The 69,756-nt window shown below is 41.7% G+C and overlaps 4 protein-coding genes across 4 annotated transcripts; 2 read left to right on the top strand and 2 right to left on the bottom strand.

Moving 5' to 3' along the window:
• Positions 1-5,229: 5,229 nt before the first annotated feature.
• Positions 5,230-8,142, bottom strand: LOC306701154 (odorant receptor 131-2-like; the record flags this gene model as incomplete). The annotated part of the gene is made up of 2 exons (XM_079166407.1): positions 5,230-6,105; positions 7,483-8,142. 2 exons carry the CDS (start codon positions 8,140-8,142, stop codon positions 5,230-5,232), a joined length of 1,536 nt encoding a protein of 511 aa, XP_079022533.1.
• Positions 8,143-9,080: 938 nt separating this feature from the next.
• LOC306701570 (odorant receptor 131-2-like) lies at positions 9,081-10,013 on the bottom strand (the record flags this gene model as incomplete). The annotated part of the gene is made up of 1 exon (XM_079166923.1): positions 9,081-10,013. The coding sequence occupies one exon, from the start codon at positions 10,011-10,013 to the stop codon at positions 9,081-9,083; it is 933 nt and encodes a 310-aa protein (XP_079023049.1).
• A 9,554-nt stretch (positions 10,014-19,567) lies between these two features.
• Positions 19,568-22,263, top strand: LOC306701299 (diablo IAP-binding mitochondrial protein-like). Its single transcript, XM_079166572.1, has 6 exons — positions 19,568-19,613; positions 20,040-20,148; positions 20,271-20,393; positions 20,903-21,013; positions 21,195-21,291; positions 21,700-22,263. The coding sequence occupies exons 1-6, from the start codon at positions 19,570-19,572 to the stop codon at positions 21,906-21,908; spliced, it is 693 nt and encodes a 230-aa protein (XP_079022698.1). The 5' UTR covers positions 19,568-19,569; the 3' UTR covers positions 21,909-22,263.
• Positions 22,264-26,982: 4,719 nt separating this feature from the next.
• Positions 26,983-54,189, top strand: nectin3a (nectin cell adhesion molecule 3a). Its single transcript, XM_079165653.1, has 6 exons — positions 26,983-27,100; positions 41,572-41,916; positions 46,829-47,128; positions 48,795-48,912; positions 49,979-50,130; positions 52,282-54,189. The coding sequence occupies exons 1-6, from the start codon at positions 27,013-27,015 to the stop codon at positions 52,941-52,943; spliced, it is 1,665 nt and encodes a 554-aa protein (XP_079021779.1). The 5' UTR covers positions 26,983-27,012; the 3' UTR covers positions 52,944-54,189.
• The last annotated feature ends 15,567 nt before the right edge of the window (positions 54,190-69,756 follow it).

Genomic DNA, 69,756 nt, shown 5'->3' with positions numbered 1-69,756 from the left:
TTGGGAGCACAGCTCTCCATGGCGCAGGGGCATGCAAATGGCCACGTAGCGCTCCAGGGTCATTGCTGTCAGAGTAACTGGTGTGACTGTAAAATACAGAATTACTACAGCAGATATAATCATGCATAACCAAACTGGCATGGTCACTTTGAAATGGTTAAAGATGAGCATTATATTAGACATGACCAATAAGAAGCTATCAGACAGTAGAGTAACAGCAAATAAGATGTAGCGTGTAGTTTTGTAGAAGCATTCCTTTTTAAAAAACGTCATGATGAGCAACAAATTGATGCAAAGAAAAATCATCACCAGGATCTGCACAATAATGACCTGGTCGTTGATCCGCCTTAAAGACTGACCACCAACCAGCGAGCTGTTATCTGCCATATACATACGTTTTTGAGGTACTGCCAAAAGTCAAATCAAGTGGATTTTTGCAAAGCATCTGACAACAGAAAATGTTATTCTGAACTGATAAAAAATTAATTTCAAGTGTCAAGCTTCTCTGAAGTGCAAAGATGCTGGTTTAAATACAGCATTTTACCAAATCCAACACCGTCCAAAAGACAAATGTCTTCTGCTGAGCTCACTGCAGTCTTCTGAGAGGGCCGTGCTTGATGACTTTAAAGACTAAAACATCCAAGAATAACACCAAATGAAACTTTGTTATCACAAGGTCATCATCGTCACTCGCTGCTTGTTCCTCTCATTGGCTTACTGTTAGTACCACAGAGACTGTGAAGATACCTCAGCCACTGGGCTTCTCTTAATGAGTTTTGAATATAGTTGTATTACTCAATCGCTACTTTTTATCTATAATGGTTTGGTTATGGTTTCAAATCAATATTGTACGTTGTGCTGTGTTAATGTAAAAAAGTGTAAAAAATAGAGCCTGAAACATGCAAATATTCAAAAAAATGAAATAATTTGATCAAAATGTTGATGACCATTTTGCCATTTTAATGACATTATTCAGAAATAATCCATACAATTGCTGTTTGCAGCATCACACTTGCTTATCCCATTGAATATGTTTCACTTAAATTTAAAAACAACAGCTATATGCAATAATATTGGAATTGTTAATTCAGAAGGAACTAAAATCAAAGAAGATATTGTGAGGTTATTTTACAATGTCTCTGATGAGTGGTCAACTTCAGTAAAAATGTGCATACAAGCATGTGCTGAGCAGCCGGCACCGGTGTTCACAGAGATCTTCTACTTCTCTCTCGGCCAGTCCGTCACTCCTTCATGCTTCACACTGTCGACAGTGGTCCCCGTCCTGAAGAAACCTCATCCCAGCTGTCTAAATTACTACCAGCCAGTAGCTCTGACCTCTGTGGTGATGAAGCGCTTTGAGAGGCTCTTCATTACCTCCAGATTATATTTTCTCATTGTTTCACTATTCATTTAGATTTGATCTATTCTTTTATTTTATCTATTTGTTAGATTCCTTTTTATTTGTATTCATCTACTTGTTAGACTCGTTCTGGAGCACGGCAACTAAGACTTCCACTGCACGTTTTATTGTGTATGATTCTATATGTGAAAATAAACCTGATTTGATTTGGTTTTAAAAATGAGTGTAATTCAGCATTCTACAAGTGGTTATGTCCTGGACCAGGGGTCTTCAACGTTTTTCAGGCCAAGGTCCCACAAACTGACAGAGAGATGGAGCAGAGACTATATATATTGTATAAAATTGTGTTTTATATGAAACTGGGCATAGTGCCATGTATAAACATACCTTTTTATTGTGCATTCAATACTAAGCTATTCAAATAATACACAGGTTCATATATTCATGTTTTTATTTTAAACATATGCAAGGTACAGTGAGTAAGGTGGCCGTGTCACTGCTATTCATAAACATACCTTGTCAAGTGATACTAATGTCAATATCAACATTGTCTGTCAATTGCATGATAATCATGCATACAAGCTATTCAAATTTACATTTTTATTTTAAACATAAATGTGGAAACTGTGGAGAATTTAAGTATTAAAAGCATTATTTAGTAGAATTTATAGCACCCCTAGTGGTGAATAAAATTGTCACAATGATGAGAATGTAAATTATGTTAAGAGTCACAATATATTTACTTATGGAATGTAATATAGGTTTACAGGATGTTTACTTATAGAAGATATTATATGTTTGCAATAAGTTTACTTGTAGGAGTCTTTAACATAATCATTGGAAGTATTGAACCAAAGTACAGTCACATAGGTTAGGGGGTTCTGAGCCATGAGGCAGAGAGATCAGGGGAGACAGGGTCAGTGTGGAATGCCAGAGGACAGGCTCTTCACGACCATATAAGGGAATAGGTCGAGGACCAGAGACATCAAAGGGGACACAGAGGAGCTGGACAGATGACCAACAGAGCAGGAGGAGTCCGGACGACTTCAACCAAACACTGAGCTGATAACTGGCCAAAGCCATTAGGGGTTTATTGTATTTCGGCCAATCACAGAGGCTGATACTGGACATTTAAACATTCGGACAGAGACTTTTAAATATAGGATAGTTGCAGAGAGTTTTGGGTTCTGTTCGCGCCGTTACCACTCGGGAGTTGACCAGCTGGGCTGGCCGATTAGGTGGGGCAAGTGAGGACTCAGCCCCAAGGGACATATTGATATCGATAGAGTAATTCTGTCTGCAACTGTTCCGGATCCAGTTCATTTTTGGTGGGACTTTGCTGCAGAAAGTTAGCAGCAGCAGAAGTCCAGCGGCCTGGCTCTCCCCTGAAAAGGTCTCCCCTCGACAAAACGAAAATGAGTGATGGCCTATTAGTGCCACTGCCATGCATAAACATACCTGTTATCTTGCATACAATACTGAACTATTAAAATAATGGACAGATTCATGTTTGGGAAAAAAAATGAAAAAATGAAAAAGAGAAATTAAAAATTGTCTAATCAACCCAAAATGTCACGACCCCCCTGCAGTACCACCGCAGACATCCTGTTGAAGAACTCTGTCCTGGACTATTTTTTGGCCAGACACAGTGACATCCTGGAGTCTCCACTGCGTGCTTGTCCATGGGATCAAGTGTGTTATGGTCAGTGGTGTATAAAGTACCCAAAAGCCATACTTGAGTAAAAGTAAAGATACCTTACTGGAAAACGACTCCAGTAAAAGTGAAAGTCGCCTATTAAAATACTACTTGAGTAAAAGTCTTAAAGTATCTGATATTTATTGTACTTAAGTATCAAAAGTAATTTTCTGATATTAAATGTACTTAAGTATTGAAAGTAAAAGTACAAGTAAATGCTGTTAATAAAAAAGCAAAGGGTCAGAATTTTGAGAATTATGAAGTTTATTCTTTTAAGTGCTGTGGCCACCATGACCAAGGACAAGGAGTTGTGTTGAAAATAATTGGGTTGGCTGTGATCCATCCAGGAGCAACAATGTTCAACATCATATATTGTACATAAGTATACTTTTGCATCTACTATGAACTATGGGCCTGATTTGAACACAACAGGCAAAGGTTTTGCTCAAGCTGAATCTGCAATTGGTCGACTGCTACCATCATAACTCGATCTGATCATCCACAAAATGACAAATATCAAAACATGATCAATACTAAAGTATTACAAATCGTAATGCGGCGCTCTCGCGGCTCCTGTCAATCATATGGTGTGGTGGCTAGCTAACGTTAAGTTAGCTAACGTTAGCCAACTAGTGCTGCAATGATTATAGCTAAGATGACTCAAATCAACAACATCTCACAACTGTCAACACTTCCTCAGCTCACTAACTCGCTAGCGATCTGTCTACTACACTAATTGTCTCATTTGATTTACGATAGCTAGCGAACGTTAGCCTAACATACACCATGTATAGCTACATTAGAAGATCAGACACCTGTCTCCCCTCCTCCCCCGACAAAGATATACTCCAATCCTGTGGGAAACACTGCTAGATATCTTAACAGGTTTATGATAATTATGATAACTAAACATTAATGTTGCGGCTCATGGGATTCATCTTAATGCACCTCAATGTGTTTCCTGTGGTTGGATGGGGAGTTTTTGAATGCCAATATTTCAGTAGCTTCGGGTAAGAGGCACTTCATCTGGTACGAAGAATCTTTCACTCCAACATAAGAAAACATTTCTCGCAAATATGGCCACGGTGTTGGTCTTCGTCACCACCGTCGTTTGTTGCGGGAGCAGCAGGTGCTTCCATTTCTGCTTCCATCATGAAATCAGTCATCGTAGAGTGGAATTCTACTCATGTAGTCGCTCGCTAGCTAGCATCCTGGGCATCACTGGGAATCAAAAAACCGCGGCTTTGAGAGCAGTTGTTTGCAATTGCGTAATAACGTGATTAACCAATGATTTAACTTGCAAGCTAGGTCCACTGATTCACCAAACCTGCTTGCTTGCAGTCTGTGTTCCACCACAGTCCCCGACGTTGGTCTCATGATTCATTTTTTTTCTAAAGATAGATTTTATTTTGTAGCGAGTAACGAAGGTTTCAGGGGAAATGTATCGGAGTCAAAGTATCAGTTTTCTTTGCAAAATGTAGTGAAGTAAAAGTAAAAGTCAACAGAAATATAAATAGTAAAGTGAAGTACAGATATCCAAAAAAAACAATTAAGTACAGTAATGAAGTATTTCTACTTCGTTACTATACACCACTGGTTATGGTCACATTTCAGACTGCATGTGAAAAGAGGAACCATTACTTTTTCAGAATGTCAAGTTTGAACAAATACTTAACTTGTTGCACGTCATTTAAAATGGGACAGCAGGTGTCATTCACTGTTGTCCATGTGTGCATTTTTCTGCATGATTTGCAAATTGGTAAGAGGGGTGTGAGTGGATGAATGTTGGGAAGGGCTTTTCTATAAACATGCATTTCAGTCATTGTTTGTGAGGGAACGAAAAATCTCATAAATATTCACAACTTTAATATTAACATTATGAATAACAAATGTGCAGCAAAGCAGTTATTTGTTGTTAATACAGTCCCCTTTTTAACAGGGATGTACTACTTGTTGCTATAGGTTTGAATGCTACAAGGGTCTAAATCAATATCACATTTAACTTAACATTGATGTAGTCACCTCAAATGATGCAAGAATACAAAAACAACAATCACAGTTAAGCTTATAACAAGAAACTAAAAATAAAACACGTAAAAGTGGATTCCGAATGTGCTCAATACAATATATTTTCTGTTTTTACTTGATGCATTTTTTTCTGAATCTACATTTGTCAAATATTTCTTTTACACAAGCCAAAGGAGGCATAGCTTTTCAGTGCATGAACAAATGTTTCATCCCGAAGGCCATAAATGAGGGGACTCAGGCATCGTGGAGCGAGAATAAAAAGGATGTAGTTAATGTACTTCACAAAAATAAATAATTTGAAACTAATCTGAAGTACAGCAGTTTCTATGAATGGACACCACAGCTGGATGAGACAGAGCAGCAGCTGGAAAGCATGAAGAATTACCGTTCTGAGCCCTTTCCATGTTGACTTTCTTTTCTCTCCTGATGCAGCTTTGGCCACTTTCATTATTTTAACATAGCAGAATACAATAGTAATACACATGAGCACAAAGTAAAACTGATACACACCTGCCCTAATATCATCCTGCCATCTGTACAAAATGAACATCTCTATAGAGCACACTCTGTATTGTGTGTAAAAGCTAAGTGAGGCTGATGCAAAGAAGATGGAGAGAACAACAAAAAAAGGTACGGAGCTGAGGCCGTGAATGATGAGGATACAGTACACAGTGCTGCTTTGGGAGCACAGCTCTCCATGGCGCAGGGGCATGCAAATGGCCACGTAGCGCTCCAGGGTCATTGCTGTCAGAGTAACTGGTGTGACTACAAAATACAGAATTACTACAACAAAGACAATGATACATAACCAAACTGGCATGGTCACTTGAAAATAGGTAAAGATGAGCATTATATTAGACATGACCAATAAGAAGCTATCAGACAGTAGTGTAACAGCAAATAAGATGTAGCGTGTAGTTTTGTAGAAGCATTCCTTTTTAAAAAACGTCATGATGAGCAACAAATTGATGCAAAGAAAAATCGTCACCAGGATCTGCACAATAATGACCTGCTCATTCATCTGCAGTAGTGAGACATCACCAAAAACTAATGAGTTGTTATCAGCCATCGCTTTTCCAAGAAAATAAAGTTGTTTAGGTCGTTCCAAATTGTAACTTAATTATTACATATGTTTGTCAAAAAGAAATCAAGTTGTTATCACAAAAAGTAGTTCTAGTTATCTGTGGTGCCAAGATGATGATTTATGTGGTGCAATTTACCAAATCCTCCATTCAGTGGCAGAGCATTGTGGCACAGATTTCAATTCCATTTCAATCAATGGTCAGGCCAATGGTCCAATTTAATTTCCAAAAATCAAATGTTGTCTGTCGGGGTATTTGCAGTGTTCTGAGAAAGGGCTGTGCATGAAGACTTTATAGGAGTGAGTAGAAACCACAAATGAAACATTGCTCATCACAGTGTCGTCATTTCCACCTTCTGCTGATGTCCCTCAGTGACCCTCTGTAGACAAATCCATCTTGTAGCCGAATATACAAACCACCATTACTGCAGTGGCACCTCACTTGTAAACTTTTATGTAAAACTACAATGTATGTAATGGATTTCACTTTTTAAGCGCTTTTGCCCATACATTTGTTCTGTTATTTGATGAAAGTAGAATCATCGGACAACGTTTTAAAAAAAGGTCACAATCTAAAATACTCAACTAAATGTATTACATTTTTTAACAAAGGTGTTGTAAATTTGTTTCATAAATACAGGTTTTTATGTTGGTATTTTAGTCAGGCACCCTCTTTGGCCGGCGCAAGGTCCTAGTGTTATTCAGGTTAGAACAGGGGTTATATCCGTAACCATCAGTGCATTACAGAACCCTCCTCACTATACAGAGAATGCGTGCCTGAAGAACGTAAGTTATCAATAGCCTGCAGGACTCATTCACTAACTGTCAATGTAGAGATGTTGCATAAAGTGCACATATATTCTGTTAAGTGGCAATAACTTATGTCTATGTTTTTAATCACTAAATGAGCAAATGCTAGGCAGCTGGCTTTGTTTTATCACCCATGGTGACATGTGTGTATGTAAATAAAACTAGCTAAGCTAATTTATTTGCTATTTCTGTCCACATGACATTTATGTTATACTGCAAGAGTACTAAGCCAAGATAAGAGATGTCGTGTCTGTGGCATTGTGTAGGTGTTTAGTATTTATGTAACGGGTATGGTCAGGACCCAGAAGCAGTACGATGGACACACGGAATAGTTGAAACAAAACTTTATTCCAGGCAGAAGACACAACAGGCAAACAGTCTTAGATCTGCACACGTGGAGAAATCCACTCAGTGGAACGCCAAACCGTCAGAGGAGAAGGCAGACAGAAACCAGAGTAAGCAGAGGCTAGAATCTCGTGGACGGGGACAGAAGGCTGAGTCGTTTACCGGGGTAGAGGCAAGGCGGAGAAGTCCAGACAGGCAGGGTCGGCAACGGGAAAACAGTCCGAGGGTAAACTTGGACCGGGAGTAAAGACCCTCATTGTCTGAACAGGGTGGGTGTTCCCGGCAGGCGTCTAGGTCCTGGAAAGGTTGGTCCAGATGCTGTCGATGAAAATTGGCAATGAGTCGGGGGTTGCAGATGTTATGAGCCGGAACCCATTGCCTCTCCTCCGGACCGTATCCTTCCCCGTCGACCAGGTACTGAAGACCTCGCCCCCAGCGGCGGGAGCGAAGCAGGCGATGAATCATGTTGAAAGTACCTCCTTTGATGAGGCGAGGGGGCTGAGGAGCAGGAGAAGCCGGCACCAAGGGACTCTGGTGGATGCGCATGGATCTGGGGAGCTTGAGCCTCACTGCCGCCGGGTTGATGATCCTCTCGATCTCGAAAGGCCCGATGAATCTTGGGCCCAGTTTCTTGGACTCAACCCGCATGGGTAGGTACCGGGTCGACAACCACACCCTCTGACCCACCTGGTAGATGGGGGCTGGAATGCGGTGTCGGTTAGCCGCTGTTGCGTAGCGGTCGGCAGACCGGAGCAGGGTTGCCCTGAAGCCACGATGGGAGAGCTGGCGACAAGACTTTGCCAACTTAGAAATGATAGACATAGTTTGATGTTACATACCTGCCGATTTTGGAAAAGCTGTGAAAACAGAGCTACATCACTTTTCAGATGCGAGCACCAGCGGATACGGTCAATTCTCTTATCTTTGAGTCAAGAACAAAAGAGAAGAGAATTACTGTTGTCTAATGGTATAAGGCGTGTTTCTCCCACACATTTAACTACAATACCAAGGCTTGAGTTAACTGCAGCAGTGGTTTTAGTCACCATCAGTAATGTGCTCAGAGAGGAGCATGGTTATGCAGATGTTAAAGAGTACTTCTGGCTTTACGTCCCCACGGATGAGAATCCAGCAGACGGCGCATCAAGGGAAAAGCTGTAAACGAGCTGCTAACATCCAACTGGTTCACTCGCCCCACAATCCTCTGGGAAAATGAAATGATACTAAAAATGTAGTACTGGATTTACCCATAGGAGATCCAGAACTTAAAAAGACACAGATACTGCAAACAAAGACCACAGATTCAATGAGTCCTGCCGACCCTTTCTTCAAGTTCTCGTCATGGTCGCAAGCCACCAAGCCTGCGGCCCGCTTTCTCCGACGAACTAAGGAAATCAAGTCACGTGCGCCCTCTACAGTGAGTGAACCGGAAAGTGCAGAACATGTCATAATCCGAGATCTGCAAAGTCAAACATATGATAAAGAAAACAAGCTGTTAAACAAAGGAAGTCAACTACAGCGTTGCAACAAACTGCACCACCTTGATGTGTTTCTGGACACTAACAATGAATTCAAGGCTGCTCTACAAAAGCTTAAGACACAGACTCAATACATTTCTGTCTCAGAAGCAGTGCGACTTCGTCATGAATGCGCCCCACTCCAGTCATGCAGGCGGCGTGTGGGAGCACCAGATAAAGATTGTTAGGAGTGTTCTGAATTCCACTCTAACACTTCCCCATGGCCACATGAATTTAATTTATCAATCAAGATACATTTGATGACTGTTGCTTATACAAGCCACAGAGAGCATAGTATTTCAGTGCATGAAAAAATATTTCATCCCTGAGGCCATAAACAAGAGGACTCAGACACCTTGGAGCAAGAATAAAAGTAATGTAATTAATATACCTGACATTAATGTATAACAGTAAATTCATCTGAAGTACAGCAGCCTCTACTAATGGACACCACAGCTGGATGAGACAGAGCAGCAGCTGGAAAGTATGAAGAATTACCGTTCGGAGCCCTTTCCATGTTGACTTTCTTTTCTCTCCTGATGCAGCTTTGGCCACTTTCATTATTTTAACATAGCAGAATACAATAGTAATGCACATTATGAAGAAGTAAAACTGTTGTATAGCTGACCGAAGATGACCCTGCCATTTGTAAAAGATGAACATTTCCACAGAACATATTCTGTATTGGGCATAGAAGCTGAAGGGCGCAGATGCAAAGGAGATGGATAGAATAACAACACAGGGTATAGAGCTGAGGCTGTGAATGATGAGGATGCAGTTCAGAGCTCTGCGTGTGGAACACAGCTCTCCATGGCGCAGGGGCATGCAAATGGCCACAAAGCGCTCCAGGGTCATTGCTGTCAGAGTAACTGGTGTGACAAAAGCGTACATAGACAAAACAATATACATAATAACACACAACCACATTTGCATGGTAAACTTAATATAATGAAAAATTAGCAGGATGTCAGTCATAATTAAAAATAGAGAGTCAGACAGTAGTGTTATAGCAAATAAGATGTACCGCATGGCTGTGTAGAAGTCTTTCATAAAAAAAGTTGTGATCAGCAAAAAGTTGATGCAAAGGAAAACTGACACCAAAACCTGAACGACAATAACCCGATCACTGATCTTGTACGTTGACGATTCACCACCAACCACCGAGTTATTGGCCGCCATATATTTCTCAGTTATAGTCAGCCGTACAAGGGTTTTAAACACGGTCTCAATCAACTTACTGTAGCGCTAAAGACAGATAAATTCTGTCATTGTAATCTAAATTACAATCTATATTTGTATAAGCTAGATGCACAGGTTACCTCTAACACAAAGCCCAAATAACAACCTCACAACTGCAAATTTTAGTTGATTACAGACACCAGTATAATATCACATGAAGCAACAATACATATGACATTTATAACAGCCTCAGATTACCAAACCATCTCTGCAGAAATGGGGCATGGTGGTGCACAGCTCTTTTGCTGGGCTCGGTCCTGCTGTCTGGACTATAATTACTTACCTTGTGTGTTGGATACACCAACTTTGCAGGTGTAAGTATGAGCGCATATTTTAGACCTAGATCATGCTAGATGTGCTCTCAACAAAAATGTAAATAGATGTTCCAAACTTCGACACACAAAAGCGGGGTGAAAATATGGCCATAGAGAGGTATTATGGGGATAGCCCTATCCCTATTACAATTTATTCTCTCATGATCATTCTTTTTTTTAAATCATCCTTAGCTCAGTATTGTTCTGACTGCACACTGATCAAATAACTTAGTTAAATTGTTTTAATAGTTGTAAACTTGCCAGCAATCCAAAAGCTTTGTCCTGTATAACTGATTGCCATAGTGTCTTTTTTTTATTCTACCACAGGGAATCACCACAGTCATTCACATGACAACTTTAAGTGTTATTGTATTGTTGTTTTTCAGTGTCAGAAAAAGGATACATAGATTCAAGGCCCAGCAATATATTTCCTGTGTCCAACAGGAAAGCACTGAAGCCAGATAATTGTTGTTTGTCATTCCCTTTATTTGGTAATGCAAAGCAGTCACAAATAGGGTATCTGCTGTCCGGTGCAGCAGAATCTGATAGGGTCAGCTATGAGAAAGGGATTTTTCATCCAGTGCTGTAAGCTTTTGGCCAGACACAGCTAGGTCTTGATGGTACCTCGCAGAGATGGACTTGGGGTACATGACCATATTAGAACATGATAACCACTTGGTCTTTACGGGGGCTTGTGTCGAGTATTAGTAACCCATGCTGTGATAGTAGAGAATGCTATTGTATGATTAACCACCTGCATGGGTAATACCTAGAGGGAGCATCTCATTGATATTCCAGCCCACCCGCCCTCTCAGGTCACATGATTGGATGTAAGCTACATCCTCATGCATCTAGTGTCCCAGACAAATGGTCAAAGCCTATACTGCATGGTTCTGGGACCAGTCTTCATAATCTTGTGCATGGAAACAGGGTGTGCCACTCAAAATTCTAAGTTGATGATTGGCCCACAGACCCACAGGCAAATCATCGACAAGAAGCCTTGTCCTGGCATAGACAATCACTTCCAGAGTGTGCGACACACTTCAGTCCGTACACATTGATTGTTGCGGACGGTGTGCAGGGAAGATGCTGACCCCTGAAGATCCCTCCTCAGTAGTATTTATCAGCTTTAGCAATTTCGCTCACTAGAATAGTGTACAAGGACTGAGCCATTATTATGACAAAGTGCACCATGATAGCAGGTAACACTTAGTGGTCATGCATACATAGAAATAAACTAATTTACAAGTTAGACTACATGTCCTTCATACATGAAACTGATTGTTTACATATGTTTCACAATATGTAGGCCGCTTGTCTTAATCTGGCAGATGTCCATCCGTCTATTTATCCATCCACCCTTTTCCACCAGTTCTTCAGGTGCAGGTTGCAGTAGCAGCCCTAATATCTTAATACTTTACCATATATGTCTATCAGCTCCTCGTGGAGGATTCCAAGGTATTCTAAGGCCAGATGGGATATGAAAGCATGAGTCTGCCCCAAGGTTTTCCTCTCAGTTGGTCTTACCCAGAAAACCTGAGACATTCAGGAGGCATCCCAATTAGATGCCTGGACCATCTCAAGTGGCTCCTTACAATGCCTATCGGAAGTACTCAGCCTGTCCTCGAGGGTGAGCCTAGACATCCTGTGAGGGAATTTATTTGTTATGCTTGTGTAGGAGTATGGATAGTTCAGGTAAAGGTGAGTCCTGGCTTCCTTGTCTCATTTGTGACAGGTGTTGCACCCTATCAGATTTTAAGATTTAAGATCTGCGTAACTAATCTGAAGCAAGGGAAGACGAACAAGGGAAAGGAGATGGCTAGTAAGCGGATAGCGAGGAACTCTGCCCTCGCTTGTGAGAAAAGATAAAAAAGAAACCGAACTGCTGTGTGTGCGACGGGCAACAAGTCAGTGCTTTGAGTTTAAGTGAGGGCCGAATCTGACCGTGTGGGCTGGGGGACAGTGAAGTGAAGTCCTTAGCTACACAAAAGTATGTGTAACAATAATCTTCAGCTTGGTAGTCACTATGTGCAGAGAGTGTACCTTAGAGGCCAACTGCACGGTTGTGTTGTAGATCAAAAGTCGGGAAGTTAAGAGTGTTGTGAGCGTCGCCCTAACTCTACAGGTATGTCAAAATGTCTACCTTTGCTTGTAAATATTACCTGAGTGCCAGCCCAAGTTCTTTTCTAGCATTACCTGACCCTTACGCAAATAACTTAATTTGGCTATGTATTGTATGTTTTACTAAGGAGGTGCTGTGCATACTCTTTCGCATATAGTTTTGATGATGCATTGGATGCTTTCATTATACGTGGCTAATGCAGTGCAATGCAAATAGAAGGTGCGCAATGTAAATGAGCCACTTGGAAATGATACTGATTTGGATCTGGGGAGAGACCTGTATATTCTTTGGGTTTTGGCTGTTAAACTCAATAATCAAATTGAGTTCAAACTGTGTTTAACAGGACATTAAAGTCAAGCAGTTGTATAAACCTCCCACTTTGGCCATATTATCTAAAACATCCATCTAGACATGAAAGTAAAAGTCAGTGCACCTGAAGTGCTGGTTTGATGAAACTTGATGCAACAAAAGTTTGTTTTGCAATCATCATTTTGGATTGTTATCATGTCTGTGCACTGACTAACAGTAGCTAACACAGAGATATCCCTGCAGACATGGTTTGTTTTTCTCCGAGGGGATTTCGATTCCAAAGCAGTGATGCTAATGAGCCCATCATCACTATTCTCTTATGGCAAATATAGTCCTGTGAAACTCATTAAAGGTAATGTTTAATTAGGTCATCAATTATTCAAACTATTCTCTGTTGGCTCTCAGTGAAGATGGATGAAACAACAAAAAGTTTTGAAATGGTTGGAAAACTATTGATTTGTAAATAAATAATAAATTCACAAGACCAAAACACCCTTTACATCTTGCACTAAAATATGTCTTGTATCCATATTTTATCTAGATATTATTTGACCTGATTACATTTACACCTGGTAGTCTCCGGTGTGCACAGTGAGATCTGTTTGAGAATCCGATCGCTCTGTCCAGCTCAAACAACAGAACGGGTAGAGTGAGTGATTATGAAGCCTATTTCCACCCACAAGTGATGCGCAGGTCAGGGGGAAGCTAGACAATTGCACACAATGTTTCTGTAAGTTATAAATAACTTACTCAGAAAATTGCTTTGTCACTTTTTTAACTGCCCACCCAAACTGGGGATATTTTTTACTAACCTTACCCGGATGTTGTGGGTCTACCCCCCCCTCCATCACTATCGCCCATGTGTTTGCTGTATGTGGATTGAAAACGCTCTTGCATTCACACTTGTGTTCAATGTGGTCACAATGCGTCCCTGACCACTTCTGGAGGCGGTTTGGCTGAGCGGATCACCATCCATCCTAACGTTGTGGGTGCATTTACACCTGTGCTTTCATGTGGTCCAGCACTATCCAGTTGCAATCAGATCAGTTAATCTGTTAATGCATGTTAGAGTATGTGAACATGCTCCACTGGCTAGCTCATGGCTGCTGCTCTGCACTGCGCTCATACAGTGCCTACAGCTGATAACGCCGTCTGACTGCGTTGTTGTGGAAGCCTAGCACCTACCCTCCAGTCCCCCCTCAGGTACACACTGTTAGCTGAGAGCCGCATACTCAGACGTCACCATATTAAGAGGCAATAAGAATGCTCCCAATCCTATATTTAGCACCTTTATTAATGTTTTTAATTGTATTTCTGGTGTGATCTTTTGCACTTTGTCTTGGTGCTTTTGATACTAGGCACTTTGAATAGCCTTTTTTGGGGGGGCTTTTTTAACAAGTGCATGCACTCCGCATGCATGCATTCACACAAAACCTGACAAACACTTGACCTCCATGACCTGCCTGTGTATAGGAGACATGCTTCATGGGTCATGAAAAGGACATTGCTTAAGTTTAGGGGGCAGGGCTAAATCACACAAACAAAAATGGATCAAAGCTTGCATTACTTTTTTAATATATATATATATATCATGTATTACAGCAAAAATCCCCAAAAAGACTATGAAATAAAGAATAATAATCACACATTATTCATTAGGCATCAACATCAATTGGATGGATAGCTTTGTTTGTTGTGTGTTGAGGTTTTCTGTCTTTTCCTCTGTTTGTGTGTGTGTAGGCGTGCATATGTATGCATTTTGCGTGAGAGAGATTGATACAGTTGACCCAGTAAGCTGGCCTGCACCTTTCAGTGAAACAATTTATGTTATGTACAGCCTATAGTGCCCCCCCCCTATGTCGAGGCTTAGAATACAATTTAATATTTCTCACAAAGCCCAAAATATGGTATTCGGGACAGCCCTACTCTGTCTGTGAGAAATGGTTCATGAGTTTGTCAATGGTAGCTGAATCTGTTTAGAAGTCATGCATCTTTTTGTTTTATGACACTCTCACTGCCACACACCCTTTTTGCTAATTGGCATGGACACCGAACTTTTGACCTCATGACGGTGCTACATCAAAGGTCAGAGGCTAAAATGAATGACTGTACCAAATGCCAAGGCAATCTAGCCAGTAGTTATACATCTATATAATAGCTATTTTAATAAAAAACTAAAATGTCAACGTCCTGATACCGCTAGACAAAATATCAGACCATTTGACCAAAGGATTTATCCTGAAGAGGACATGTAGTCCAGACATTTAACCACAAATGTCAACTTGATGACCTGGAGGAAAAGGTCAGGAGGGCACCAAACTCTTTAGAATACATTGTCTGGGGGCCATGTATCTCTGAACCAAATTTAATGACAATCCATCAAATAGTCTTTGGGGTAAATCTGGACCAAAGTGGTGGACCAACAGTCAGACCCACTGACAAACCAACATTGACATTCCTAGAGCCATGTCACCAGTATAGATAAACATCATGTAAAATAGTCACCTTAAAAATAGACTTCAGTTTTGCAAGGTGCTTCATTTAAGGAGCAACACTTAACTGCAGGGTATGACGTGTTAAAGCACCCAAACAGAGTATCCTGATGGCCTACTAGTTAAAACATGGAGCATGAAAACCGTCATTCTCCCCATCTCCCCCCATGTTTCCTGCCTGTATCTCTCTGAAAGCTATCTACTCAAGGCAAAATGGTTTTTGTGTGTGTGTTTATGTGTGTGTTTGTGTGTTTGTGTTTTTTTTACATAATCATCTGGTCAAACGGTCCAGAGCAGGGAGTCACTAATATAAATATGCCATGGTGTTGTAGTTCACACCTCAACACTTGTAGATCTAATTTGTTTCTATTAACCTTAATGTCTATTTTCCCCCAATATTTTATACCGAAAACTATTTCCTTCTTATGTTGAGCGTGGCCACAGTGTGTCATAGCACTCCAAGAGAGTCATTAACTGAGAAACAATAAGATGGATTCAACAAGCAAGAAGACTATAATTTTATTTTACTGTGTATAAGATAACCGACAGTATGGGACACAGTAAAGGCTGCTCAAAGAACCAGTTCAGAGAAAATGTTTAACTTAAATTGTCGCAGGAATTGATTACTATAATGAGACTGTGTTTGAAATGTACTTTTTTGTTCATGAATTTTCAGAAGTCAGGAGTTGACAACAATGAGAGAGTAAAGTAGAGTTATCACTGCCTCAGCTGCTGTTAATCCAACTAGCAAAGTGCACTTCTGGTGTATTTAGAGATGCACGGGACACAAACTGCCTGATGGATTAATCAGCTTGTTCATCAGATATGGTTTGTTTTCATCGTCCGGAAAAAGTTTTTTCAACATAATAATGATGATGATGATTAGCCAGTTATCTGTATTCCCGTGTGTCACAATAAACTCTAGTGCAACTCCCGTGAAGCATATTAAAAGTGATGATTAATGGCATCATTAATTATTCAAAGGCTGCTCTGTTGACTTGGCTAATTAACACACCTGTAATCGCTTGTTTGTTAACAGTTTGTGAACAAAACTTTAAACTAAATGTTTGAATTGAATGTTGTCGGAACAATAAAACATGCTGCTTTATCTTTATTTTCTTTTTATATGGTAACCGCAGGTATTGGAAAACATTTAGGGATGTAAAGTCAGTTTACACACACATTAACAACTGCACTGTGAGCAAGTATAACCCCATTTCTAATAATCTTTAATACATCACCCATATCTTTATTTGACACTTCACTGCTTTACTGAAATACTGTAAATGGATGACACATTGACTCTTTAAAAACTTGACCAAACATATAGTTAAACCCTACATACTGCGCAAACTTAACATGACAATGAATATTTTCTAGAGTAAAATCATTAAGCTGTTGATGCTGTAGAGAAGTAGTAATAATTAAAGGCCAGATTACGATCTTAGCTGTTTCTCACACAGTGCAACCAGAGATTTTGAATGCAGTGTTGTTGTATGGTAATGCATATCTGCATGAGAGACCACACTGAATAATATTAAGTATCACAAATAATTCATGATTTTGTCGCATCTCACCACTTGAAACTAGAATTCCACATGTGATGTAACTCTGTGATGTAAAATATCAGGTTGGACAGAATATTCCTTCATCAGCACTCACTGTAAATCCTCCATCATTATTTTAGTGACTTTTTTCAATCAGATTTGTTTTCTTCAATTTGCTCTTCTGTTTTAATTATTTTGCTCATTTTCCACACATATTCCTGTCTCTCCACTCTGCGGTCACAGGGAGACTGTAAAGGTCATCTATTTGCAGAGTGCTGTTTCATCATTACAAGCCTGGAATGTAAAATGCTTGTGAGGAATTTCAGCTGACTACATACACCAAACATCCAAACCTTTCCCCTCATATTATTCTTTGAATCTAGCCTCATTTGTTTTTGGTTTAGTTTCATTTAATTTGGTTTTATTTGTCTTGTATAGGTTTGATCAACACAACTACCAGTAGTGGAAAGTAATTAAGTAAATTAACTTAATTACTGTACTTAGTACAATTTTGAGGTACTTGTACTTTACTTGAATATTTCCATTTTCTTCTACTTTATACTTCTCCTCCACTGCAATTCAGAGGTAAATATTGTGGGACTAGTAACTTCTCTACATTTATTCGATAGCTAAGTTTTTATAAGTTTAGTTACTTCACAGGTTCTGATTAATATATAGAATATCACCACAAATACCTTATAATGTATTATTATTGGTTAAGATAATATTGAATTATTGCATCAATGCAAATATTTTGTACTTTTACCTCTGGTACTTTAATTCTATTTTGATGCAAATACTTTTGTACTTTTACATAAGTACGATTTTGAATGCAGGATGTTAACTTGTGCATTTCTACACTGTGTTATTGCTTCTTTCACCGCTGTGTAGCACAGTAAAGTTTAAATCCTGCATTGAAAATAAGAATAGTCTGTATTATATAAAGGGACCTAATCAAAATGCAATGGGATTTCACATTATAGCAGGCCAAGAAGAATATTAATGATAGTGCATTCATGTGGTTGGTCAGTAACATTTTACTCTGGAGCTGCTCCCGGTGAGGCTTATGCTTTAACCCCCCTGTTATGTTCGTTTCTTAGGTACAGCCATGATGTTCGCGGGTCAATATGACCTGGTGCATGTTTAATCATCCAAAAGTTGTCAGAAACCAAAAAATCCTAATAAATATAGTTTGTACCTCATCACCAACACCCTTACTAACAATTCAATCAGTATTTAGTGGAATGGAGTAATTCCCCCCTCCATAGATCATAGTTCAATTAGGATAACTCACTCGTTTTAATGAAAAATACATGTTAAAACAATTTTTTAGGTACATTGGAAAAACCTAGATGTAAATTGCATTAGTCTACCATAACATGTATTTTCCTCTAAATTATTTTTACATTTTGAAACTTTATTTTTTTCATGGGGTGATGTAGATAAATGGAGATGAGACACCTCTGCTGTTCAGGGTCATATTGACCCGCTCACTCAAAATCAAGCTAAATGAGTCATAAGGATTTGTATTGAAAGTAAACTTTACTCATGTTTACTTATAGTGTTAAGAAACAGACATTTACAAAATTTAACAAGATATGAACACAATGAACGAGGTGTGTGTGTGTGTGTGTGTGTGTCTACACAGCACACGAGTGACATGTCGTCACGGTGTGCTTTGTGCTAATACATGTTGCCACTGTCTTTATAATATTTTCGGTATACGTGTGTTGGGTGAGGATGAACACTGTATTTCACAATTTTTTGACACGAATGTCTCGCTTGGAGGAACAGGTATATCAGTTTCCTCATCTGATGGTTCATAATCAGCACCATTATAATCTGAATTGACCTCAAGATGGTCTTCATCTTCAGACACATCCTCCTCTATTTCACTGTCGTGATCAAGGATGTGCTCCAGAGCCTCCAGGGCTGTCATCCTTTTGTTTCTGTTGCTCATGCTGTCCTCCAGTAAGCTGCTGTGTTGTATGTATCTGCAGAGTGTAATGTTGGTAGGACTCCCAAGCAACCCTTTCGTATGTTTCTCCCCTCTCCTGCTAAGTGTGGCCGGAGTTTTCCCGCGAGAAAAAAAAAGGTTCCCGCCAAAATAGTATCTTTCTCGCACAAGTGCGGTAGTGAGACCGCACCTGTGTGTGTGTGTGTGTGTGTGTGTGTGTGTGAAATGGGGTGAAACATGTTGGGAGGAGTAAGAGATACTTTGTCTCACATTTTCAAAGAAAGAAATGGTCTAAACTTGACCCTTCTGACCCCTTATAGCCTCCACTTTCACTGCCGGGTCAAATTGACCCGAACATCATCTCTGTTATATAAACCTGCAGGGGGGGGTTGCAAGTACATGATATTTTTTATTTAATTTTTTTCACATTGATTACCCTAATTAAGGCAAGCAGAAGAAGTTTCATACAGAAAAAGTACTTTAAAATATTTTTTCTAGATTTTCAAACTTTGAAACGGGTCAATTTGACCCGCAACATAACAGGAGGGTTAACTGCACCATGTAATGATTACCAGGACTTAACAAACTCCTCATTTCATGGCAGGATGTTAATGAGCAGTCAAACCTGTCTGAGCACAAGATAACGTTGCTTTTCTTTCACCACGGGAGGGCGCCAGTGTTCCGTATGTGACCGCTTCACCGAGGGGGGAACCTTTGCTCGGTGACGACGAACAGTTTCATTGTTGCGGACCAACATGGCCGCGCTGAGGAGGATAACGACCTGCTTCCGTCTCCTCAGGTAGGCTGTGGTGAGATAACGCTTTACAGGCAACGTTTGTCATTTATACACGCTATACGGAATTAACCAGACCTCAAAATGGAATGTTGTTTCCGGTTCTGAAGTGAGGAAATTAGAATGTTTTGCTTCAGAACGGTGCTAGCAACAACAACAACAACAGCCGGAAGTTGCCACAAACACGTTAAACTCGTTTTTCATTGCTAACAATTAGCATTCGTGTGTCTTCTCGTACATGTGTGAGTCAATATAAAAGGTTAAATGTTGGACTAGCTTCAGTTGATCCCTCAATCCTAACGCGTTGGTAGCGAGCCGTTGTGTACACGGACCAGTAAATACGTGACAGCGCGTCATAACTTGGACGTAAACTCGTGTATTCGTGTAACGGCACGTCGCTGTTTTTAAACGAAAACTGTTTATTTTCTTCAGGAGATCAGCTCCTGCAGTCCATAAAGCGGCAAAATGGACAAATGTTGTGTACACAGGTATAGCGTCTCTAACTGTGGGCGGAGGGCTGTGCGCTATACCTTTCAAACAGGTGAGTGCGTCACCTCACCAGAGATACAAAAAATACAGATACCATTACAAAGTACATAACGTTAACTAACAGCATACACGTGTCCGGTGTTTTCTCTCTCTCTCTCTGTGTCTTTATTGCAGGTTGATAACCTCTCTTGTGACTCTCTGATCAGACGAGCCGCCTCTCTTGTTACAGACAGTTCAAGCACTTTTCTTTCGCAGACCACTTTGGCTCTCATAGATGCCATTACAGACTACTCAAAAGTAAGTTTTGATCACGTGGTAAATGTATTTCCGATATCCTAAATCGCAGAAGGATTATTTGCAAGTATAGTATGTATACAAGGCATGAAAATCGTATTCATATACCCGTATACTTGCATAGATGCAAGAAATCAAGAAAAATACCTAATTTCTTTATTTGCAGTCAATGATTCTGTCAGTAACATTACTCCACACAATTTGCTGAAGCTTGCAGAGTGTGATGCAATGTGGTGACACTGAGCTGAACCAGGAAAACATTTTTAAAAAATTATGTTTTGTTATATTTATACATTATGTTTCGAAGTACGTAGTCTATCTTTTAAATAGACCAGGGATAAAAGCAGCGCATAAAGCATGTAAAGTTGTCCATGTCCAGATTCAGCATGATGTGAAGAGACTATAATAGTTTGAACAGTGTCCATATCACACACAATCCTCCTCTGTGCTACTCTACCTCCGTGGTTTAATTTTAAATATAAAATGTCTGTGTCCTCGCTCTTTGCCCACAGGCCGTGCACACACTCATTGCCCTTCAAAGGCGATATTTGCAATCATTGGGAAAACTGACTCCTGCAGAAGAGGATACAATCTGGCAGGTGATCATTGGCCAGCGTTCAGAGGTTAGTTTGTGTTGTCCTCTTCGGTGAAAAGTACTTCAAAATAAACCCCAGCATAGCGTGACGTTTCTTTTCATTTATTGATTGCTGCGGCACGAGTATGACAGCAGACTCTCAATCCCTGATAAACAAACGGTTGTGGATCTGTTTGAGTCTGACTTAATAATTCTTCTTGTCCCGACAGGTTGGTAACCGACAAGATGAATGCAAGCGTTTTGAGTCAACCTGGATCACTGCCGTCAAGCTGTGTGAAACAGCAGCTGAGGCAGCATACACCTCAGGTGTGTAGAAGACAAATGTCTTGAGTGTGGTTCTCTGGCCGTGTGAGCGAACGGTTGGGATGTCGTGGTTGGAAGTGTTCAGGCAGGTTCTCTCAGGGTTCTTGTAATGATGAGTAGAAGTGTACGGCTGTGAATCATCTTCTCAAGTGTTTGCACGTCGCCGTCTGTGCCCATTCCCATTCAGCTGCTGTCAGTGTTACACTTTGGACTGTGCACGGACCATTTGCTGTCACTCAGTGGGGCTTTGTGTTTCACAAAATAGAGATGATGGACAGGAGTGCCTTGTTGATGACCACACCGAATGTCTGAATTTAAGCTGGTGTTATGTCAACCTTTTGAACTTTTTTTTTTTTTTTTTTTTTTTACAACAATTTAACAGAGTGCGTGTCTGCATCTGTGTGTTTCCAGGAGCTGAACATGCGTCGATCACCGTGAGGACAAACCTTCAGGTGGCCCAGACGCAGGTGGAGAAAGCACTGAAACTGTCGGTGGACACGGATAAGAAGTTGGCCGAGACTAAAGTAATGGAGGTTGAACGGGTGATGCAACATGTTGCCTCCTTGCATAATAGTGGTGATGAGGAAGAGGTGCCTGAGGCTTATCTAAGAGAAGACTGAAACAAATGCACAGTTATCAGGAAAACCTCTTCATAATTAACAATGTCATCTCACTTTTTGGGTCTTCAGCGTGTGTGGCTGTGACTTGTCGTGTAGATTGGGCTCAAACGAATGTGCTTACATCGGCACAAAAGCTGTAATGCGGAACAAGTGAATCACACAGAACGAGGACGTGTCCACAGTTCAGCACATTCTGTTGTGTGTTTGGTAATTTAAGACTTTGAATAATGATTATCGACGGCTTCTGAAGCATAGAGGATTATGTTTTTGACCCATTGTATTGTGACTTGACCAGCTGATTTTTGTGTTGTTCCAAAATTCATTGTAATAAAGAAAAGACGCAGTTTAACAACTATGTATTTTTGGTGTTTACTTGTCGCAACAGCATCAGAAAATGAAACTTTTAAATTTATGTTTACTCGATAGATATTGTGTTTACTGAAGTGATTTGTGGCCAACATTTCGTATTGTGTTGAAAGGGCTTTTTTTTTTTTTTAAACCAGTGCTGAAAATTGTAGAGAAAACAATGTGTCACTGTCGAAAAATTTGTTGTCTGAAAGCAGCATTTGCCAGATTTGTTCCGATAACTGTTGGTGTGATAAGGATGCTAGACGAGAGGCGTCTGTGCCAACTATGTGAACAGAGTGTCCTCTGTGTTCATCTTTGGAAACATTTCTTATGTGCTGGAGTGACTAAGAGCCACTTCGTAAACACCGTAACACCCAGAGATGCTTTGTGGAATCCAACCAGCTGCTGGTGCCACTTTCTTATTTTCCATTACATGTTACTCTGGAGTCATTTATGACCATTCCATCCACACAACTTTGAATTAGTAAATGTCCCACAGATTCCCACCCATTTACCTCTGAGAACATCTTTAAGGTGTAGTGTTGCTTGTTAATTGTATCTCTCTCTTTCACTCAACATCTCTTCAGTCTTTGCAAATTACCCATGTCCTGACACCCCTGCAGAGCTTTTAGGATGTTTCTCAACTGCCTCCCCTGTCATCACTTCATCTCCAGCATCACCTCTTTCCACACTGCCGCAGAGCACAAAACAAACCACTCTAGCTCCGGTCAAAAAATGTAGACGTTCTTTTTTTCAAATGATACAGATTTGTGGGCAGGTGATCAAACTTGTGAAGGAGATGAGTGCAGACTCATTTACATGATATATAGGACTTTACAGTCTTCAAACAGATCAGGTGCCTTTATGTACACTAAAACAAGATGGACTTGAAACGTGTTTAAATTCCAGCAGATGGCGTTCTAAATCCATTGCAACACTTTTTTTTCATTTCTACAGTTGGATGCACTACATCAGCATTTTCATCCCCAGTCAGCTCAAATGTATTTATTGGAGTCACTATTTCACATTGTATTTACTTTTTTTCACAATATATATGACCTATTTTATTTGTTTTTTATGAATGTGATTAAAATCCAGATTGTTAGAGAACCCTTCATGTGAATCTACTGCGTTCCCTGGTGCAGGTACCTACATTTAGTCTTAACAGTACAGAATAATAATAATGTGCATGAATTTGAACCAGTTATAACCTTAAACACTAATTTGTCGCCTCTTACTGTTCCCACTTATGTGCATGCCTTCACAGTACACTAAATAGTAGGAGAGTTAAACTGCTCTTTAAGAATATACACCTAACCTGCAAGTTTATTACCAAATCTACTCATTAGTAGAAGCCGTATCCTTCAGTAGTGTGAATATGCTCTGTAACAGGTACGCTGTCTTCATGTTTGCCTCCCAAAAGGTCAGTGTCTACTGCAGAGGGAGCTCATTATGGGGGAGACCTACGTGGAGCTGCAAACACAAGTGTGACCTCTCCCTGCTCCACATGGTCAAGCCTTGGCAGGGGATGGGACCATGAGAGTGGCTACAGAAAAGGGAGGGGTGGGGAGGGGGGGGTGGGGTGGTCGGGAGGTTTTTGAGGTGTGCAAGGACTGGCTCACCAATGTGACTAGTGAGGAATGTTGTGTTTAACAAAGGCTGTTTTCACAGACTGTAAAACCAAATGTCCCAGACAGTCTGTGTGGATGTGCACCCACTGGTCACAGGGGAGGTGGTGCCAATGCAGCCTTGCTGGCCTGGAAGAAAATGTAGTAGCGCTTACTGAGATGTATTTTCATTTTTTTTTTTGCAGCATGAAACCTCAATGAGGTAACTACAATTACGAAGGTCGTGGGCCATAAATGCTCATAAACTATTTAGTGCTACTGAGGGGGGTTTGAGCATTTCTTGCAGCACAACTTCTGCTAGTGGTGTGAAATAACCCTGACTGAAACTATTTCACCGGAATTGGGGAAATCATTAACACATTCAATGTTTTGTGGAAGAAAATAAGCTGCGATTTATCAACGCATGAATACACGAGCCTCCTCACTGCACTGACTTTACCGTTCCAATGCAAAGTGGCCCAGGAGGGGAGATTGATTGGTGAAAAGGGCAGCGCTTTCACCTGGGGGATTTATAGCTCTTTGAGGATATAAATAAACCGCCGCAGGGTATAAAGGCAGGGGGTATGGTGTGGTGACATATCATGGGTCATGCTTTAATCACAGTGATGCTGAGTTGTAGCGCTGGGAGAGGCAGCGGGTTAAATTTTGCAGGCGATTGGAGGCTCCCCGGAGAGTTCACGTCCCCTGATGAGGTAATACAGGCTATGAAGACGTCACAGCAGAGTGAAGTCGGGAAGCTCAACATGAGGGAATCACATTGAGACGAGCATTTTTTGCTTATCTTCAGGGAATAAATATGATGTCCGCCTGAAACTGCTGAGGAAGCGTGTTTATCAGTTTAAGCTGCAGTGCATGATAATAACACAGTGCGGCACACAACGCCAGATTCCTGAATGTGTAAAAGCTGTAATTATCTCAAAGAAAAGAACAATGCAAGAGAGTGCTTCATTACCACTCTGTTTTAGGACAGAGTATATTGCAATGTGCACACCCAGAAACAGGAAGCAGTGAAGCGCTCTTGTTGCATGTGACTGATTTGTCCTTCAATAGCAGATCTCCTGGGGTTTATATTAACTTTCACATTCACTTCCTGGTTTTTCCTGCAGTGTTTGAATACTTTCACAACATTGGTTACACATTATCTACCTCAACAATCACTGATTGTCATCCTCGTGTCGTTTATTCATTTTAACATCGCTGAACTATTTCTGTAGAATTAGGGTTGATTAGTGGTACATACATTTTAGTATTTCTCCTTTGTGGCTGCTTATTTTCTTTGACCCTCAATTTCTTCAAACAATAAAAAAATGTGTCTGTTTCTACAGAATGAGCATGTCCTGTGTTGTTGGTACTTTGACTGACTGATTGAATCTGCTGAGTCTTAGAAATCAACATTTATATCAACTCTAATTTGAAACCTGCATTTGAAAACGTGATCCATAAATAGGCTGGGCCTGGTGGTTGGAAAGACTAATGTGTCACCAGTCGCACGTCTGATCTCCACGACATCTGTGCCAAAAACAGATAAAGGTTCAGAGTCTCCCTGATAGACAATTTAAACCGTTACCTGTTTGGAGTGCACGCTTTCACAAGTATGTTCTCGTAACAAGGGGATTCCCCACTGATCCAAACTATATTACACTTTTATTTAATTATTTTTAAGAGAGCGAATACACATAAAGATCACTATTTCATAATGCCCTTGTAAATATTAAGCAATTATCCACTTATGTTCTATTAAGGGTCATATAAACCCTCTAGGGGCTGCCTCTATACTAACCCTGTTTCTATAATTTCCTATAAACTTTCAGCCCTTATCGTGGCAGTTTATGTTGTGCTTTTGTGTTGCAAACCATATTACTAAACAAATGTTAAATTAATCAAATTACCTAAAACTAAATGCCATGTGGAGAACCTGGAGCCCTCGGGCCCCCTGAGGTTTTAGGGCCTCAGGACAGCTGCTCTCTTTGCCCAGCTGGTAATCCAGCCTGGGTCCTATTCGACAACTTAAATCCTCCTCAATGTTTTTAAGAAGTCTTGTGAATGATGGTCTAGTTGCCAATGTTTATCAATCTCTGATATGAGAATATTTGTGCATCGCCCAGCTGCTACTGACCTACTGTCGCTAAGTACATTCATGTGTACTTCACTTGAATATGTCCATGTCATGCAACTTTATACTTGTATTCCACTATCATTTTTAAAGATTCTCAATTGTGTGAAACCGTTAAGATCGACCTCACCTGGACAAGCTACATAGTAAAATGCTACACATGAATGCATCAACATGAATATTATAATACTATGATATGAAATTGTAACGCAGTTTTTGTGCATTGGGTATTTTGATACCTTATAAAGTATATTTTAATAATATTACAATATTTAACTGAGTACTATTTTCAATGCCAGACTTTTACTTTACTTATACACAGTGGTGGAAGAAGTAACCTACTAAGATCTTTAAAAAGCAGCAATACCACAGTGTAGAAATACTCCGTTACAAGTAAAAGTCCTGCATTCAAATGTTTACTGAAGTAGAAAAGTGTTAGAATCAAAATACAGACCTTCTTAAAGTATTAAAAGTAAAAGTACTCATTGTAGAATGGCTCATTTCAGAATCTCATATATTATACTGGATTAGTATTTTGGATGCCTTAATGTAAATGTGTAAATGTGGAGTTAATTTGAACTACTTTATATACTGCGGGATAGATTATTAGAGCAAAATGAACTATATTTCCCCCTGAAATGGAGTGGCGTAGAAGTAAAATAGGGCCATGGAAAGAAAAGACTTCATTACATTACTTGTACATTGAGATAGATCGATAGATAAGATAAGATAAGATAAGATAGATAGAAAAAACAAACAACCAAGTTAACATAACAACTTCTATCACCACTGTCATTACATCTCAGAGGTGTCCAGTGGCTGTTTTGTGTGTTTACGTGTGCGCGCACACAGACAGTGTGCGTTTTGTTTGTTGTCCAGCAGAAGTGGTACAACCCACGCGGATCGGTCGCTATGGAGAGCAGCTCCCCAAGAGCGCGAGCCAGTAGCCACAGAGAGCGCGGACGAGCGAGGAGGAGGACCAGAACGTGCCAAAGCGCACAGACAGACAGGAACCATGGAGAAAAGATCACCGATCAGGAGGACTTGGCCATCTAACGGACTGCGACTTTTAACGTCACTCCTCACCTTTTACGGACTCACCTGTAAGTTAACGGTTTCTTTCACGTTTTTGCCCACGCTTACTTTTGAGGCCATTGAAAGAAGTTGCACCCGGGAGCTGCTACCGTTAGTCACCCGATTCAAAACGACGAGCCCGGGCTCACGTCGGTCCTCGTCGTGTTGAAACCGGGCTGTGTTCCGTTCAAAGCGTGCTAGCTTTATTTAAGCTAACGACTCTTGTCTGTGAAGAGCTCACATCACGTCGGTAGGAAAGTACGTGAGCTAGCTGCTGTGGTCAGCTCACCGCGTTAGCTAAACCTCGTCTTTCACGTTTCAACACAACTTCGTTAGCGTGACTAACAGTCGCTCACGTTCAACATACACCCACGAAGCAACAGCTAATCACACACAGGCACACTCAATTAAAGTTAGATGTTCATGCACAATCACTCCACCCGGGACGGGAGACAACTTTAGGCGCAGCGGTGATTTTGTGGCAATCACACGCGCATTCTCGAAGCCCAACGTGTACGTTATTTCCAATGTGTGTCCCATCATTTCTTCGCTGACATTACTCAGGGAGTTTTGGGGGAAATGCCCACTCAGATAGAAAGTCATTGAGGAGCAGCATTGATTCGTGGTGTACTAAAATAGAAGCGGAATCGAGCACCGCTTGCCGTGACCCGCGGTGAGCAAAGAGGAGATCCTTTGTGAAAAGTTTGCCCGGTGGTTGTTGGATACAGACTGAGGGGGATGCACTTTGTGTGAGAGGAGACCTCTCCGCTTTAGGCGTGATGGGTGGAGGGGAAATGAAGACATATTTTTAAGGGAGGCACTGCAGTCGCAGAGTCTCTGGAAGTATCGACCTGCAGGTTGGGCTGCATGCCAGACAGAGTACACGGAGCACCTTCAAGTCTCTGTGCTGTCCCGAGTGGTGCAGCTGGATCCCGCTCCTGGGCTGGCATATGACAAGCCTGCTAAAACAAAAGAAGAAGAGACAAACCTTGAAGGATACCAAAGTAAATACAGCCCAGGAATGCACCATTGCACCATGCAATCAATTCAAATCAGATATGCAATGACATAAAACCATTTCTGCATCGCTAACACTGTAATAAGTGCCATACTAGTATGACAGACAATTGGCATCTGCTCATGATTGTGTACTGATCATCTTCAGATTATTTTCTTAATGATAATCTCTTGGAGAATAAAACATGAGAACTATTTTAAAAATCAGACTAAGACCGTTCAAGATTAAGGAAACCATATATATATACCATTTGTTTTCACAGAAACAAACAATAACCAAATGTTTTTTCATGAGCATCACTATAAATAGTTTAATGAATTGTGACCAATACATGTACTCAGTTTTGTACTTGTTTTGAAAACAAACATCTATTCATTAGTTGACTATGTGAAAGAGACCCTGTTTCTGAATGACTTCATATCTTTGGCCTTTCTGTTCTACCTAAAACTGCAATAAGATGATACAGGCAGATATTATCTGATGGTAGAGTCGTTGGTCAAGCTCCTGTATGTGTTTCAGCTGCCACCAGTGTCCCATCTGTCATGTGCACACTCACACTTGCAACACATACTTTTACAGAGACCTCTTCATTCCATACTTTTTCTGTCTGTGCCCACTAAACGCCGGTTCATAAATCAACACAGGGAACCGATAAACAACGCATTGTTTAAAACTAAGTTGATGAGCCAAAAGAGTGTGTGTGTGTGTGTGTGTGTGTGTGTGTGTGTGTGTGTGTGTGTGTGTGTGTGTGTGTGTGTGTGTGTGTGTGTGTGTGTGTGTGTGTGTGTGTGTGTGTGTGTGTGTGTGTGTGTGTGTGTGTTTGTTTTCAGTTTAACTAGTCACCTCGGCATCCAAACAAGCTGATCATTAACACCGAGGACAAACTAGCCAACGCAGGTTAGTGTTGGTGTCGTGTTTGGAAGAGAACCGGCTGCAGGTTTTTTTGACTGTCAATAACATATGGTGGAGCCCATGTGGCCCAGGCCTACTGCGTCGTGTTTACCAGAGCACAAGTGTGCAGAGGGACTCGTGTCAAAAATTGTTGTCATTTTCAGATTCCCTGTAGTGTAGACGGGGCTGTGAGGAGGGGATCCATTCAAGGCGTGGCTACAGGCACTGAGGTCTGTAATTGAAGACCAAAGTTTTGTGGTTTCTTCTCTTTTGGGCCGCATGATTCATAATCTAAATAAATAATGTTGTAATGGAGCCACCTAAATTACAGACTCAAAACAGAAATAGATTTGAAAAAGCAGAGCAGATTTGTTCCTCGTTGAAGTTCATGTGGTTATTAATTGACAGTAAAATATAGCCAAGAAAATAGTTTTGTCATTGCAAATATGAATCAAGTAGCTACATCTTTGTCACCACATGGCAAAGGGCAGAGCAGGTCAAGACATGTTTTTGGGGGCATTTTGTCCGGCACAGGTGGTTGGTTAACTTAGTGTTGTTGTCAGTCTGAACATTACATTTGAGTTATAGATGTATTTAGTTACTTGTCAGCCGTCCTGGCTTCTCTGGGAAGTCTCTTGATACTTTTACCATTCTTCCAGTTAGTCTTCTTCCGACAAGGATCGGTTAAGCTCAAGCATGACTTAGCAAAGTAGAACAACTTGTGGTCCACTGACTAAATATGCCTGCAGATGCAAACATTTCACTAATGTCTGGTGTTAATTATCCACACTAGTTATTAGAAAGGGCGTTAAAGTAAGTTTTAGCATTGGATTCACATCTGTGGATCGCAGCTGTGGCATTCATCTGATCCTCTCATTTCATCCTAAATCTCAGCAGACTGAGAACTCCTAATCACATTAAATGCACGCAGCAATGCCCATCAGCAGATGAGTGTGCCGCTTTATTGTGGGGCACGGAGGCTGTGTGTGTGCGTGTGTGTGTGTGTGTGTAGGTGGGGGGGGGTTTCAGGGAGCAGGCTGTGGTCACCAGCTTATGTTGACTCCACCCTTTGCTTCCTCTTCCCCCGACAGATGTGACTGACTGTCGGAGGCTTTGTGTGGCAAGCTGCTCCCTGGTGGTCCCATCAGTAAATTCAGGGCTGTAACCCCCAGTTTTAGCTGATCCCCGGGCTCGTGTGTAGCCAGGATGAATAAAGAGACATCCCCGAGACACAGTAGTCCATCGCTGATTACTTTCAGCACACTGGTTTCACAAGTCCATTGAGGACTGCCTGCATCAACCTGTTCGACCTGAATTACCCGAAAGATACTGTGTATTATACTTTATAATAGGGGGTCTGAAGACGGCACCAATTTCCATTCATTTCAATGAAAGTTACTCACTCAACGAATTACAAAACAGCTTATTTATTCCTTATTTGCATATGTGTATTAGTGAAGTGAAGGTTTTAGAGAAATTAAGAATAAAACATCTCAATACTTAGACTCGGGCTAAGGATTTTACTATACCCGGGCTTTTTAAATCTTTTGCCTAGCAGGATAAGGCTGGCGATATTTATTTTTCTTATCATCAAACAAATCCAAAGACAATATCTACAATGAATTGAAGGCCAAGTCCTGATTTTGTTTATTCTACCATTGTTGTCCAGAAACTAAAAACACATAATTGAGCCCCACCACTGCACTGGGTGACATGAACCTACAGCACCACGATCGTCACAGCCTCCAGGTTATTTTGAGTCAATCCCACATACACAATGCTGCATAAATACTAGCTAGCTCACCAAATGGAAGGTTATAGTCACCAACAAATGCACTGCACATACGTAGTCCTGTTTGAGTTTGCTCCGTTTCATTATCGTCTACTTCCTTCCCAGGCCAATTGTTACCAGTAGTTAAGACCAAAGTGCGTTGGTAATTAGCCATTCAAAATTGGGAGGAAAAGGGGGAACATGCAAAAAAAATACATAGAAAATGCTATTATTAGGGATGCTATTTTGTTAGCTAGTATGTCTTGTCTACTGCATAAATCTTGGATATACAGGAATTGACTGTTTCAATCACTGAGTCATAGGAAACTAAACAGGAAAATGGCTTCCAGATATTTCCACGGTTAATTACCTACTGTGAATGAACACAGGGAAACCTTTTTCAGACCGCTTTTTTGCCTGCTGTTTTTCAGGAGTCAGTATTTTCCCCCGAAGTTGGGGTCACTCGGATACACTGTGGCTTCACAGTCCATATTAAAGAAGTATACAGGCAGGGTGTGCACAGTCAGCAGTTTGATCCCCCCAGGAGGGGAGCACCGGGGTTATGGGAAACAGGTGTGGCTGCTTCTCACCACTCGCTATTATTTGTTTCACTCATTCAGCTGTCAGGTGGTTATGATGTTTGGGATGCGCACACAGTCGGTTGTATACACTGACACGCCCCCTACCACCCAAGTGGGAGATTATTAACACCCACCAGTCAAATACTGGGAGGTGCTGACTGGAGCAAGTACGCTTTCAGTAGTGTTGTCCTATTTGCGCTTGTACACAAGGATTGGTAACATATGCTGTACTGTAGCGAATGGAAAGAATCTCTTGGAGGCTGTAAAGTATAGTACTGTGTTGTTTTTTTATACCGTCGTACATTCCTGACGTTTCACCGGGTTATACGGTATATGACATGTGACAAGTCAAGGCTGAGGCCACATGAGCAGATTGTAAGATAGCTGTGTTATTTTTGTTTCAGCAGTTTGGCAAAATGTTGTGTGTTCTTGCCTCGCTGTTGATGGCTGTAAAATGAGGTTTTATGGAACCAGTAGTCGAGGTGAAATGCTGCCCCCTATTTCTTTGGAGCATGTAGTCGGATCTTACCCATTAAACGTTTAAGAAGCAGAGGAGCGTCTGTGTTTATGAAGGTATTGAAAATCACACCTTCGGAATTTCTAAATGCCCTGGTATACCGTAATGCCCTGATACTGCCCAAGCCTAATCTCTTGTTTTCAGGACTGCTGCAGCTTGGGTCCCTCAGTACACTCACCTACATCCTCGTTCTTATCAAGTGTCCAACCCTCTGTCTTGTGTTAACAATGAAAAAGCATTTTGCTCAAGATATCTGGACAATTTCAGCAAAGCCAATCAACCAGCAATGTTAATCTAGTCTATACCATCTGTGTCTGTCATATTTTACACATACAAGATGTATAATCTATGACATACAACTGCATTTAGCAGTGGAAACACAGACAGTATTGGACTTGCTATCCCAGAATCATCATTTGACATCATTACTCTGTTGTCAGCACTTAAGTCCAAGGTTTCTAGGTTTCAGCTCCCTCTGCTCTGTGTGTGTGAGAGATAACATCAGACTCTGAAACCAAGGGAAGGAAAGACTTGTCCCCTGTTCCAGAGTACCCTGGTTTGGCTTGCTGAGCAGCCCTGGTCCTTGATGCGGATATATTGCGGTAATGGCTTGAACAGGATTTTGCACAACTGTGTGTCTGCTGGTATTCAGCCAAATGATTCTGTATTCCCCTGTCATCCCCCCTGTAGTTTGCATTCTTCTGCTTTAGTTGCTGATGGCCTCTTCATTTTCAAATAGACAGTAAAGCTTAGTCATAGATTACTGCTCACTGCCGACAAACATGATATTTCAATGTGGTTGGTGTTTTTGGCCTCTACTTGAGTTGCAAAAATGATCATAACAAAGTGGCATGGTCTATTTATGGCTTAAACATGTTAGAATATCATATTGCATGGATTGAATTACATTTAAAGAAGAGAGCATCACAGTTTAAAGGTGTATTCACTCTACAACCCAGAGCAGTTAGACCAATATAAATGGGAGTACTATGGCCTTTATGTACTCAAAATATTTGTCTTTTACATCCAAGTGAGCTTCATATTATGGTAGCACTATGTCAAACCAGACGTGTAACCTGAGTCCCAGAAAAAATACACTTGGATGTTGTCTTACTGACTTTTTTTTGATGCTCTGTGGACTTAACAGTGTGGGAGGGAGGCGTGTAGTACATTGCAAAGAGGGGTGTTGACAATATTCCCCTTCGATTGAAGTCTAGACGAAGTTGTACAGGATGTAGGGGAATAAAATGTCATCACGGACCGAGCGGTTTGGCTAAATGATTTGCATGTTGTCAAGTACATGTATTTCTGTTTTTCTGTGAGGTCACTCTATATGCGCCGTAGTCAGCTGGGATTTGTTTTTATCCCAAGTGACCCCGGCTCCTCGATCTCCGAGTTCTCACCGGTCAAAGTGGGTGGTAAGTACGAGTCAAGAGTAACATTTTAATCTGTTGCAGAAACAGGGTGAGAGTTGCCGGGAAAAGTGGGTGTGCCGGGAAAATGAACCAGGATAATGCTGCTGAAATGCCACACTGACCAAACTACTTACTGTCTTTATTGACCATCGAGTACAGAGGCAGACTTTCTTTGGACTGCTTTACTTCCTCCCTTGTTGTGGAGTGGGGTTTGCTGGTATGCAGTGATGCTGAGTGCTCAAGGAAGTTCAAAACACCTTCCTCTGTCAATGCATTTCTACAGGCTGCTGTACATTCGCTCACTTCTAGAGACGGGAGCTGCATCGCCACCAAAATATAGATTTAAAAAGAGAAATACGCTAATGAGTTAAACAGCTCACTGAACACAGACGGGTTTTACAATAATACCTTCATTACAAAACATCTGCTAATAGTAATATCTTACTGGATAAAGGTGTATTGTTCACCAGCTGCCGGTATTCCTCTTAACACCAATACAAACAAATCTCCTAACATTCCGTGTTAATACTAGCCCAGTGTTTGCAGCCTTCACGTGACGATCACTGACATCATCCAGATCACTCAACAGAAAGGTTGTTGACAGAAACGGGCGTCACGCAATAAATCTAAAATTGGACAATGATGGGAATGATTTTAAAGGAAAACAGTGTAATTCCCTCTGGGCTCTCTGTGGCATATGGGAAACTATGTTTCCATTATGTTAGGTCAGCCTAATGAAAGTACAGTAGCCCATTTAGAGCCAGTGAAGGGCAGTGGAGTCTGTGATTAGTGCAGAACCCGTTCTCTATTCTCAGCAAAGCTCCACCCAACAAGGGCATGATCTATTTCTGTCTTAATGAATGGAAATTGAGCTTGCTTTTATTATTATTATTATTTTTAAAGGACAGTGACTTGTAAATTTGGTGAAAACAACATGTCTAAAAACAATGCATGATTCTTAAATTCTATTTTTTTACTGGCCCATATGTGTGAATGGTTCATTGCTGGTTTTACACTTGAACATTGTTAAGAAGACTTCTATGAGGAAAATGACATTTCCTTTTCTTTTCACCTGGTTGACTGGGAGCACAGTTGTGTGGTATCTTTGCAGTGGGAATGTTGCCCACAGATGTAACTGCGGTGAGACCAAAGTTGAGCAAATGCCAGTTTTGAATACATGACGCCAACATACAATTAATCTTTTATTATCACACAGGCTAATGTGGAGAGTTGGACCTTGACGTATCATTGGTAGCCTGTCTGTGCGGTCTTTTGTTTGGCTTAATGGTGGATTTTAGCGGATGCTGTGAATAATTTACTAAAATCAATTAAACTGATACTAGGCCGACCGTAAAACAGCACTTGTTCTGAATGTATAAAGGCTTCCGTTGTCAATGCGTGATGTCTGTCTAATGTAGTAAATGTCTAAACATTCATTCCCGTCAGTCAGCGTCTGAGACAAGATAAAGTTATTTTTTTTAGGAACACTCAGCTATCTAAAAGAGGACCGGAGCAGTAAGGATGTACTTGATGAGCAAGCACACCCTGACACAAACATTTCTACCCCAGTGCAATTTTCCACACTACTGTGGTGGACTGGTGAGTGCAGTGCAGTCTCTATTAGCATTAACGTGCCAGGGATGTCATACACTTAAGCTCTAATTGAGAAAGACTCATCGTAGCTTCTCCCCTAAAAATAAAAACACAGAAATTGAAGTCACTTATTCACACAGCAGCTTAAAAGAAATGCCCGTCCTTTCTCTCTTTGACTTTTTCAATTGTTCCAAAATTGTACATTTTGTCAAACCTGCCCATCTCTGGGTCCATAGTACTGTGTTCACATGCTGAAATAGCCTCCATCAAACCCCCCACAACAAACAATAACAGATCCCACACAATACAGCCGGACGCTGTAGTGTAGGAGTGTTTGTGTTTCCTCGATACACAGAGGCAGACATTGTCCTTCACAAGTTCTACAGCACAGCTGTAGTTAACTCCGATGAGCGGTTGTAACCTATCCTGACACTCTGTATGTCAACACTATTGATCTTCTTCTTTTAAGCATGGATCTTTAATCAAATGTGACCTGGATGAGAAGGGTACAGAAGTCTACTTTGCTATGGGGGAGTAATGAGAAAAAGGGTTGTGAAGAAGACAGTGACATGTGAAAGAGGCCCGCACGCCCCTTTTTTTATAAAGGCCTGTCAGCCGGCGTTTGTCTCCACCATGAATTAGCCCACTGAAAAAGCCTCACACCCTCTCAGGATACAATGCTAGGAAGGAAGGGGGTAGATTAGAGCTGGTGTAGGGACTAATGGTTTCTTCGCGCTGCACAAATATTTCTTGCGATAAAGACGTGCTATAAAACAAGCAATACACCACTTGGCCTATCCTGTCTCTAACTGATTGAGTTATAGGCCTCACAAAAGTAAAGCATTGGTCTGGGGGGGGGGGGGGGGGGCTGTGTTCGGCATATAGGCATTGTCTGCTTGTCCCTGGTCGCCTCTTTAGAGAGTAACAATAGCAAACAAATGGCTCCACACTGCCTATTGACTTCTTTGAGTTTCAGTGTTTGAAGGCAGAGAGACGCCCTCAGAAAACGCAGGCTCTAGTAGATTTATTGATGAAATTGGTAAAGCAACCAACTGTTATAGTTTTTGTTCTTTTCCACATATGTCTGCTGAACACAAGGAATGGTTCAATTGTTTTTCTTTTTCTCCTTGTCCACTTTTTTGTGGGGTTGGAAATGGTGTTGAATGGAGTTTGCCAATGCCGTTTTCAAATGCATGTCAATGGACATTGTTCTTGACCTTAAGAATCAGATAGACGCTTAATAGTAAGCTAATGTTGCTAATGTTGCCATTGGCCTATTCTAGACGAAAGGACTTTAGTGCTTGCAGTGAGCATGAATTACTGCACTCATTAAACAGTAATGAAACACTGCCCTTCAGCTTGTGTTCACCTCCTACTCACAAATTACCGAGGCAGGAAAGGAGTAGAGGACTAGTCTAGGTCTGGTGCATCTTAGGTTGCTCGCTAACCTCTTGAAGCGGAGAATGACAGGAAACAGCCAAACCCACCTTCCACCAGTTCAGGAGGTTTTTTTAAGCTATAGACTAAATGATATAACTGCACTATGATGACAGACATTAATGTTGGTGTTTGTATTGACATTTCTTTGCAAATCTATAAAAATCTGCATTTCGTGGTTGAAAATGGCCCCAAACACCATCTACTGTTTTAAATCCGCCCTAATCTCGCAAAGACACATCTTAGATGAAGTCGATCATCTGGGACTAATATATTTCATCAAATTAAATAATGTTCCGCCCTCTATTCAGACCCCCCCTCCTCGCCATCGTTTTATGCCTTGCCCACTTTTCTTTTTAGCATTTTTCTAAATAATGCAGTTGGTGGATTCAGCCTCAGACCTGGGGGTGAAGTTAAACTTTAACGCCGGGCACAGAAACATTTTACATGAATATATTTACATTTATACATCAAAATTAACAGTTAAAATGTTTGAATTGCTCTTCACAGGGTCATTATGGTTCATTGCTACTTGGGTCATATTTGCATAGGTTTTGCCATCGCGTCCATAGATTATAACATAAATTCTCCTTCAAGTAACTGCAGAGATCTGAGAAATCAGGAACGTCACTAAAAAAGTAGTTCAACAGGGAGGATCATACGAGGTCAGCCAAATTTAGGTGAGAGCAACTTCTTACCTCAGGTAGTTGTGCAACCCTTAGTTGTAGAATGACAACAAACAAACCTTGAACTCAAACTTGAGATAAAACAAAGGCGAACAGTAATTGTGACCCAAAGTGACAGAGCAACATTCTACTTAATAAGTTAGGTTTAAACTGTTCAAATATCTTTTCACATTGTGTTAATGACACCGTGTTTTCAGGGGAAGAACCGTTCGTCTTATTTTGATGCGAAGATTTTTTAAGTAGCAGGAATGTAGCACAACGGGAAAGTGAAAGCAGTGTTTATTTGAATGTCAAAGTGCATAAAAATACATTGTCCCTAATATCAATAAGTAATCGCGATCTCACTATATGTCGCAGTGTTTGTAGACGTCAGTACTTACTGTGTTTCCTCTTTCTTTCAGCAGTGGGTTTTTTGTTGTACGGCATAGTACACACAACAACATTAACGTTAACTAGCCAACGTTGGCTGGAACATTATTTCAAGATATATTAATAATAATAATAATCAGTTTGTCACTCTGGCGGAGGAGGAGCTGCTGTGCTCACACTGTTTATTCGGTGATGACTTCACAAGTCATCCTCAAAGTTGAGAGCGAGTTGACGATCGTTGATTTGAATTCGGTTGAATGGACAGCACTGAGCAGTCTCGTAAAAATAGAAGCGCAGCAAAGTGCATAACAGAAACACTGAGACTTGAGTGACAACTTAACAATGTTTATCATAAACGATAAATATGGTGACCAAAGATTTAAAAAAACGTGACCTAAATAAGCAACCAATGCTGGAGTCTGGGATCTCATGAATCTAAATGCAGACATTATAATGTCGGCACAAATCAACCGTCCTGGCTTTGTAGTGCTTACTATCCGTGTGTTTTTATCAGTAGTTTTGACTCGGTGGCCTGAACCACTCTGTCAAACTGTCATGTACTAATATCAGCTTGTAGAACTGATTGACATAGCAGAGCAACATTTGTATGTCCGAACACAGTTCACGCTGTTCAGTTCTTTACTGCTGTCCATCTCACTTCGATACTTCCTCCCAATAGCTGCCCCATTTCTTGCTTTGTGTCCTTATTCCTTTTTGCCTCACTGTATTCATGTCTGAATGCTGCTCAGAGTTTCCTCTTGCTTCGGTCCTAAACCACACTCCCTACTGCACAGATTTCATGTCTGCATTCTTCTCATGTGAGGTCTTCAGATCAGTCCCTCATGAGTGCTGTTTGACATGATAATCTATGCAGAGTTTGTCTACATGAACATGACACATTGTCTATTTTGTTGCTGCATTGTGAATGTTTCTGGCCTCTGATCTCTCCCGTCTCACACGGTTGTGACATGCAGTTCATCGTTCATTGCGAGAAGCTCCAGCCAGGAGACGGCCTCCTCCTTTTGGGGAGGTCGGGGGCCGGAGCGAGGTCAGGTCTGGGTAGGTGGAGATCTTGGCTCGTCAAGTGGCCGACGTGGAGTGTTTGAGCCGGTTGCTAGGCAAAGAGGAAGGTTTTGATTTACCATTGCGTCTTTCGAGCAGCTTGTCGCAATTAGTGATGTCAGCAGGGAAAGAAACAAATATGAAGCATTTCTTCAAAGGGAAGGAATAGCCTTCCCATGAGTTCATTCTTTCCTCGGGTTTGTCGAGTGAAAGAGGGGGCAAAAGTGCAGCTTATTTCTCCTCGGGACAAAGTACGTAGGTTTTGCAGGCCAGGGTTCTTCCTGTTTGAGTAAATAGGTTGCAAATGATCAAAAACAGTGACACAGCCACCAAAATATATTTTTTTGTGTCCCGTTAAAATGTGTAACCTTATTTGTTTACTGGATAACCAGTAATGAAACTAGTGACCGTGCCTCTGCTCTGCAGCAGTAGGCCTGTTTTTCTGCAAAGAAACCACATGACAGCTCTGTTTAACGCACTGCCTCCATTACATTTGTCTGCAGTATTTTAGATAATATTTCAAGGAGCTCCAGTTTGTGAGCTCTGGCTGTGTTCTTCACGGCCTCAGACTAGCAGTGCCAAGTTTCCCCACTCTCCTCCTGGCTGTAGGTGTCCCATGCCGAGGCCATCTGTCTCTCCTCCCATAATGGTAAGGGTGGAGTCCTCTTTAATGCCCCCCCCCCCCCCCCCCCCCCCCCCCCCTTCTCTCCCTACTTACTCCCAAATGCTTACACTAAAACAAACAGAACATAGCATAGATGGAGTCCTGTTTCTTTGTATGCTTTGCGAGCCCTGAAAGGTGACACACGGAGATAGACCAACTATGTACGGTAGCAGTCGGGAGGGGAGTGTCGGGTAGCTGCAATATGTGGAGCATGTGACGGAGAAGCCGGGTCCGAGACACGCGTCTGCATGCATCGGCACAGTGTCATGCATGCCGGGCATGTCAGTTTACAACCGGTGCTGCAGGAGGATAACATTTATAGTCTTGTAGCTGTTAACGTATGTATTAACACATGTTTATTTCGCTGACAGGCTTTTTTTCATGGTACAAGTTTATTATATTTTGTTCACGAAAAACTAATGCGTTGCTCTAAGGTGACAACAAAACAGCTGTTGTGTCAGCTCAGATGGCTCTGACCCCGATTCTCCCCCACACCACCAGTGCACCCAGAGGAGTCCGGCAGACGTAATGCAAACACAGGGCAACACATGCACTGCTAAGCACATTACAGCAGTGTGGGGCTCTTTCTTTTTTTAGAGCAGGTCATGAATCATAGCTGGGGAAAAGATGTAAATGCATCCCTTAATTATCTTGAAGAAATGAGCCAAAGTGACTTTCCCCGAGTGAATGACCAAAACACAAAGGCATGTTTGGTTAAATACTTTAGTTTTAAAAGGTTAAGAGCCTAAATACAGTGCTCGATAAGATTAGTTTACACAGTGAGGAAAGAAAACCAGGCAAAAATATTTAGAAAATGTGGGTCAGCAGAGAAAGAAAACAAACAGGAAAAGCAAAGTATTATAGCACAGCATGACCCTTCACAACACAATGCAACATACATTTAGGACTCAGCAGCCATTCAAACAAAATGCCAGACTCTTACACACATGAGAAGAGAGAAACTCTGTGTGTGTGTGTGTGTGTGTGTGTGTGTGTGTGTGTGTGTGTGTGTGTGTGTGTGTGTGTGTGTGTGTGTGTGTGTGTGTGTGTGTGTGTGTGTGTGTGTGTGTGTGTGTGTGTGTGTGTGTGTAATCACTGAAATTACAGGGGACGTAATGGGTCAGCCTCCTTTGGCTATATTCCTCACAAACCAAGATAGCATTGCTGTGGCTTACCGCTCAGATTCATGCCAAAGACTCAAAATACCAGCCAGTGGAGCACTTTTATAAGCTCTACTCCATACACATCCGAGACTACGTACAAAGTGGAAATTTATAGCTCCCAAATATAACTTAGTCGGCGCAACTGTGTCAATACTACTGAGGCGTACTGTTTCAATATTTTGAATGAAATCTACTTTTTACGTTTTATCTATAAAACTAATATTTTCACTATGTCTGTCGTACTATTTACTCTACAATTCACTTTTGAATTGGTATAGCCTCTTAGAAATGTAAAAGCGTACATAATTCTATAAATGAAACATTTGTTTAATTATGCTCACAAAAAACACTGAGCCTTGGGTGGATTTTCTTCCCGTTCGGGGCTGTAGACATAACCTGTAATTTAGGATTTATTTCAGTTAGGTTTGAAAGACACTGCATTCATTCCCATTGAGTAGTTTTTTTTAGTTTTTAGCTACAGCCCATCAGCTGTGATACAGTACAGTACAGTACAGCAGCTTGCACACCTTGAACACAGAAACGCGCTCTTCAGTGTTAAAATTGTGATTTCTTTTTTTTTAGCTGCGACCTGAACTCAGGCATTTGTTGTCACATGGTCATCTAGTCTTGACTTGCTTTTTGTAATTACAGCATTCAAATATCCATTAATATTCAAAACTAAGTTTACAGGTTGCATTGCTTTACTTTTAAAATAACTCTAATTAAAAGAAGAAAAAAGAAAAACCTGCGGTGGGCTTCAAGTCAAATTTAAGGGCCGTGTAAAAAGAGGGCATACAACCATAAAATTGCTTGTTTTGTTTCATCTCCTTCCAGTGATGTTTTTTTTCTTCTATCCGGCTTAAAAGGTGCTCTGATGATTAGCAAGAGGGACAGTCTGAGTGTCCCGCGGTGAAAGTGTGTTGCTTATTAAGAGGGAAAGCCGAGCACTCACAGTAACCCAGATGAATTCTGGTCCCTTTTTCTTACCCCATGAAAAACATGTCTGAAAAACATATTAGCTGTTAATGGACTATGGAATGACTATGATACAGTGTACTGCGACTTGTTGAAGGCCAATCAAGAATGCCATTTTAATCTGAGACTCCCCGATGACACATCCCAGCTACTTCAAATTTTAATCTTTCCTATGGCCGTCACAGTGGACGGGGAGAAACGTATTGTTCGACAAATAGATTTGGATTCACAGACAATCTCCCCCCCCCCCCCCCGAGAACAAGGAAAGCACTTTTTACAATTTAATTAAAGCTGCGACAGTTGACGTGTTGCTGTGGCTTATCTGGATCTCATCTCCATCCTGTTCTCTCTCTTTCAGCAGGCGTGAGCAGCAACCAGGTGCTTGTTCCTGAGAAAGTGAATGCCGTGCTGGGGAAGAACATCACGCTGGGCTGCAGAATAGAGGTGGGCTCCAACCTCACGCAGAGCTCCTGGGAGCGGCGTCTACCTTCAGGCACCATTACCTTGGCGGTGTTCAACCCCGAGTTGGGAACCTACATCCCCCCGGAATTCACCAAGCGCATCTCGTTTGTTTCCCCCTCCATACGGGACGCGACCATCACCATCGAGGGGGCCGGCTTTGCAGATGTCGGGTCCTACACCTGCAAAGTGGTAACATTTCCTCTGGGCAACACACAAGCATCAACCTATGTTAATGTATTAGGTAAAGTATAGCTCTGTCACCTCTTTTCATTGTATCGAGTGCTTCTTAATGCTGGTCTTTAATCTCACTTTTCCAACTAGGACACTGTTTGTTGTGATTAAGCAAAGCTTAGGTTACTACTAAGTGTTTGCCCGAGGGAACAAACTGCTCCCTGAAGCTACCTAGCTTTGTAATTTACTACCAGGACACAGGCCACGTACATTTAAATCCCCATAGGAATGCTCTGTATAGAAGCTGCCGTGGTCCCTCTCATTTCACTCAGTGTCACTTACTGTGAAAAACTGCTGAGTCAGGGTTTAAATGAATTCCTCCTTAAGGTCTTCCACCAGCTCATTTGCATACAAATCAAAAAGTGCCGATATTAATACTTGAATGGAATATAAAGACTCTCTCCTCGTGTAGCCACCGTGTAAACAAAGTGCAGAGGGTTCAAACGGTCTCAGCTTGGTGCAACTAGTTGCATGCAACAACAACTTAATTGCAGGGTGTGCTACAGAGCGACTCTCGTGACATCCACTCGCAGCTAACAAAGCTGCATTAAATAAAGTTTCATGTGTCGCAATGCTCTTAACTCTACAATGCGCAGCTACTTCCCTGGAGCCAGTGAGGAGTGTCCTCTTTACTCTTTGTCACGAATTATGAAATCATACCTCAGGCTGAGTCGTTGGCATCTGTGACGCTCCCACAGGCCCCGAAGAAGCAGATGACAAACTTGGCAATCCACGGTTTAGAAAATGTGTAGTAAAAAATACTATACTTTTGGGTATCTGCACATTTAGTGTCCCCATAACTTTTCTTTTTTTAACGATTTCATCTGTAGTTGCCCAATCTAAAAAAAAAAAGGTCACTGTATCGTAATAGGAAATGTACAAAACCGCATCAAACACACGCACTGTGTGACTGTAATACATTTTTAATGGAGATTGTCACTCTCAAAGTACTGCATACATACACTATACTGTCTCTGCACTGGTGTCAAGGGCTCCTCTCTGAGGAGCGTGGACGTTGAACTTTCTCTGCGGTCAGCGTATGTTTCAAGCCCTAAATTGGCGGCTGGATTGCACTCCGGCAGCGCTGAGAGAAGTGGATTGCACTGTAGGCAGTAGTTTCTCGTCTCCCTCCAGAGACCGGAGGAGACTCTGATGACTAATGAATGGTACATTAAGTGCTGCTGTGACAGCCACAGTGTCTGGGACCTCACAGCGTTCAGCTTCACCTAGCGCTCCTCTCTTAGCAGCTTCTCAGGCATGTTGTATATTTTTGGATCACACAAACGCATACATGCTTAGGCCTACTTTACAATTCATGTGTAATTAGGGTGTGATTATGGTGTTATATGTTCTTGGCAATTAGATACATGACATGTGGGCATAGATTGTTTTCCTTAAGGAGAACACGCATCACAATTACAAGACCTAAACTCATCAGATTCAAGTTCCCAAGGCAGCGATGAACATCGGCTTCTTCATCTCTGCCTCCTTTTTGGGTGAACTTGTGCATTTTTCACAAGAGTGTTTTGAGGTCGCTGCATCCCGAAAAACCAATTCTGGATAACGCGTCAACATATGGACAATATACTGCTGAACTGGGGTGTATCAACATATTGTTCTAATATACAGAACATTGGTTGTATGGTGTGTATTGTATTTTCTTCCGTTCAAACAACTCCACTTCAAATGTTGATACATTTGAATCCTTTGTGTTTTAGGAGAGAGCACTTGATTTCACTTGCATTCCTTTTAAATTAACTAAAGCAATTAAAACATTATTAGATTAAAAGGCTCAAACGCATGAATAACAGACCGAAGTCACGACACACATGATAATCATTAACAGGTACAGTGACCATTGACTTATTTGTAAAAGTTACACACTATACAAACCTTTTACTCATTTATGAGACACTCGACACTCGTTTTACTTTCCCCCTTGTGTCTAAAGCATCTCATAGAAAAGACCCAAGCTTTTAAGGAACAGCTCAGCAGGAAGTGTGCAACAGTACGCGAGCCAAAAGTCCCCACCAGTAAGCAATAGGAAAGGAGCCGAGGAGGACATTATGACACATGAATGAGTTAGAATGTTTCAAAGTGCTGACGGGTGAATAGGAAATCTAATTTTGTTGAAATCAAAACATGTATGCGACACACACATAAAGGTGGCGAGGCAGATTATATTGATAAGCATTTGAGTTTTATCCTCCAACCGTGAGCTGCATTCTTTTTGTCTGAACTTGTCAATAATGCACTTTCCCCTTTTTTGCTGAGTCATAAAATTGAAAAATCCGCCCCACAGAGAGATGGTTTAAGTTGCTGACTCACCAAAGCCAAAATCTGAAGAGGGTAATTTTTTGTGTGGTGAGAAAGGTTTCATTTCTCCTTTTCAGTTTACTTATATGATGTCCCATCCAGTTTCTTGGAAGTATGAGTCATAAAGCTATCTTTTGCTTGCATGTTACTATATGTCCTATAGCTTATATATTCGTGTTCTGCGACCTATTAGCTAGATTGATCTTACCTGCTTGCCGTGCGCGGCTTCATTTGCACAGTATGGTTGTTGTAGTTCACTGGCTTTTCTTTCTTCCAGCGTCAACTTTTTGCATCACAGCATCCAAAATCTAAAAATAAAAGTGGTGCTTGTTTATTTCAGAAACGCCACACATCATTATACCAAAATGACCGCTTTAAATTGTACAAATACTGTAAAAATGTCCGGACGTGATGCATGGCCATTGAACATCTAGTTAAATCCCTTCTTCCACGGGGTTCCCACTCTGACATCAGTGTTTGTGTGCATATGTGGATCTGTGTGCGCGTAGGCGGGAAAGGGCCAATGCAGCCGGTTTGCTGAAGGGAAATCGTTACCCTTTCCCCCTAAAGCATTTCCACTCATCCCAAGCGGTCCCCTCCCTTTCCTGACAGCAACTCCAAATTAACACGTCTCTCTGATTTAGTTATTCTGAAGCCTCGGCCAGCTCGCCTCTTAACATAAAGCAGCTACTGTTTATAGACGGAGGCCTGCAAGGAGGGGCACGGAGAAGAGAGTGAAGAATGTGAGGTGGATGACGCCCCTGCAGTGGGTACGGGAGATGCCAGGTTTATCTTTAGAAAAAAAGGGGTGCCGGGAGTTATTTGAATTTGTTGTTGGACCTGCTGCCTCGACGGGGAAGAAGTGGGGCGACAGATGTCTTGAAGGCGATGGCCTTGTCTTGTGGATTAGGCCGGCGTGTGCCCCCACGTGTCTCTTAAAACTGTCACCAGTGCTGTAAGTGGAACAGCTGTTCTTTTAAGAGGGACAGAGATGGAGGAGGCGGTGCACTGGCAGACAAAGAAGAAAAAAAAACACAAGTGGGAAAGTCTAGTGTTGGTACATGGAAGTGAAATCTTGTGTAGCCAGTTGACTTCACTGCCTCTCCCTCAGCAGACCACCTTTTGTCCTTTGTTTCTCTTTTTCGTTGCTGAACTTTCTCAAGTGTCAAGGGTCAGTTTGCGATTGTTAAAGCTGGGGTAGGCAGTGTATTTTTGGCGTCATTGGGGAAAAAAAATTCCATAATAACCTTTCAGCATATTAAAATTAAATAGATCTGAGGGAAAATCAGACTTCTTGCCTGTGACAAGAGACGTTGGCCAATCACAGGTAATTTCAGAGAGAGAGTGCATTCCTATTGGCTGTTGTACAAATTGAGATGTGCACGCACGTCCCTTCAGACGGTCAAAGCCTGATTCAATGGCAGAATATCCTGTCTCAAAAGTTAACATTCCAGCATTGGCAACAACTGCCTGCACTGCAAATAAACCCAAAAAAGGGAAGACTGACTTGATAATCTACAATATAGGCGAAGCGTTTCAGAGAGAAAATGTTGTTGATACTTCTGCCTTCTGCTAACTGTCGTCCTGAGACAGCCGCATCCGTGAGCTAGGCTAAGCCGGCTAAGCAGCTGACTAAACTATTAACATTTTCTTTCCATCTCTGAAGCGTTCGTTGATAATGTAGCTCACCAGAGCCTCAAATCACAGCATGTTATCTCAGAGGGCTTTACAGGCACACAAGTTGGCAAAGAAAGCAGGACGGTACTTCCTATAGAAATGGCGTCAGGATCACAATCCCGATCGGGATGATGTACAGGTTACTGTATGATGCGTGCGCATATGCCGTCTACCCCAGAGCACCACTTGAATTACAATATCATGAAAGTTCATTGTTGAATTTTTGCTCAATGACGGCATATACATACACTTTAACCCATCTTTATACAAGGCTCCACGTGTTTTTTAGGCCAGTGCAGCATAATAAACTGTCTAACTGCTTTACTGCTGTACGCAACAGGTAGAGGGTTGCGTTACTCTGGTCACGTCCCTCTTGCATGGATCTGTTTTTCCTCTGTTGGAAAAAAAAAATCCTTGTTCGGCCGAAACCTGCAGTTACTCTCAGACAGCCAGTATAACATTACCCCAGCTGTAAAGCGCTGAGAAGTGTACAGTAACTGAGTCAAATACAAACACATCACAGTGTTGGCTGTCAGTAGCCTCTGATTTTGGAATATTACGTTTTCTTTCCCCAGAAATCATAGCTCCGCTAGAACCTTACAGTCGGAGGTTCCTGTGACACACTATATGTTTGGAACACAACAATAAAGACGGCTCAGTCTCCTCTGAAATGCCTTCATAAAGATTGAGTAGCATGGTTCATCCATTTTTAATGCATATATGTGAAATGGAAGAAGTCAATCTGCTCTCTCTGGCAGTTAAGTATACTAAGGCCACTTCCCTCTGTCCATATACCATATGATGGACATTATTTATTCATATACATACTAAAAGAGATCAATATTCATTATGTAATCTTTCCTCCATTCTGTCATTTCCTCCCCCCCTCCTCCTCCTCCTCCTCCTCCCCCTCACTCTCTTTAACGCAGTGGAGCCAAAGGTCTATGTGTCCACCGGCCCCACGGCTCTGCTGGACGGTGGGAACGAGTCGCTGGTGGCTACCTGCATAGCGGAGCGGGGCCGTCCCACTGCTGAGGTCTTCTGGGAGACGAAGCTGTACGGACGGAGTGAGAAGCAAAGTCGGGATGAGCCCAACGGCACCACCACCGTACAAGTGCACTACATGTGGCAACCGCAGAGCTACGCCCAGGGGAAGGTGCTCACCTGTGTGGTGCGCCACCCGGCCCTGCAAACAGAGTTCCGCATCCCGTACACACTAAATGTTCAGTGTAAGTGCTCTAATAGAACCACACCTCCTTGATTCCTGCTTTGTCTTTTCTCACATGGATTCTATATTTTTTTCTTATTGTCAACAAATGAATTGATCCAAATACTTCTTAGTCTCCGTGCAATAGACCTCCATTGTTCAAAAACTATTGACTCACAACATTGTTAACTCCCCGTTTAAAGTGTCTACTGTAATACATTAGGTAAAGTGCAACATTCCCAAATTAGTTGTGCATCATTGTCCTGGAATTTGGACAGGAAAGATGTGCATGTGTTTGTCCACACAAACACATGTTTGTTCCCACATAAACTAACTTGCACACTTAATCCATGTCCTCCTGTTTCAGTAAAGCTTGCTAAAAATAATGCAATAACAAAAATCAATCATATCAGCAGCCTCAACTTCCACCTCAAAATGATCAGACACAAATTAATCAAATTTCAGTCTGAATGGTTTTGTGTCACCAGCTGCACCAAAATGCTTCTGATCAACTTGCTCGCCACCTTGCATTGGTTAAAATACTATGGCTGCTCAACAATTGTGTAAGATTATGCAGTTTATTGACATTTTTGCTGTTATCAATGATATACATTTTACCTGAAATCACCAAGATGAATAATCCTAATCAATACAGCCAGCACGGTAATGATTATTATTGTTCTAATTGTGCAGCCCTAACGGGGACAGCATATCGTATCGATATTAACCCATGATAATAGCTTGATTTATCAATAGCCCGATCACTACCTTTCCCTCTTTTACCATAAAGGGGCCATTTAAGAGTCGTTTTGTTGTTGTAATCATTGATGCATACTTCCTTAGCGAGCACCACTAAGGGTTTGTCTGAGCTTGGACCGTGCGAGTGCCGGCTAATGAAGGTATTTTATGAAATATTGATCAGGCCTCAGCAGCAACACAAGTAGCGGGGGGCAGCGGATGGAGACGCAGGAAAACAAAGGTTAATACGGGGAGAACGAGGCTTTCCAGCTCAATAAATCATGTCAAATGCAGAGGCAAGGGATTTTAAGTGCAAAAGAAGCACAATTTTAACGTTGAGTTGCGTGAAAAGGGTCAGTGGACACGATGAGACGAGGCCTCTTCCTGCACGCTGTAATGAGTTCCTCATTCGTCCTCCAGAGAAATCAAAACGAAATATTGGATGCCTAAGTCAGTGTTTGCCATGTGTTATTACAGTGGCATGTGCTGGGCTTCATTTAGGCATCCTCCTGCTCTCCTTTGTTTTATTTCTTTGTCATGGTGAGGCAGTAGAGTTTATTATTAGCTGCAGTACAGCTACTGTCTGAGCGAGTCTGTCATTTTCTAACTTTCCACCAACCCCGAAGTCATTTGTTTGTTCTCTTGGCTGTTGTTCACCAGCAGGTCCCGTACCCTGCTACAGTCCTGCACAGCCTTTGTTTCTGTCGTTGCTCACTACTGTGCTTATAATGCACGCTTTGTTCCTTCTGGAAAAGCTCATCTGTCGTCAGGCTGCTAAAATCACAATGACTGATTATTGAGTCCGAGTCTTCTATCCTTTGAATGAACAATCAAGCCGAACAAACGTACTGTTGTACGAGGTATAAGAATAACAAAAAAGATTCTATGTATTAGTAAATAATGCAAATGCTTTACATCGCAACCTTTTTTTGTTTGATTTTGTTTTACAGTTGAACCGGTGGTATCGATAGTAGGAATTGACAAAGATTGGTATGTGGGTCAAGAGAATGTGAAGTTCATCTGTGGAGCCAAAGCCAACCCACCTGCCCATCACTTCACATGGACCAGGTCAGTATCCTCCCCAAAAAAAATGCTTCTGGTGTGAAAACTCTGTGTGGATTTTAACTTCTCGTCAGAAATACAAAGCATACATACCCTGAAGGTCCACCTTTCACGACAGACTAAATAAAGTCAGGCTGACATACATTCTTGCAAATGTGGCAGCCGTCTCCGTCCCAAATTCATAGGACACAGCTGTTCACACAGCGATGTCTTTTGCAGCCCTCAGTAAGTCGGTTGTTTAAATGTTCGGTTCACTCATAAACTCGTGTTCAGGTTATCAGCAGCTAAAGTTGAATTACATGACATGATGTGAACCATTGAGAAAAAGTCATTGTAGAATGTAAATAATGGACGCCATTTTTGTAGTTGTTAGTTTGTCACTCACACAGTTAACTGTGGTGTAATGAAACTGGGCTGACTCTAACACTGGTATTGAGTGACGAAGAGTTTTTACATGAATGATCAGCTGCCGATTGGTCCAGTTGGGTAAAACTAAACTGTTTAAACAAACTTAAATTAAGCAGCGAAGCAAAGAAAGATTCTGTCTATAAATTACCTCCAGCATGACTTTCGGAGCCTTGGGCACTGGAACTGTCAAATGCGCTGCTGCACCGATCGGGAAGACTCCCTGCTATAAATAGAAGATTCCAAACAGTTCATGCATCAGAGCAGCACTCTCCTATTGGCAGCTCTTTGTCATCATCTTGCTTTAAAAACAAGAAACATGACCTCGTTTGAACTGACCGTACCAGTAAAAGTCTAGACAGCCAAACTCTTTCTTTTCTTTTTCCTGCCCTGACGTTGAAACCTTGTGTTCATGTAGAAAGCTTTTCCCCCCTCGACTGATGGAGGTGCAGTCCGCTCCAATCATCCCAGTCATGTGATCATAAGATAGTTGCAACAGGCCTATGAATGCTAGAGTCAACACAACCAGCAGAGCACTGCGAGTCATGGATAGGTTTTTCAGTTATTCTTTAAAACATGCAGCGATAACAATGTATTTCCCTTTGAGTCTCTGTGTACGATGTACTGCACACTCCGAGATTTTATTTAATGTTTCATTTCTGCACAGGTTGGATGGATTGATGCCGGAGGGTGTTGAGAAATCAAACAATAGCTTTGCTTTCACTCGCCCGTTGGAGCGCAATGACTCTGGCGTGTACCGCTGTGAAGTGATAAACGACGTTGGTCTCCGCAGCCAAGACGTGAACCTCTGGGTACAAGGTGAGTTTTGACCCCCCCACCACACACACTCAGTTTCTTAAAGTGCTCTTCAATGTCTTATTTTTAACCATCTGCTTACTTAAATAAATCACCTTTAACACCCGAGGTTAAAATAGCAAACTGTGCCTTTTGACATTCAGCGTGCCTCTCTGATGTAAGATTAGCCTCTCGGTACGATCAGCCTTCAGTTCAACACTTCTCGCAGAGCTAAGCCTCCGTATAAATGTCCCTACCCAGATCCACTTTCACACATTCCTGGCAACTCAGGCGCACGGAGTGCAGATAAAGAGTATCGGTCCCAAACATTTCCAGTGTTGTGGTTTTGGCAACATTCGATTTCTCAGATAAGAGAGAGGGTGTTTACTCCTGCTGGTTCAGCAAACTATGCACCCATGTAGCCTTTGTTTAAGGTCAGCTTTCACAGCGGGACATAACCAATTGTGTTCACAGATCTGCAGTACACAAAGGTATGTGTCTGTACTCCATATAATCTGTTTTATAACTCTTATAGCTGTTCTCTATGAAATGATTCATTCATAGATTCAAACTACAGACGAGGGAACTTCCTCCTTCCTACTTCATCAAAAGGGGTTTCCCTGCATTTGGATTAGTTCAAGATTTCGTAGATTCATTGACATAAACCCTCACAGGATAATAATGTACTCCCGTCTGCTTCCTCTGTCTGTCCATGGTTTTCTACTTGAGTTCATGATTGTAAAGTCAGGGCGCGAATCCTGAGAACTCTGCATCTCTTTTTGTTTCCATTTCTCCTCTGCTCCTTTTTTAATCCTTTTCCAAACACAACAACCGCTGCTTTTCGGACACATTCTCCTCTAACACACACAATCCTTTTCATTTCTCACTGTCGGAAAGGAAAGAGCTAGAGAAGTCCCCCCCCCCCCCCCCACCCCAAAAAAAAAAAAAGGCTGTCAGGCTCCATCTGTGTACGGGGCCGGGTTTGGAGTCTTGCTCCAAACGAAAGCACAGCTGACATCCTGTCTAGGACGGACTTGCACCGAGCAATTATCTTGCTCCCCTTGTCAAATATTAAGACTCAGGCATGCGGCCTCTCACTTCCATCCCCTGTGGAGATAGCCAGGTTGAGCTCGGCTGTATTTCCCCCCCCCCTCCGTGGCTGCTCGGTGTAGCTGCTTCGCGTTTCCAGTTGTCTGCGCAGCCTTGTGGTTTCTGGCTGCTCGTCTCTCAGATGATCGGCTACATGGTTACAGATGCTCATAACCCCACATGAGTTTAAAATGTCACGCTGCAGGGCGGGATTGATATTGACTGACGAAGGAGTACGCTTGCCAGTGTATCAGTTCACTGACCTTCATCCGTCTCCATTATCCTCTGTCATGCTTTTACTTTCGCCGTGATCCTTCAGGCTCACGGTGTATAATTGCAGGTGGTTAGACTCTATTTCAGTTTCACAAATTGTGGAAATCATTACAGCTCCACAGGGAATCCGGTTTTGAGAACTAGTACCCAAAGGAAACCCTCCTGGAGATGCAGACCTCCTATTAGTGCGAGTGATAGTGCTCTGTAGTCCAGCCTTTTGATGAGCCTGTGCAGAGATGGACGAGTGGTATCAGGCTGCTCTGAGCCCCAGAGGCTGGAGGTCAAAATGGAGACCGTTATCCAGACCTTGAGCTCCACAAAGACTCTGGCTGCTATCACAAACGCCAGGCCACCGGAGGACAAATCAGATGCAGGAACCTCACATCGATCACACAGCGTTTCATCTTCTCACATGACTTCTCAACAGCGGGGTTTAGAAAGAAAGAAAGGAGGGAGGAGGAGGGGGGTGGGGGCACAATCACGCTCACTCAGATGCTCATGGGTGCACGTCCTCTGTCCTCCAATCCATCTCCGTCTTTTTTTCCCCCTCGTGCACACACAATGACATTTAGCACTTAACCTCTTTCTGCCCCTCTCGTTTCCTCCTTTTTGCTCTGCGGCACAGCTTTCAACAGATCCTTTAGTCTCAGGGGAGGCATGTCTCTGCTCCCACACTGCACCGTGTTGATATAAATGAATCTTAAAAACCATTCGAGTATGCTCGGCCAGTCTTTACAGAACATAAAGTGAGGTCTTTTTTCCTCACCGTCTGCCTCTCTGTTTGAACCTTTTCATCACGTGTTCACTCTGCAGATCCTCCCCCCACCACGGCCGCCCCCAGCACCACTGCGGCCCTCCTCCTCCCCCACGACACCTCTGGAACGGGCACCGCCGTGGACGAGCGGAGAGCCCTGTTCACCTCCCCGACCCTGGCCTCCTTGCACGACAGCAGCCTGGGCACCATAGTCGGCGGGGCCGTCGGCGGAGTTTTATTCCTGATCCTCTTGCTGATCCTCGGCGGGATCTGCTTCATGCGACAGCGCAGGACCTTCAGGGGGGACTACTACACCAAACAGTACCTGGGACCCTCCGACATGCAGAAGGAGTCCCAGCTGGACGTGCTGCAGCCGCATGAGCTGCAGGAGGTCTACGGGGACAAGACGAGCAAGGGCAGCCAGGAGCTGAAACCCAAACTGGGCGGAGACATCATTTACCCCGACTACACCCCCGACCACAAGGATAGGGATGACTGGGCCGACAAGGGGGATGCCCACAGGGGCCTCAAGGAGGGAAACTACTACCCAGATCACTACAACACCCAAAACATGCACCCCTGCGGGCCTCCTGTGCACAGCCCCACGGTGAACAACGGCTCCCCCTACCTCCCGGAGGACTGCTTTGACAATGGTACAGACAGCGACTATGTGTCCCACATGGACGGATCTGTGATCTCACGCAGGGAGTGGTATGTTTGAGGAGCCGAGGTGGAAAAAGAAAAAAAACAGACAAAACGAACCGACTGACTGAGAATGATTTCAAAGAGTGACAGATATAAATATCATTAAAGGCGTCATTTCAGTTAAACTCAGTTTCACAATGAGCTCTTTGAACAATACTGCTCTGCCTTGATTGTAACCACTTAACCTTAAGGACATGTTTGTGGATTGTATTACACTTTTGTAGCATTTCAAGGAGCTACAACTGATCTGCAACGCCCCGGTGATGTTATCTGCGTAGGCTTAAGAGGCTTTGGCATACAGTGAAGTTTCCACTGATGTGAATGAGGTTTTGTATTCTGCTTTGTTTGTGTTTGCACCTGTCTTTAACACAGGTCAAAGGTCAGGTGTTCAGCTTCTTGTTGGTGAAGTATTTATATCCCCGAGCTCTACTCCCATAAAACCTCACGACTTCTGTGGCATTTTCATAACGGTCTTTTGAGTACTTCCAGCGTTTTTCATACTGTTGAAATGTTTATCATGGCTGCAACCAGTATTTAAAGCAAATTATATTGCATGAGTTTTCTAAAAGCAAAACTGTATCTTCTAGTTAAAGGGAAGGTTTGTCATTCACATGATTTAAAAAGGGAGAATCACACCGGCATTGTTCTGAGGGAAAAGCAAACTGACTGACGCTAGTACATAACGAAGAGAATTCCCTGTAAACCTTTGGCAAAGTTCTTCTGTGGCTTTTTCAATCTCACAGTATTTTCTGTAAAGTATTCATGAAACGGTTTCGCCTGTTACCTGACTGAGAGAGAGAGGCCACTCCCTGTGGAAGTACTTTTACTTTCAGCTTCATTTCAACTGATCTGCTTCACTGATATCTCTGTTCTGGAAGTTGTAATCCTTTAAGATTTCAATCCTGGTTGATTTGGCGGCACGCGTGGTTAGCGTAGTAACAGCCGGTGTGGTGTAATACTGCAGCAAACAGTCTTTGAGCAGCTACTGTACAAGAGGAGCGACTAGTGAATCTTGTAAAAAATAAATATAGTCCGCTGACAACAAAACAAAAACAGGGAATTACTGTTATCTTGTTTTTTGATGCGCTTTTTTTTTTTTGATGAACAATCTCGGTCAGCGCTAATTGTGAACAATACTTTGTTTCCTGTGGGTGCTTCACAATAAGAGCCTCCCCGTGCTGGATTACATGCATGCATTGTTTCCTCTGAATGCCTCTTGTTTCCTGTGGGAATGGCGGACCCTGCCACTACAAATAAAAACTATAGCGAGATAATTACTGCAGAACAAATGCTGATCATGAATGGTATTAGAAAAGGGGTTGGATGTCATGAAAGTCTTAAGGATTATAACTTCAACCAACTACGCTGTTATCATTAGCCTATTGAAATGTGTTAACTCAGTCACTTTCTTGCAGTAAAAAAGCACAACTCCATTATTACAGTTGTCAGTGAACATCAAAGGAAGCCGACCAGGCTTTAGCCCGCTCTACTTAGCCATGATAACAGGCTGCATCGCTGTCGTTCCCCCCTTTTCCCTCCTCTGTATCGTCTGATTTCTGTCTGCACACAAACACCAATTGGTCATTATAGTTTTTTATTTTAAACGTGGGATCAAAGCAGTGAGTTATAAATACCAGATGTGACCATCACAGCTGTCATCATCTGACGTTATGTGGCTCCATAAACCACCAACAGTTTCACTGCTCCCGCTCGACACTCCAGGGCCGTGATTCATGATGGTAAATAAGCAAAATACTTGTTGGAGGAGGGAAGAAAGTCAGAGAACGCAGGAAAAAAAGAGCACTAATAAACTGATCCTTCGGCTTTATTAAGTACGTGTTTGAAGTCTGATTGCGCAAATACCTCACAGCACAGTTGGAAAACGTTGTGTGCGGCTGACATCACTGCTGATCACAGAACAGGCTGTGATGTTGGGGTTTGGCTCCTCTGAGGATCTACAGCGATCATGGAAACTAGAAACTTAATCCACGAGTGAAAAAATTGGTTTAAGAAGCGTCTAGGTTCGAGCTGTCTATGTAATGCCTCCCAAAGGGATCTTTCTTCTTTTTTTTTTTCGTTTCCTACAATCAACAAACCCAGTGACCTTCCGTTGAAACAAAAGAGTTGACCTCATGAATGAGCTCATCTCTCACTGCTTCATTTGACCTTCCACTTTCCCACTTCTTGTTGCTTCTTCTTCTTTTTTTGGGTTGTTTCCTCAGGAGCGAAGCATTGATCAAAGGGGCTTCATGTGAAAGGGAAAACGTGACTGTTTTTGGAAAGATCCCTGTTTGGTCAATTGTGTTGCTAGATGACAGAACCATATACTTGTGTTACAATCAGGACGGGGGTGGGGTGTGTGTGGGGGGGGCATATTTTGAGGTTTCCTTTCTTATTGGGGTTTTATAGATTGTGGGTGCTTTTCTTTCTTTTTTTTTTAACCCTTCTCCGCCCTCGTGTTGCCATGCCAGGGCTTTGGTCAAAAGGTTTAGATGTCTGAGAATAAACTACTTTAATCTCGCTCTCACTCTCAACGTCACACACACACACACGTCCACCACACATCTGCCGCTGCAGCCCACATTTGAAAAGCAGTCGTCGTCTCAAACCCTTCAGCTTTTTAATTAACTTTTTTAAACTTTTTTTCTCTCTCATCGCATTTGGCAACTAAAGTGCTCAAACTCGGTGATGTATAGCACATCCGTGTCTGCATGCACACATTTTTTTTATTTTTAATGTATGGCAGATTCATAGCTGTCAACTTGTTTCTTCTTTTGTTCATGCAAACTGCTGTCTCTGTTCTAAAAATGATCTTGTTCCTTCAGCATCTGTTCATCTCTAAAGGCAGTTTGACAAAAGCAAAGTGAGCTGAAGTCATGAATGTCACTCACCAACTGGTTGCATGTAAATTAAGTTATTCGCTACCTTCTACGTTCATTATTTCTCATCACTAATGTTTATGTACATAATGCTAATAGGTTAGCGTAGGATTAGCGGTTTGATTCATATGCTCATGTACAGTTTGTTCTGGACTCCCCTACTGAATAGTTGGTGCCTTAGACGGGCTGAGCAATGCACAGTAACTTTGAAAAACAACAAGCATTAATATAAAGGATATTAATATCGTCAAAGAGGAGGACCGACTGGTCTGTTACTATGTCTTCCATCTTGATATTTAAGATTTTCTGTTATCAGAATAGACAAAAGGTTGATTGTCATGCCTTATATGCTTTAAAAGGACACATGTAACAATTTAGTTACTGAGTAATAAGTAAAGTTTCACTGGGAATTTAGACAAGCCGGACTCAAAGAAAATATTATTGTCCTGTAAATATGCTGGCTATTTTGTTTTTGTATTTTGTTTTGTAAGAGGTCTGTAATTTTCACAGAGCATCAGTTTATCTTGTGTGCGTTCGAGAAGTGCCGATCTCATGATACCGTAGTGGGGAAGCCTGTTTTCACTGCATTTTATATTTGTTCTGGAGAGTTTCTGACCAATTATTTTGTATGTTTTTTGAATGATTGATGTCTCACAGGAATCAGAGATGGAAGTGCGGTAGATTGTATTTTGTTTTTTTGTTTGCAATAAAAGAGCATTATTATTGCACTCGAATGTGTCCTGGGATTCTGCTTTCAGAGAGGATAGTTTTATTTTCCTTTATTAACTTATTTAACTTGAATTTCTTTTAGCCCATATCCATTGAGAGCTTTCCAGATAGATACTGTATCTATCTTTCAAAAGTGATTTACAAACTCGTACAGAACCTCTGCAGGAGGAACCTTTGTTAAGAATGTCTTGACTTTTTGTTTCTTTCTTTCTTTTTTAGGCCGTTTGTAGTGATAAGAACATATTTTCCTGCCATCTTCCTCTTTTTCAACTTTTCCCGTTACTGCATTACATACTTTTGCAATAATTGCAAAATACTTTGTTACAATTGAGATTGAAAGAAGGAACTTTCAGTGACCACTTTTAAGCAACAACAAGAAACAAGTTCTCAAAAAGGGCAAAAAAAGAATATCAACAATCCCCAAAAGAATATCAACAATCCCCATGAAAACTGGGCAAACTGAGGAGGCTCGTGGGAAACAATTGAAAGCTCCAAAATGCACCTTGTGGTGAGTTTGTTCTGTCAAAAAATGATTCTTAAATCAGGATAACAATGATAGCTACACGAGGGATTAACCATTTGTCTAATAATAACAATCCATAAATCGTTTGACAAAAACATCTTCTCTCAAGTTCCGCTTGCTGGATTTCTTCCAGAGCTTTCAGCGGAAGCTCAAGTATCGCATTTTGAAATTGACCTTTTTCGGATATAGCAACAGTAGAAACTAGGGATGCACCGATCCGACATTCTGGGGACTTGGGATCTTTCTTTTTTGTGTAAGGCAACGTCAAGCTTGACTTAAACATTGCTTTGCTTACTTTTAAAAATACAGTGAAACAAATAGATACATAGATATAAATGTGTTGAATTGTTAATTATTAAAATAATGGTATCTAACACAAGATCGGCCCATTGATACCTGATCCAGCTATTTGAATTGGCCCGATATCCAATAGCCGATGTTAGTCTCAGTGTCGATGCGTCTCTAGTTGAAATACAGACAAGAAAGTGGGAGCGAGAGGGATTTCACGTAGAAAAGGTCTCTGCAACCAACTGATATTGATCAATGTTTCGTCCTTGTTGAATTTGTATTGTGGATTTATTTATTTTTTGGTATATACATGTATTCTAATTTGACGTTTGTGCTGGTTGCTCTCCTGATTGTGTGGACTTGTGTTTGATCTCCGGCCTCCCTTAGATTGGCCTCTGAAGTTGATTGCCCTGATTTACAGCACCTGTGCTAGATTGTTTAATTACCAGAGACTTCTGTGTTGTCTCCTGAAGAAAGCAGATATCAGAAACATTGAAATCTGTTCTTAGTGTGAGGCTTCCCCAGGTTTTCCTTTAGTTCTTTATTTAACAAGTTAATAATAAGTTGTATTCAAAATACTATCTCCAAGGCCAAGAAGGAACCTTCAAGCTCATATCCAACAACTATTTTGGTAAATGATAAATCTAATAGTTTGTCAGTTATCATGGGCATGCTTTTGACATTTATAGACTAAATGATTAATCGGTTAACCGGGAAACAAAACTGACAGATTGATGATGAAAATAATAGTGAGTTGCATCTATGGATGGATAGATGGATTGCTTTTTTTCTCCCCCATACAAAGTAAAGGTGTTTTGGTCTTTCAAGCCGATGGCCATCAGTCTCTGTCACCTTCTGCCTCTTCCACTGTCCACACCTGTGATGGTAACTAACTGACCCATTTAACGCAGCTCTCCATCCTGTCTAACTCAGCACCCTCTTCATCACCGGTTCACAGAATGAAGCAAGTGAAGCTGCCGGGTTGTTTTTTTTTCATCACACCTGCATCGACCAGGCGGCTACTGACCACCCACAACTCCCTCCTGTCGCCCATCAGTCCTCAAAGAGTAAGACGTGTCTCCTTGAATATTGTGAACTTATCACACTGAAATTATGCCCACAGAACATTTACAAAGGAATTTACAATGGCATCCCTAATCCAAGTCCTCCCACTCTAAGTGCCTGTGTTTAATCTCCAGTGTTAACCTGGCTTTGGAGGTGACACAAACACTATCAATATGTGTTGTTTAGCAAAGTGACAGTGGCCCCCTCTGGTCCAGATTAAGAGCAGGAGGAGAAACCAGATACTTAATCCTCTGTGGCATGTTGGACAGAAATCTCCCTTCTTGGACTTCACTTTCATCACTTCAGCGTCCACGTCGCTCCGGTCCAAAAGCACTCACTCTATTATCACGGCGTTGCCTGACCGGGATAACCCCGGCCTAATCCATCACTGCTAACATCTGCATGTTTGTGCAGGCAGTGTGGGTAAATAACGCCTTGTTGGTGGGCTTGGGTTACCTCTCCTTTTTCCTTTCTTCGGTGTTTGGCAGATAGCTGCGAGGGGCATTTTCTTTTTCACACTTAATGAATCCGTCAGCAAATGTGTTTAGTTTTGCTACCTCGTAAAACGGCAGCGGGTCCTTTCAACATTCTTCAAGACCCCACCCAAAGGTGTTAAAGTCGAGACGGGTTTCTACATCAAACTTTAACCTTTAGAAACTATTCTTGTAAAAATGCCTTTTTTTTTCTTTTTCACTGCCTGTGTACCGCCACTGTTGTTTTCTTTTGTTACCTCTCATGATTTATTAATTGACACAGAAGGAAAGACAGGAGGCCACTTCTAGTTTGTGCTACCCTCCTCCTCCTCCTCCTCCTCCTCCTCCTCCTCCTCCAGAAAACACTGATTGTTAGCTAATGAACACGAACGCAGCACCGGGGAGCTCACTTCAAAGGCCACAGCTGACTGAGCTGAACAGACAAATTGTTTGAGCTCATGGGTTTGGAAATAATGAAATGCTGCACAGGGTGGGAGAGTGCGGAGCAGTTACAACAAAAATGTTGTCACATGGCCCGCGGTCTCGCTGGCCCTCTTCTCGGTGTGAAGTTTGTGAGGCTCCAGGGCAGCAGCCACCTGTGGCTGAGACGGTGGCGACGAGTACCAAGAAAAAACATCAGAAAACTCTGGTCTGTTTCAGTCACAAGCAGTTGTTCACTCATAGGACTGAATAGTGAGACGATTTTTGAAAGAATTGATGTGTGTTGTATTGTCAGTTGAATAAACAATCTCACTGCAAGGTCCATTTAGTAGCTGTTTTTTTGAGCAGGTGGATTTTGTCCACTTGTCAAAGGAATAAAAAAAAGATTCTGAGCATTTGTACCTTCACAGCTATAGTCGGTAATGTTCTTCAAACACTTTTTTTGTTATATTTGATCAAATTCTCATTACATCCCGACAGCAATCAATTAATCAAATGCTCTGACTAAACCCACAGAGATTTGTCACCTGACTCTCTCGTCCCCCTCAGCTTTACGTTACCTTTATAGCGTCTGTTGGCTCATTGTCTTGTTTTAACAGCCTGTGACCTTCTGGTTAACTCCTCATTAGCATTGTTTTACAGTGAAAACTCAGCCCAGCACCACACAGCAGACAAAGTTAGCGATCAGCAGGTGAACATCGTGGAGCATTTAGCGGCCAAAGAGCCGGTTATTTCCCCTCTGGAGTTGGTTTTACATAATGACAACTGCCCAAACTCTTTCTGCTGGGGAACCTGTGGCCTCTGCTCTGTGTGCAGACAGCTACTGTTTCATGTTGCCTTTTGTGTCGTACAAGCTACAAGTGTAAGGTTTTTTTTTATTGTGATGTTCAATGGGAGCATTTGAATGATGCAGGGAAGCAGTCTTGATTATCTGCTTTAAGCTGCAGTGTTGAAAACACTTACTTTCTATTACAGGCAGAAAGAATTATCATAAAGAAAACTCACAACAGCAAAAGAGAGATCTGAATCGTGGCATTTTTCCAAAGCCTCCCACATCCATCACCTTTCAGGAGTAAAATTGACTTGTTTGCAGAATGAACAACGAGAGGTTGGGCACCGTGACAAAACGCTCTTTGTGCAGCGACTACTCTGAGACCGAGAGCGAAGACAATGAAGGTTTTCATAGATGAGCCACATTGTTGCTCTAGTTTGCACTGAAGCCTTTCACAGATCAGTTTCTGTGTTCCCAGCTCACTCTGCCGCCGTGGAAAAGCTTGCTGCTCTGAAGCGCAGCCTGCGTTTCTCTCTGCTGACTCAGAAAGTTTTCCAGAGACAGTTTAAAGAAAAGTACTGAGAGCAGCATTATTGCACAATATGAAATTAAACTGGGATGATAGAGTGGTTTTCTCTGGGGCCTAATAAATAAGGTATAAACATACAGATAGGGTAGTGGGAACGGTAAGAAAATATCCATGGGCTCATTCTTCCTTTTGGCAGACTGAGCATCTCTGCTGTAACCGGCACCTTTAAAGACAAAACCATGTACATGTTGGAGTGCAAGGGGCAGACAGTTACATGGTTTAACATACACGGCTCTCAGTTTTTCTTATGGATCAGCTTCTAATTGGGCTCATGGCATGCCACAGGCTCTGATCAGAATGGGTGGGCAGCAATCTTACTGGGCCGTGACACGGAGACCCCCACACCCTCCAGCATTGTTCAGCAGTGCTGGAGCAGATATAATCTTCAGTGAATTTTAATCCCCGCAAAACAATGCAATGTTCCCTGGGAAATGTCCGTAGGGTATGTAAAAGGAAACAACAACACACAATTGAATGGAGCAGGCTACAGCTGGACTGGACCTGCAACTATACGCTGGAAAAGAAATATGTGCAGGGCATGAAGGGACTTTACATTTTGCAATTAACAAGACTGAGAGTCTGCAGTCATGCCAGCAGCTCTGTGAGGAAGTGCTTAGCTACAGCAGTGGTTCAATTTGATTGACAATGTGAGCTCACATTAAGAATGGGGGAAAAGCTGGTGCTAAGCTGGTGTAATGTTCACCATGTTCACTATCTTATTGTAGCAAGTAAGCATGCTAACCTATGCTAATTAGCACTGAACACAAAGTACAGCTGATGGGAATGTCATTCGTTTTGCAGATATTTAGTCCTAATATTAGACACATCTAATATTTGAACTGATGGCGCGAGAGAAAATTATTCCAATTCATCCTCTGGGAACCATGAACGCCCGTACCGAATTTAATGACAATCCATCCAATAGTTTTGACATTTAGACATTTTACCAAACGTGTCAACGTGCATGTGTCAAAGGTGGCGCTGGAGAAAAGGTCAGGGGATAACAAAAGGCAACCGAATCCACCGTCTGGTATTTTCTGTGCAAGATCTTATATATAATATTGAGATATTTCAGTGTATACCTTTTGACCTGTTGGTGGCGCTAAAGTATCAGGTAAGTCAGGGAATTACCAAAATTGTTGGTAAGTAGCAAATGTCCTTGCAACCCATTTAATTGTTGTCAATATGTTTTTCTCAGAACCAGAATTAGTTTTAGATATTTCAGTCTGAGCCAAAGTTGTTGTGGACCAACCGACTGACTGACAACCAGCATTGGCATCCCAAAAAAAGACTTCATGTTGACATAAGAATTGCACCATCTATCACTTTCAGGGACTTCTGTCTGTCTGTCTGCATGTCTGCTCTTCTCTCGTGTTATTTTTAGTGTTAAAGCTCTGCTTTCCTTCACCTGCTTGTGTCTGTCAGTCTGCGACTACTGCAAGGCCCAAGAAGCGGCATCTAATCCGGCTGACCAGACACCCACCACTCCCCCTCTGCATGCTTCCTGCGAACAGTTGGACAGTGGGTCGTGTAGATGCTGTCTGACAGCCGGACCAGCCGGACCAGCCGTCCACTCGGCTACCACCAACTGTGTGCGTTTGTGCACGAGACGGCGCTCGTCAGGTGACTGCTGTCTGCCTCTGTGTCAGAGCTCAGCAGCCAGCAGACCACCACCGGAGGCTGTTGTTGTTAGTTCCAAGTCCTTGGAGCATTAAGAGTGGCCATAAAACCCTCACCTAAACATTAAGCCTCCGCAAACTCAGCTTATTATCAATCAGTCAGATTGGATTTTTATAATGTTTTATACAGCTGTTTAGCTCTGATTTGTGTGTGCTACCTTTGTTTTGCAGCCCTTCTCCTCAGTCTTTTATCCGGCAGGGAGACCTCTCCTGACTGGGACAGACGAGCCTGTCACACTCAGCTGTTCTGCTGGATGATGTATCACCAGGGATCGGGCTTACAGTCAGGACATGTGCTTTTTTGTTACAACAACATCAGCGCGGCCTTAACATATCTGATTTATGGCTCTGATTTACTGCAGGGGCCGGCAGAGCATTCACATATCTAAAGCAGATAGAGGCCGACATCATTATGAGAACAACCTTGTTAATTTCATGATTTATATTGTCATATTAGCCCGTTTTATTTGAGATGTTTTAATAATGTCTGTTACTGCTGCTTGTTTTTCTTCAGGAACACAGACCCATATTCATATATAGACTTACGTATTCTGTGCATGTTGTTTTCTTTCTTAAAGCATGCTATATTTGTGTTGTTGTCATTGTCATTTATTTTTTTCATATTCTCCCCAAAACATTTGCTTTCTCATTTACTGCTACATGAAAGGAAAAATATTGTATATTTCATGTGACAAGAAAGCTATTAACAAGAAGGCAACATAAATAAATCTAAAATTTAATTTGAAATGTGTAATAAAAAACAAATCGTATTTTGATGTATTTGAAGTATTATTGTCTTTGCCCTCCCTCTCTTTGATTCTTTGTCCCATACCCATCTTATGTTAACTGTAATGTGCATGATGACAGTACTGTTTATCAACATGCACTTTCCCTGAGAAATAAAGTCTATAAATAAAACATATAAGGACCCTGATGAAGCCCATAAGCTGAAATTCATTAGTCTCACAATAAAGTAAGACTACTGGGTAAGTGACCTCTGTCTAACTAATGCTGTGCTTCATAAAGTTACCTCAAACTAAGCACCAACTAATTCAGGCACAGAGAGTGGGAGAAACGATGGGTTTATATGGACCCGGAGCTTATTTCTTTCAACTGGGGGCCCCACGGACGCTTAATCCGGCCCAAAGCCTGTTGATACATTATAGGCTTAGGCATTTTAAACATGATAATAAATGTGTCATTTGGGTCAGTGTAATTAAGCAGTCACTTAACCAAACAAACTGAACTAAACGAAGAAGCTAACGAGATCATTAAATGTATAATGGACTGAAAAACATTCTCAAAGATCAGTCAAGAAGTGTAAAAAGTACAGTATTTATCTTCTGTTTCCTGCATTTCTCTTTGACTTGTTTTCTTTTCTCACTATAGTTTCCTGATTGACCACTTGACTTCCTAATTGTCTACGACCTCATCTAAAACAGAGGCACTTTTGGCTTCATTAAACGCAGCGACGATCATATCCAGAAGCAGGGATGACAAAGGCAAATACAGACAAAAGGAGGAGAGGAACTCCATTGTTCCACCACAACACAGGCGTGTGTTGTGGTGGAGGCGAGGATGAGGTGAAGCACAACTCATGTCAAATCGAATAAATTACTTTCAACAACGAGGGGCGCGAGGCAGCGGGAGGCCCATTTAGGAGCTTTTAAAGTCGAACAGCGTGAAGTCTTAATTACTGAGACTTAACTGGCCAGTGCAGCGCTCACGCAGCGATGGTCAGGAGTTGGAGGCTACTGCCCCCGCGGCTCCAGAGGAAGGGGAGAAGACCGAAAACTGAAGACAAAACAGGACATTTCCACTGTCTCTGCCAGCACGAGGGAAAATAAAGGTTGATTGAATTTCATTTCATTTCTGAATTGTTAGATAAAAGCAGCTGCAGGGCCTCATGCTGTTGTCCACATGGTGTCGAGATGAGATGGATTTCCAACGAATTACACTTTCTTTTTCTCCACCTTTTCTCCTTCCTGTCAGATTCATGCACACTCAGGTTTATTGGCAGTAATGGTCCCAGATTGCCCCCCCGCTGACCAATCACATGTTAATGCGGTTCAGATGAAGGAGGGAGGGGTCGGTTACTTGGAAAATGGCCAGAGGTGGAGAGACTCTGGTTCCATTCGTTAGCTAGTGTGATGGTGTGCATGATAATAAGTATATACATGTTAACCTTTGACCTTTACGTCCTCCTGAGATGTCAGGCTTCCGATGTGTCTTCACTGCTTCAGCTTCACTTGTTCACAGTTTGGTGGAAAATATCGGCAGAATCACAGTGAATTACAGTAAACAAATTGTGTTTATGTTGATGCTCCAAAAGTCTTAAAGATAGCAAAAGGCGTACCACAAGGTTCTGTAAGAGCATCTGCTCGCTTTTCTATTTTTATAAGCAATCTTGGAAGATTCAGTAAAGATACATTTGTATGCAGATGATTAACTTCAGGCCCTCTGCCGAAAACAAACTATTATCGACTTCAAACTGAATTTGCTTGTCATTTTACAAATAAAACTTCAGTGCACAAAAACAAGGTCTATAACCTATTCTCTAGGAATGACATAAGGTAGATATATAATTATAACTCTATATATACATCAGCAGAGAGCAAGCTGTGAACGCCGTTCGGTGGTGCAACAGTTAATAAGGGTCCCCGATTACAGTACACAACAGTATGCTGAGTAATTCCTTCACTGCTGGATAGTAGGCATTTAAACTGTGTTTTTAATGCCTCTCTGGTCCTATTTATTTTATTTTATGTGAATTGTGTTAATCAATTGTGTGTGACTGTGCGTTAACTTCTCTATGCTGCCGTTTTCACCACGTCTCTCTTGTAAAATATAAAGTGTCTCAAGAGAAGTTCTGGGTAAATAAAGGTTAATAAATTACCCCTAAAAGCTCAAGTGTTATTATTTTGACAGTTTCTGTACATGTTACTTTAATTTATTGTTATAACTGCTTTATTAGAAAATCTTTATTGCAAATGAAAACAATCTCACCTGATTTGAACTTCACATCATTCTGCACTGTCAGGTTTTTCTTTTTTTTAATTAGCTGAATGTCTGGGTGTCTCCTGTGGTGATATCAGAGCAAATGTCAAAGCGCATTTCTTATTTTGGCTGAGGTACGTGTTTGTTCTTGTTTAAAAATCACCCCGGGCTGCGTTACCTTTCGAGGTCATGCGTTGGGTCTTCAGCAACCGTGAGGATCGGGGCTCTGCTAGCCGTGACAATTCACTTTCATTTCAGCCAGCTAGTAATCCCACAATGCAATAAAACTGTCTGGGCCCTGCGTCTGGCTCCAGTCAGACCAACTTTACTCACAAAAATGTCTAAACCCCCCCCCTCAATATTATTAACTGGAATGTAAATCTCAAAATAGAAGTTTAGAGCTCTTTTCTCCTTTTACTTCCAAGATTCGAGACGTCATTAAGCGGCTATTGGCCAGGAGAGAGTCAGTAATTATATAGAGGTAAAGAGTGTTGTAATGAAGGAGCGCATCTCAACCAAACCAAGACACCAGCGAGGCCGACAGAGGTCACTGCGTCTGGTCAGGATGTGTTTACCTTGGCGAGAGAGTTGCAGCTGTGTGCAGAAAGTGTGTTCTGGGTTTAGAAATTATCTCACAGTTGGTTTTGGTCAACTTTTCAAAACAAACAAGTGTCCTCTGCACTTTCCTCTACTGTCTTGTACTCTGTTTTGTAAAGTTGAATACCGGCCCGACTGGAGAAGGGAATGAATTTGAGGGGAGAAAAAAAAATCTTGTTTTCCTTATTTTGGAGAAGCCGTTGTGTACATGAAGGCAAATTGTGATCTTCTTACCTGCAAAAACGGATTTTTTTAGCCACATGGGGGCAGCAAAAACAAGTTGTGAAAACGAAATTTGACATATCATCCCAATTTAGGTTGATATGACATTGAAGTTGGCAAAGAGTTGCTTATTTACACATCCAGAAGTTACAGAGAAACATAATTAATTTATATAGTCGTGTTTCTGCCAACATGTGCTCACACCAATGCCTCAAATTGAGTTTGTCTTGTCGGAGGGTTACTGCAAACGGCGCTATAAATAAAGGGACTCACATGACTACCGAGTGACAAATGAGTCACATGATTATAGCGACTTATGTGAGTCACGTGAATAAACGACACTAACAACTCCCGTGACTCATGACTGACGTGACACAATGCCAATGCTTTACTTTTATTTTCCAATGTGACATTGACTTGCAGTCTCACAAGACGATTGTGTTTGTTTGTGTAATGCCTCGGATGGATGCGTTGCATACGCATGCTAAACATGCGTCGGTGTCAGACGCCAAGGAACATCGACAAAGCCGCGTTATTACAAGCTTTGGAAGTGAGAACCGGCAAAAGAAATCCTTGTTATCCTAATATTTCTAGAGGATATACATGAATAATATAACATTTCAGCCCTAAAAATAAAAATCAATCTTGCATTCATGTTTTTGTGCATCAGTGACAGACTGTCTCGATGCTGCCATATAGAACAGAAAATGTGAAACCTATTGATGGATTCAGTTTCATTAATACTGATCCATTTCATACATTGCGGCCTGAATCACTGAAACCCGACCCTCATATATTAACCTTACCTCCTGTATCACATATTCATGTGAGTTTTTGAGCTCAAAATAACCCTCTCATCCTGACATGAACCAAATCTAATTATAAGCAAGAACAGTGGGTCTTGTAAGGTAAACTGAAGGTGTAATGTATCAGACTATGACAAATACTCCATGTAAAGTTTTAGTGGCTGTAATCATACTGCTACTTATTTGTGATGGGATTCCAAAACTTGGTTTTGGAAACATTTCAATCAGTTATTTGACTCTTCAATTCAAGGCGGAATTCAGTTGAGTCCATCTAATGTTTCTGGACATCTTTTCAGTCTATTTGATTGTTAACTTCGCCTCTTGTTTGATGAAACTGAGTTTAAAGTGCACAATCAGCTACATTTTTTAAAATTTAAATTTTCTACATTTGAGTTTTGAAAGCAAAAACTGCCAAAATTGCAAACAAATATAAAATTGTGTTCCTTACAACATGAAAACCATGTATTGATGTAAGGATACACTATTAAAAGGGACTTAATGCTCCACAATAAAGACGTAGTGCAAAACGTATTTTTCATCGTTAACTTTTTTCCCATTAAATAAATCAATTAGCTTCTCATCAGCGAGTCCAGATAGCTGGAATTTATGGCTTCACGCTTTTAAAATGTGGTTAAGAGGATGTTGGACGGATTCTTGACGAAGGCCTCTCCCACCCACCGGGCGTCACCAGCAGCATACTGTAATCACTTAACATTAAGCTGCAAATGCTGAGTCAGTGTAGGTAAAGGGAAGGTCGGGCTGTGTGTTACTGGCAGAGGCAGAGAGAGCGGTCACTCAGGGACACTCGAGATTTGAAATAGTGTCTATAGAAAACACCTGGTAGATATGGATTCTCCAGTTAGAGGCTGAAAGTGTGGGAATTAGACTCTGTTGTCATTGTGTTGAAACTTGTGTTAACATGGGCAGACCTACAGTACAATGTGCTGCAGGAATGCACTGGTTGAGCGGTCATTGCGTACATAAGAGGCGCCACGGGGATTTCTGAGGGCCCCCGTCCTCAGTGTGTGTGTGTGTGTGTGTGTGTGTGTGTGTGTGTGTGTGTGTGTGTGTGTGTGTGTGTGTGTGTGTGTGTGTGTGTGTGTGGTGCATGACTGCTCACGCTGGTTAATATGATGCAACTCATCTCAGAATCCGATTGTATCATTATAAACAAGTGTTTTCAAATGTACATGCTTGGTTGACTTTACTTTGTTTTGATGTGTGATTAGTGTAAAAAGACTCTGTTACAAGTAAAAGTCCTGCATACAGAATTTTACTTCATTAAATAAAAGTACAAAAGTATAAGCAAGCAAAATGTATCTAAAGTACTAAAAGTTAAAGCACTCATTATGTAGAATGATCTATTTCAGAATAATGTGTTTCATATTACTGCATGTATTCACAGTATACTGTGTAAGTGTCACTTTAATACACAGCTATTAAAGGTGGGGTTCATTTTGACCACTTGATATACTGCTGGGTAGCTTGATCTATAATAATACATTGTGATTTATTTGTTGATTACATTTTGGATCAATAAAGATGTCAAATAAATGTCGTGGAGGAAAAGAACACTATTTCCCTCTGGAATGCAGTGGAGTCGAAGTATAATAGCACAACATGTAAATAGACAAGCAAGATCCCCAAATGACTTTAAATTAAAAAGGACACAACTTCTTTATTCGTGTTTTGCATCTTTTACTTAAATTAAAATGCATTTCTATTTCTCTGGTATTATTATTATTTTAAAGCTGACTTTAGTGTTTTTGGCTTCAAAACTTGATCAGTTGTGCCCATAGATGGCAGCCATGAGTTTTGTTCATCTGGAACCCAAAACACAGTCCTGTTGCACAAACTTCAAACACTTCTTGCTTTTTGTACGTTTGTAACCTGAACCTGCAGAGAGCGATGTGAAATGCCCTGGCACCGACTGTAAAACCAAACGGCAGAACACAGACTTCACATCAACTAATAGAAGCATAATCATCTCCATCACCGCAGTCAGGATGTGTGTGAGTGTCGCCTGCCTCCTCCACTGAACAGCCATAAGGCCCGAGAGATGAAAGTAGCAGAGCTAAGAAGGAACGTTTAGGCATGATTCAGGTCTATAAAACTGTATTGATTTGCTGCCCGCCTTTCCTGCACGGTCCCTGCCTGGCCGGTGCCAGGGTAATTTGTCCCCCTAGGTCTAAGGTTGCATGTGAATTTTCTGTTGTGTCAGCTGAGTTTAATGCAGTGCATGCTTGAGAGGAGGTGAACTCTCATTATCGCACACTGCTTTAATTAAGAGCTCGCTGTCAACGAAAGCAACATCTTTAACTCATTTATTAGCTCCTGCAGTAGGCATCTCAAAAACAGCAATATTTCATCTTCCACAGTCAAGTGTGTGTAGCTTTGTCACGAACACAGCTGCAGCAGAAATCGGAACAGAAAGTGACGGTTTTATTTAAGATGAGACTGTCAGATGCATGTGCGTGTGTATCCTTGAATCCTGTAAGTCCATATTGGATGGTTCCACACCTCCTGATTAAAGTCCAGTGCCAAAGCTCAGTGCCAGCGCAGGAAGTAGTGCGTCCTTTATTTAGTCAGGCAGAAAGCATAAGGATGTGCATGGGCGTGGGGCACAACTGACTTTCATGCAGGAGGGTCAGAGATTGTGTCCCACCACAGACCTCCAATTAACATGTGTCTTTTATTACACCATAAACACAAACTTGTATTTGTGTTGCCAAACACACTTACCATATCTTAATAACTGTTTGTTTTTCG

This window comes from Pholis gunnellus (genome assembly GCF_910591455.1).
Source record: "Pholis gunnellus genome assembly, chromosome: 9".
NCBI classification, from domain to species: Eukaryota; Metazoa; Chordata; class Actinopteri; order Perciformes; family Pholidae; genus Pholis; species Pholis gunnellus.
The sequence above is the reverse complement of the archived record's forward strand: the minus strand, read 5'-3'. Positions and strand labels throughout refer to the sequence as shown.

What these genes read in the sequence shown, in the direction of transcription:
- LOC306701299 (XM_079166572.1), top strand. Translation starts at nt 19,570, where the DNA reads ATGGCCGCGCTGAGGAGGATAACGACCTGCTTCCGTCTCCTCAG. An exon ending in ACCTGCTTCCGTCTCCTCAG is followed by an intron (nt 19,614 to 20,039) that starts GTAGGCTGTGGT and finishes TATTTTCTTCAG; the next exon opens with GAGATCAGCTCCTGCAGTCC. An exon ending in TCATTGGCCAGCGTTCAGAG is followed by an intron (nt 21,014 to 21,194) that starts GTTAGTTTGTGT and finishes TTGTCCCGACAG; the next exon opens with GTTGGTAACCGACAAGATGA.
- nectin3a (XM_079165653.1), top strand. Translation starts at nt 27,013, where the DNA reads ATGGAGAAAAGATCACCGATCAGGAGGACTTGGCCATCTAACGGACTG. An exon ending in CACCTTTTACGGACTCACCT is followed by an intron (nt 27,101 to 41,571) that starts GTAAGTTAACGG and finishes TCTCTCTTTCAG; the next exon opens with CAGGCGTGAGCAGCAACCAG. An exon ending in CGTGAACCTCTGGGTACAAG is followed by an intron (nt 50,131 to 52,281) that starts GTGAGTTTTGAC and finishes TTCACTCTGCAG; the next exon opens with ATCCTCCCCCCACCACGGCC.